The 72,089-nt window shown below is 46.9% G+C and overlaps 1 pseudogene; it reads left to right on the top strand.

The window, feature by feature from the left end:
• Window positions 1-32,269: 32,269 nt before the first annotated feature.
• LOC138493032 (deubiquitinating protein VCPIP1 pseudogene) lies at window positions 32,270-62,768 on the top strand (annotated as a pseudogene).
• Window positions 62,769-72,089: the final 9,321 nt, after the last annotated feature.

The following is a 72,089-nucleotide window of genomic DNA, read 5'->3' as shown; positions in this document are numbered from 1 at the left end:
CTGCACCCCCACCCCCCAGCACTGTGGGGCACCTGCCAGCAGGCCCCCTCTCATGTCCAACTCATGTTCCTCTGCACCCCCACCCCCCGGCACTATGGGGCACCTGCCAGCAGGCCCCCACTCATGTCCAACTCATGTTCCCCTGCACCCCCACCCTCCAGCACTGTGGGGCACCTGCCAGCAGGCCCCCACTCCTGTCCCCTATCACCCCCACCCCCCAGCCACCAGGGGCAGCCTCCACCAGGCCCCCACCCATGTCCCCTATCACCCCCACCCCCCAGCCACCAGGGGCAGACTCCACCAGGCCCCCACCCATGTCCAACTCATGTTCCCCTGCACCCCCACCCCCCAGCAGTGCAGGGGCAGCATCCACCAGGCCCCCACTCATGTCCCCTATCATCCCACCCCCCAGCCACCAGGGGCAGCCTCCACCAGGCCCCCACCCATGTCCCCTATCACCGCCGCTCCCCAGCCACCAGGGGCAGCCTCCACCAGGCCCACACCCATGTCCAACTCATGTTCCCCTGCACCCCCACCCCCCAGCACTGTGGGGCACCTGCCAGCAGGCCCCCACTCATGTCCAACTCATGTTCCCCTGCACCCCCACCCCCCAGCACTGTGGGGCACCTGCCAGCAGGCCCCCGCCCATGTCCAACTCATGTTCCCCTGCACCCCCACCCCCCGGCACTATGGGGCACCTGCCAGCAGGCCCCCACTCATGTCCAACTCATGTTCCCCTGCACCCCCACCCTCCAGCACTGTGGGGCACCTGCCAGCAGGCCCCCACTCCTGTCCCCTATCACCCCCACCCCCCAGCCACCAGGGGCAGCCTCCACCAGGCCCCCACCCATGTCCCCTATCACCCCCACCCCCCAGCCACCAGGGGCAGACTCCACCAGGCCCCCACCCATGTCCAACTCATGTTCCCCTGCACCCCCACCCCCCAGCAGTGCAGGGGCAGCATCCACCAGGCCCCCACTCATGTCCCCTATCATCCCACCCCCCAGCCACCAGGGGCAGCCTCCACCAGGCCCCCACCCATGTCCCCTATCACCGCCGCTCCCCAGCCACCAGGGGCAGCCTCCACCAGGCCCCCACCCAGGTCCAACTCATGTTCCCCTGCACCCCCACCCCCCAGCAGTGCAGGGGCAGCCTCCACCAGGCCCCCCTTCATGTCCCCTATCGCCCCCACCCCCCAGCAGTGCAGGGGCAGCCTCCACCAGGCCCCCACTCATGTCCCCTATCACCCCCACCCCCAGCAGTGCAGGGGCAGCCTCCACCAGGCCCCCACTCATGTCTCCTATCACCCCCACCCCCCAGCCACCAGGGGCAGCCTCCACCAGGCCCCCACCCATGTCTCCCACCACCCCCACCCCCCAGCCACTAGGGGCAGCCTCCACCAGGCCCCCACCCATATCCAACTCATGTTCCCCTGCACCCCCACCCCCAGCACTGTGGGGCACCTGCCAGCAGGCCCCCACTCATGTCCAACTCATGTTCCCCTGCACCCCCACCCCCCAGCACTGTGGGGCACCTGCCAGCAGGCCCCCACTCCTGTCCCCTATCACCCCCATCCCCCAGCCACCATGGGCAGCCTCCAGCAGGCCCCCACTCATGTCCCCTATCACCCCCAGCCACCAGGGGCAGCCTCCACCAGGCCCCCGCCCATGTCTCCCACCACCCCCACCCCCCAGCCACCAGGGGCAGCCTCCACTAGGCCCAAACCCATGTCCAACTCATTATCCCATGCACCCCCACCCCCCAGCAGTGCAGGGGCAGCCTCCACCAGGCCCCCACTCATGTCCCCTATCACCCCCACCCCCCAGCCACCAGGGGCAGCCTCCACCAGGCCCCCACCCATGTCTCCCACCACCCCCAACCCCAGCCACCAGGGGCAGCCTCCACCAGGCCCCCACCCATGTCCAACTCATGTTCCCCTGCACCCCCACCCCCCAGCACTGTGGGGCACCTGCCAGCAGGCCCCCACTCATGTCCAAATCATGTTCCCCTGCACCCCCACCCCCCAGCACTGTGGGGCACCTGCCAGCAGGACCCCGCCCATGTCCAACTCATGTTCCCCTGCACCCCCACCCCCCAGCACTGTGTGGCACCTGTCAGCAGGCCCCCACTCCTGTCCCCTATCACCCCCACCCCCCAGGGGCAGCCTCCACCAGGCCCCCACTCATGTCCCCTATCACCCCCACCCCCCAGCCATCAGGGGCAGCCTCCACCAGGCCCCCACCCATGTCTCCCACCACCCCCACCCCCCAGCCACCAGGGGCAGCCTCCACCATGCCCCCACCCATGTCCAACTCATGTTCCCCTGCACCCCCACCCCCCAGCACTGTGGGGCACCTGCCAGCAGGCCCCCACCCATGTCCAAATCATGTTCCCCTGCACCCCCACCCCCCAGCACTGTGGGGCACCTGCCAGCAGGCCCCAACTCATGTTCCCCAGCCAACATGTCATCACAATCTAGATCCCTGGTCCCTATGGTCAGCCTCCAAATGCAAAACACCCACCCAAGTATTGCATCCACCCACTCAGAAATGGCAATAATATGACAGAACACCAATTGCAAGTTTGGAAACAAACACATGTCCCTCACATACACCCAATGGGTGTCAGTGAATCTCAAAACCCATATCATGATATGCATGAAACCAATGAGATGATACTACACATTGAAGTTCGATAAAAAAATATGTATTAAAGGAAACATAAATAGATTCAAAAATAAAGAAACAGAAATGGGAATGTACAAAAATTAAAAGAAGCATGTCCGTGAAAAAAAGCAAAACCAAAAATCATAATCCAAAGTAATGGTGTCCAAAGTCACTGTCCACAAAAGCAAATCCAATTGGAAATAATAATTGAAAGCCATTGCTCCATGGGTAAATTGTGAAAGAAAAATAAAATCCAACAGTGAACTATGTACAGACGAACAAGCCAGGGTCCATTATCCCAACAAAAGAAATGAAACCTATCTAACAACACTAACTAATAAAAAAAAAACTATATACAAAAATGTGGCCCATTGTCCAAAAGGTCCAAAATAAATTCAAAAACAAAGGAAACCTAACACTAACTACATAACTATGTAAAAGGGCAGCGGGCTAGTCTGACGGCTCACTTTTGGATGTCCCGGGCCAGGGCATCATCAAACTCCTGCTCAATGTCCCGGAGGCGGTCCTCCTCCATGCCCCTGAGGGTCCGCAGGGCCGTCGACGTGTCCACCTCCAACCCCCTGCGGATTGCCTCGAGGCACTCGGCCCGCCTCAGGGCCCTCCGCATGGAGTTCTCCGCCTTCATGGCTCCCACCACGTTGCTGCTGCTGCTGTGCCTCTGCCCGTGCACTGCCTCCTGCTGCCTGCACATCCTCCTCCGGCTGGGGTGCAGTTGTTGATGTGGCCACCCCTGCTGGACGTCCGACTCCCGACTGTGGCAGGGATGCCTCCTCCACCAGCCTGGCCGGACCGTCAGAGGCAGCTCCACAGGGCACCCAGGTAACTGATGGGTGGGAAGATGGCACGGAGGACGACGGGCGCATAGGGGGTTCAGTTGAGGAGGGGGTCATAGCAAGCCCCATCAAACGGAGGAATCCGGCCTGGGTGACCTGTCCCAGTAGGCCGACGCGGTCAACGAGCCATTCGAGATGACGTGCAGTCTCCTCATGAAAAGACTACAGGTCACCTCGCATGGCCCGTTGACGCAACGCCACACCAGTCAGGACAGGCTCAACCCGGACCCGGATAGCCACGTCTGCAGGCAGAGGAAGGCCAGTTGTCATTAGCTCATCTCCTGCCTGAAAACGGGTCTGGACGTAGGCATCCCTGCTGGTGCAAGATGATGCAGGGACAGGATCAGAGACAGGATTTCACACAGGCCCCTCCGCGGCAGCCTGTGCTGCCTCCTGTCCCTGGTCCTGCACTGCACCACTAGCACCAGTGGGATCCCCACCTCCAGACCCCGTCTCTGTTGCTTGCACGGCCTCCTCCTCCACCAAACCCCCCACCAACCTGGATGACTCCGTGCCATCTTCCCCCGTTTGGCCCTGTGGGGTCCCAGCTGCCCCTTCTGCTGCCGAGGAGTCCAACTCCAACCTCCGCCTCTTGGACCTCCCCCCGGCAGCTGCGGCCTGGGACGCGGCACCGGACTCCTCACTCCCCGACGAGATCACAACATGGGAGGGGAGCCGGGCCTTGCGTCTCCGGCTGGCGGTGGGATCCCCGCCGCTGTGCTCCACAGCACCTTCTCCGCCCTCTTCATCAGTTGACGCTGCAGACAGGGAGAAATAAAACACAGGCATCAGGGCACTGTACAATGGACACATACACACATGACAGTTGTACATGAGTGGCATTGTCAAACCTCAGACATGCCATCACAATCCCCAACACACATGTCATTTCATCTCGCACACATGAGCCATACCACAGCCATATCGCAACTGCCAGCACCATCCATACACATACAACGGCATGAGCCGGCAAAGCTGAGCCAGACATCACATGCAACACAGGAAGTGCACTACACATGTACACACACCACCACACTTGCATGCATGTGTACACCTCTGCCAAGTGTCGCAGTGTTCAGATGGGCATCCATGTCACATCTGCCAATCAGGCTTCCACATCCCGCTGTCACATGCATCCATGTTGCATCACTGTTGCACCCTTGTCAAATACACACAAATGCACATATACACAGTGCTGATACATGCAGCTGAAAACAACATACATGTGTGACATCACGAACATGTCTACTTACATACACATTCATCCAAACATGTGTGCCCACACAACTGCATTTGGCATGCAAGCCTACACACACAAACACCATCCATGTCTCACACATTACAGCCCTCACATGTATTAGCCTCACAGCCCTGTACACCCTGACCCATACTCGACCCCATACAAACAGATGTGCAACCTGCACACTACTGAAACATCACCACACGCACAGCTCACAATCATGATGCATGTACACTTACCGCTCGACTCCAGACGGGTCTGCCTCTCAAGGACCTGGACGTGGAGCGCTGGGGATATGCGTTCCAGGACCCTCATCTGATCTTCTGACAAGTGGCCCCGGCGCCCCTTAGCATCCGCTGCCTTCAAGAGGCGCCGGGCCTTGTTCAGGGTCCTGGACCTGAAGTCCTCCCAGCGCTTCTTGACATGTTGTAAGTCGCGGACTGCCACCCCCTCTGCGTTGATGGCAGTCACGATGTCAGTCCAGATCCGAGTCTGTCCTTCCTTGTCGGCGCGGGAACTTCCGAAGAGGGCATCATACTGCCCCAGGACTTGCTCCACCAGGACATCAACTTCCCTGTCACTGAAGCTGGTGCCCCTCTGCCTCTCTGGCCGGGGGTTGTCAGTGGTGCCAGATGTTGCAGTGCCTGACATGACAAACCCAGAGGCAGGAGTGGGTGGGCAACTGGGTCCTGGGGCTGGGCTGTGGAGCGATGGAATCCCAGTCGGGAGTCTTCGGTTCCAGCAGGGGTAGTCACAGCAACAGCACCCCTGGCTGATGTGCAGGCAGCAAATGGCAGGGCACGTGGGCAGCAGGCAGTCAGGCAGCAGCAGATGGCAGGTGGGAGCGTGCTCAGGGCTCTGGGGGGCAGTAATTCGGCCTTCTGGGCAGGAGCGTGGTCTTCCGTGTGCTTACGTGTGGCCAGCTTGATACGGAGTGATTTGGCACGTGGAAATTCTGCACGTCAGCGTGTAATTCGAGGAAAGGCCCTTAGCGCGTAAGCGCGTCTGCACGCATACGCAATTTCATTGGACAGAACGCCCCTCAAGCACAAGCGCCCCTGTGTTGTGATGCCACAGGCGTGCATGGGCATTTCAGCGCGTGTGAAAAACTGCACGTCCGCGTGTAATACGAGGACAGGGCCCATGCACGTAAGTGACGTGACACGCGCGTGCATTTCCCTCAGCACGGGTTAAAGGTGAGCGGGCCCAGCAGTTCGCTGTACGTGCCTTTCGTGGAGACCGACGTGTGTTGCTGCTTCCTGTTGTTTCGCGCACCATCACAACTTCACAGCTATCAAGGACGTATCTCTTCTTTTGGTGGGGGTATTGGCTACGTGTGTTTTTCTACATCGTGCTAGTCAAACGGTGAGTCGCACACGCTCTTTTTCTCACTGCGGGTGCCCCTGTGTATCGCACCCATTTTCTATGTCATAGTAGCCTGCGTGTCCCACGCGTACCCGTTATTCGTGTTACTGGGTGCCACCGCGTACTGCGGGAGGTTGAATCCACGCACGTAGGCTGCAGGGTTGCGTGCACGGTTTTACTGCAGTTTTGGGGTGCCTGAGCGTTGCGTGACCCGTCACTACATAACTGGGGTCACATACAGCCTTGCAGGTGCAGGGGGGCTGTTAACATCTTGCTTCACACCCCCTTCACCCCAATTGCCCAGGTCAATTGTGGTGTACACCTCCCATTGGCACCACTCCATCTGTGCCGGCACTACTACATCTTTGCCATGGTTGGGAGGCCACCAAAGGTGAGGGTTGCCTCAGCTGGGCGTCCTCCTCAAGGCGGGCGTTGTCGGGGACGTGGCCGTGGTGACCAGGGAGTAGAGGGATTCCAGGGTGTCCAGGGCGGCCACAGAGGGGGAAGAGGCAGGGGTGCGCCACTTGAGCACAATGTTGTGCCATGTGTCGGTGCAGTCATTCCATCACCCCCTGTGGTTCCGGGGGATGCAGTTTCTGCATCTGGCACTGGCGCCCGTGTGACCCGGCAGTCCGTTCCATCGACTGCCACGGGCCCAAGAGTAGTGGTAGCTGCAGGTGCAGCTGTGGACACCGCCATCCAGGGTCGGGGTCTGCCAGCGCAGGCTGCGTTGGCACTTGAGGAGCCCTTGGTAGATCTCCAACAGGCCAGGAGGGAAACCATAGGGGCAGGCCGGGCTGCTCAGACCAAGACACGTGTCCCTGGGGCAGTCATGTCATCTGCTGCCCCGAACAGCCGGGTGTTGGCAAGTGCAGGGGCAGATGCACCCAACAGCACCCCGGTTGTGAGTCTGCCAACCAGGACCGTTGCGGTCAATGACCTTGCCACAGCTGATGTTGCTGCGCAGGGTCCATTAGTGGGCACCCAGCTGCCACTGACACAAGTCAGGCCTTTGGTCATCCCTCCACCTGCCACTCCCTTGGCTCAATCCACCGAACCCACTGGCCATACTGGTCAGGGCAGCATTAGCCAGCCAGGCTCTGCGCCACAGTCCAAGAGGAGGAAGGTTGCACCTGCAGCACAGGCTGGGGCCCCACACACAGCCACGACCTCCTGCACGTCGAGGAAGAAGCCTTTCTGTAAGCAGGAACTGGACTTCCTCATGGACTACGTGCGGGGCCACAGCCGTGACATGCTAGTGGGTGCCAATAGTCAGACTACGGCTGCCCAACGTGACACCCACTGGAAGCATGTTGCGGAACATGTCAGTTCATTCGGCCATGAGGTGCGCACGGCGCAAGAGTGCAAAAAGCATTGGAATGACATCAAACTTAGCACTAAGGCTAAGCGTGCCTCTAATTACAACTTGACTCTCGTGACTGGCGGTGGGCCTGCACCAGAGGAGGAAGAGCTCACTCCGCATGAGGCACTCATTGTGGAGTTCATACCACCTGAATTGGTCGAAGGAGTGGGAGAGATGCTGGACTTTGATGCACAGTCCAGTGAGGTTTGATGTGTGTTTGTTGAGGACGTGTGTGTTTCACTTGTGGGATGTGTTGTGCATGATTGCCGCCACATGTGACGTGTACATGGTTCTGATGTGTAAGTAATGCAATGCTTCCGTCATGCATGTCTCCTCTGCCTGCATGCGGGGATTCCATGTAGGCATGCTCCCTTGCCCCTCCTCCGCCACTCTGCACCCCAGTTCCACCTTTGCACTGGTGTTCTTCAATCTTGCCAATGTGTACTTTCTTGTTCATGCGTCCTGTGTAGATGCTAACTTCCAGCGTAGAATCTGCCAAACATATGCCGTGTGGTACAGCCTTAGTACTTGATGCAGGGTATCTCACTTGTACTCTGCATAGGTCAGATGTCCCGTAGGGACATGATTGCCCATTCATGCTCCATGTGCATTGCACGCATGCCCCTATGTGTCCTTGACTGGATGATCACTGTAATACAAGTCCTTGGTTACATACATTGCCTGCCATCTCATCAGCCTTCCCATGTCAACTGTGGCTCAGTCCTGCGTTGCACACATGTTTAGGGTCTGACAATCTGTGTGGCTCACAGGCCTCAGCCTGTTCAATGGCCAATGACTCTGTCCAACTGTTGTTGTGTCTTCTTCACACATGGGCGGAATCCAGAGTTTTCATCATGTGTCCTGCTTACTGTCCCAGCATCATTTGCAGTGTTGTCACTTGAATCACATTAAGCTGTTGATGCCAGTCAACACTGCCTGTCAATAGACAGGTGTATGGTCAGCCTTTTGATACCATGCTAGGCATCCCTGCTTTGGTACTGGGGTGGAGGGGTGCTTGGCTTCTAGATATGGTACACATTGAATGCACAATGCACGTGATGTCTGAATTTGACATTGCACTGCCTTCACATTTCCTTGCACACACCATGGAGTCCTTGTACATGTAGGTAGTGAGTGGCGTACACATTTTCTGCACTGCATAGACCCACTTCCATGGAAACTGCCACCTTTCAACAGGTCTGATCACAGTAGCAATTCAAAGTTGACCCAGCATGCATGCCAGGTTATATGTTGTGTGTCACATGTCTGCCTGATGCGTTTGCTGTCAGTGTGTGTGTGTGTTGTGTGCTTCTGACATGTGTAGTGGCCTTTTTTCTCTCTATTTTTCAGGTGATGATGCATTGGAGGCGGAGGATGGTGTTGTCATGCCAGACACAGGGTTTTTATCACTACATCAACCCGGCACTAGTGGGGGTCGTGGGGTGGTAGGCCACGAAAACCCCCAAGTCCATCTTGTCTCTGGCTGCCTATGAGTCCAGCCTTGATGACGACTCTGAGGTCCATGTTGAGTTGGATGAGCATCAAGTCCATGTGTCAGGGGTGAGTGATTCTGATGTGGACACTCCTTTGTCTGCAACACCTGCACTGAGGGATCAGACAGTCTTTGTTCCTCCGCCCGTGGTGGATCGGGACGCAGGGTCACCCTCCACACCAGTCACTGATGTGCCTGGGACATTACGTCGACAGGGGCATGTAGTCGTGCAGCCGCGGGCGGTGCCAACACAACGAGGACCCCCGGTCCTTGGGTCCCGCAGGGGTCAAGCCCGGCAACGCGGTCGCCGCGCGCAACCGCAGTATACTGAGTGGGAGCAAGACATGACTGCCAATTCAGAACGGCAGGGGGCAGCAATGGAGAACATCGCTGAGAGCATGGAGCGTCTGGCCCGATCTGTGCTCCCCCCTGCTAGACAGGTGCTTCTCCAGCAGCAGGCGGCACGGTCCACGGCCCGCTCTCTCAGGCTGGGCGTGGCGGCCTCAGACAGGGCACGCCAGGCTGAAATGTCGTCTCTGCGTCAAGCAATTGCTGCTCACGCAGAGGCGCACATCGATGCCCTGAGGGAGGAGTATGCTTCCCTCAGATCCACTCTGGGTGTCCTTATGATGTCCCAGAGGCAGCAGGCAGAGGAGAGGTTTGCACAGCTTGAGCGTACCATCTCGGCTGAGCTACAGGCTTGCCGGGAGGTGCAGCGGTTGTCCAGCCAGGCCTTGCAGGAGGAACTCCGTGTTACACGTGCTACCTTGCAAGAGGAAGCACGTGTATCACGTGAGGTTCTGCATGCAGACCTACGTCACATCGCCACACAGAACCAGGCTCACCCGTCTGGTAGACTTGCTGCCGACGAGGGGCAAGCTGCGGCTAGGCTCGGCCAGGCTACTGTGCCACGTCCTCCTTTACAGGATGAGCCAGACTCGGACGACCATCTATCTCCCACAAAGGTCGGGCTGTGCAGGCGTTGAGCCCATGGAGGCTTTTTTTTTGGCTCAGCATCATCGCATGTGGATGTTGAGCAGCACCCTGTACCTCCCCCCTCCTGGGTGCCTCCCCTCCCCCCGGGTCATATGTGGCCATTTTTGATTTTTCCTTTAGTTTAGTTAGTTAAGTTTCTGTTTGATAGTTAGTTTAATCAGGTAATGTAGGTTTTCCATAGTTAGTGTAATTAATTAATATAGTTTAAAATTGCTTATCTATTGTGCTTTCATGTGACGGTGCGGTGCTTTGTGGTTTTTGAAGGCATCCACTGTCTGTTCCAGCTGGGCCCTTCAGGCTTGTCTTGTGTATGTGTTTGCTGCTTGGGGTCCTTGACTCACATATGCCACTCCTGCCTCCCTTATCCATGGGCTTGCAAGGATGGTTCGGTGTCACAAACTTTTACACAAGGGCTTTGGACTGTGATATCTGTGGCATGTCTGGTGCTGTGTGACTTGCGTTTGCACCCCTAGTGGGGATGATTTTGGTGTTATTGTCCACTGTTCAACTTTTGCTAGATGGGGTGTTTCATGATTCATGTGTACATTAATTGCTATGCATTGTGTAGTATGTTTCTCATCTTTACTGTACACGTGCTTGTTGCAATTCATGCTGTCAATAGTGTTCCACACTTTGGATGTGAAAGACGGACTGATGGTGTGATTTATGATGTGACTCTCTGACATGGTCAAGTAATGAGATGCCTGAAGAGACACACACAGATGACGTTGAAGCATTAATCATGTGTTTCATGCCCTTTCTGCAGGGGGATGGGCCTCCAGAGCACCTTTGCCAGCAGACATGGTCCATTGGACGACGGAATTCTGGACACGTTTGTTGGTGCCCACATGCACATGTGTTCACAAGCAGAGGCACAGGGATTGCAGACCTATATCCTAGAACTGCTGACGTGTTCCAAGGAACTCCAGGCAAGGTGAGCAGCACAGGGGGGCCACAACACAGCAAAGCTTGCACCAGGCGAGTTGCACATGCAGGCTTAGTCACAGCACTGAGGGTGAGCTTGGACGAGTATTGGTGTTGAAGCACACAATGCAGCTCAGATGTGTTGGTGGACTGATGGCTGTTGATTGTAAGGTTGTCTGGGACACCTGCAGGGGCAGTGGCACATACCCTCCGGTACACCAAGGTCCATCAAGGCACTTGTATCAACCATGTAGCCTTCCGAGACTTGGAAAGGGGCAGCTCACAGGAACATACAGCAAGGGACATACTCGGGTGCAGTGCATTTCGTTTCCATGTACTTTATGATGAATGCACTGCCAACTTTGTTTCGGTCATGGTGGTACGCAACTTGCTCTGAAGTCATGGCTTGCTATATGGTTCTGTCTGCTTACCCAGGGAACATTGCATGTTGTGTGAATTTTGACGCATTGGTGTTCCATTTGCCACACACCCACCGGCGGCTGACTTACTGCATTGACTGTGTATGACCCGTCACAGGGGTAATGTTATATATGGGTACGAAGCATCTACACCAGATTGTCTGTTTGTAGAGTAGTTTGTTGCTATGGGGCATGTTTGGTGGTGTGTTTTTGTGTAATTGGCACGTACAGGTTGTTGACTGTGGCTCTCTTTGCAGCATTGCAGTGCTCCTGTAACCGGACCTGAGAGTGCACAGACAGGAGGCCAGCACTCAAAACCAGAGCTAAGCGTCTTGTTTTTCTTTCAAACTGCTCCACATAGGCTTGCTGGGGGGTGCACTAATGCATGGATGTATGTGTGATTCAATTTGGTATGTTTTTTTCCCCCTAATCACCCGGAACCATATGCAATTTTGAACCCTGTACCCTCTACCCGGTGTTCCTGCTTCCCGTACCTATCCAAGCAACGTTCCCTAACCCTCTTTCCCCGCTGGGGTTACGGATGCCTGTGTAAGCCCCGAACTTGCAGGCGCCAAAACCCTAGAGGGGGTGGTTGGTTCGTACCACTCCTAAGCCTGGACTACAGAAGGCCATGACAATGATGTCCAAGTTTGTTTGGATTGTGTATGTGTTCATGCAGGTAGTACATTTTCGTGCATTCCCTACTTTCATGCATCATTCCTCCTCCCCTCTCCTGCCACTCATTCCAGTTATCCAGTGTGCCAAAACCTGTCCCGACTGCATATCCCTGAACCTCCTTCCCCACCAGGGTCTCCGGGGCCTGTGTGAGTTTGACCTTGCAGGCACCCGGGACACAGTGGGGGTGGTTGTTTCGTGACACTCCCGCGCCTGTACACGGGACCTGTGACAGTACACATCCGTTCATGGTGCATCATCCTATGTTATGTACCACAAATGGTTCACATCCTGTTGTGACATTGTTTTACTGTGCTACCTTGGTTGTTGCATCATTGTGGTAGTACTTGGCCTTTGTGAGGTACTTCTACATCAAGTCATCCACTGGAGGGTGTTCTGGTTCGTTTTTATGCCTTGGATTTTGTGATTTTGGAAATGAGTGTGGATTCTGAGGGTGCAGGCACCTTTTTACACACAAGGTGGGAGATGGTGACGAAGGGGAAAGGTGATCCTGTGGCCAGGTGGAATTGAGGGTTGAAGGCTCCATGACCCAGGTGCAGTTGTTCAGTGGGTCATGGTCATTTGTGAGGGAGGGGGGGTTGTTGTTGATAGTTGCCTTGCCCTGCAGTGTGATGGGAACCCTGACATTGTAATGGTGGTATCCTATGTACATGTTGTGTTCTGCTGATCAATGCCTGTTCATGTGTTGTGTTTACCTTTCAGGTGCGAGGGGATAGTTATGGTTTGACATGCTGGGGTGTACACATGGTGAATGTTCACATGTGATGTGTAGAGAACACTGATGGTCACTTTATTGCAAATGCATATGTTGAGTGCATGTCCTTGCTGACCCACACACTTGCACTCTGATGCAATACATGTACTCCCACCCTTGCATATCCACGTGTACACTGTTTGCCTTCTGGTGCCTACTGTGTCCCTGCAGCACATGTTCTGTGACCAATTATGGATCCTGTACATGCCTAATTTGCTTTTTGATGTGGTCTGTCGCTTAGATGTGATGCTCAGGATGTGCATCACACACAATGGCTGTTCACTGTGCTGTGCGCTGAGCAGTGTGTTGCAGGAGTAGGACACAGCACACAGAAGCTGCAGTGTTGATTTTGCAATGCACAATGTGCATGTAGACAGGCATTCATTGTTATGTTACGTCTACAACTCTCGTAATGCATTTGGAAATGACTTATTTTGGGTGGGAGGTTGTTGGTCTGTCATTTCATCTGATTCCAGGTCAGGCATCATTGTCTGATGCCACTGTACATTTTGGACATGGCAATGTGTACCTTATTGTTACTGTGTTGGTGTATGGGTATTCCTTGCCATGTCATGTTGTGGTTTGGGAGGGTTTGAGTGACATAACAGTGATGGCCATGGCCTGTTTTGCAGGTGTGTGTGATGCACACCTTGCATGTCAAGGTCATCCGCTTCTCAGAGCAACTAGCTGGGGGTAGATCTCTCTCTGCGGCAGGGCCCTCCCTCTGGAACAGCCTTCCTGCCTCACTGGAACTTGAGGGGAACCATCTACGGTTCGGGAAGCACCTCAAGACCTTCCTCTTTGCTTCTGCTTTCTCTCTGCCTCTCCCTTGCAAAATTCTTCACTGGAACTGCACTGGATCTGCAACTGGGCCACTCTCACCGACCTCGGTCCCTGGCCCAGCCACTCTCCACTTGCACTGCCTCCCTGGCAACCCCTGCACTGCGGTACTGTCTCTCTATCCCTACAGCCCCCCCTTCCCAGCACTTGTCTGCACTTACCTTTGCAGTTGCCACCAGCTGGCCTATGTATTTGTTTTTTGGTCTACTTCCCCTGTACTGCACTCCCCCTCCCCTTCCCCTTGCACTTTTCCCTTCCCCCTACCCCTGCACTTGCACAATCTAAATGACACCTGGCATAGTAGTACCATTGTCTGTCTTCCCTTGTTCCCCCCTCCCTGCCTCATCGCACCTTGAAATACTTGTGTATAGGCCGTTGTCTGTCTTCCCTTGTTCCCCTCTCCCTGCCTCATCGCACCTTGAAATACTTGTGTATAGGCCATATCATGTCATGTCATATGTGTGCCTTTTGGTCACACAGGAGAGCTTGTGTTTAAGTAGCTAGGGATGCAGACAATGTGGCACTTCCATGGCAACTATCTCAGGGTGGTAGGGTTGTGACAGTTGACTGTCTCTTCGTCATCATCGATTGTCACCTGGTATGTGCCAGGCCTGTGTGCACTCCGCAGGGGTGGGAGTTTAGGTGAAAAATGTGGCCACAAGCTGGGTCCGGGCTTCCTCGCCACGTGCCTTGTCCCCTCCCATGGGCAGCACCTGTGCCTGTGGTTGGGGATGTGGCGGCACCACCATGTCCACTGGGACGCCCTGCCGTGTTGCAACATTGTGCAGGACACATGCTGCCACAATGATCCTGCACACTACTGGTGGTGCATAGAGTAGCTGCCCGCCAGAGCGGTCAAGGGAGCGGAAACGTGACTTGAGCACTCCGAATGTGCGCTCCACTATGGCCCTGGTTGCAATATGGGCGCCGTTGTATGTTACCTGGGGTGGTGTGGTGGGGTTCCGGATTGGCGTCATCATGTGGTTGCTCAGAGGGTAGGCACTGTCCCCTGGGGAGGTGTAAATGTTTGTGATTATTGTGGTTTGTTTATTTGTGTGTGTGTGTGTGACATGCATGCATGTGCAAGGGCATTTGTACTCACCTAGGAGCCATGTGTCGCCATGCTGCCCAGCTTCCAGGGCACGGCTCAGGGAGGACATTCTGTATATGAAACTGTCATGGGTGGAGCCAGGGTAGTTTGCATAGACAGAGGTGATGATTCCCTTTGCATCGCATACCACCTGTACATTGATGGAATGCCAGTGCTTGCGGTTTCGGTAGATGTGCTCAGTGGCCCTAGGTGGACGTAGGGCCACATGGGTGCAATCTATGGCACCGAGCACTTTGGGGAAGTGTGCCACCCTGAAAAAATCCAGGACAACAGCCTGCCTTTCTGTGGGTGTTCTGGGCATGTATATGTGCCTGCGGACTGAGGGGTGCGCTGTCATGATTGCCAGTACCTGGTGTAGGCAGCGTGACTGCGTGGCCTGTGAGACCCCCCCACTATGGCAGTAGTCCGCTGAAATGACCCAGTGGCCAAAAAATGCAGGACATTGAGCAACTTCTCCAAGGGGCTCAATGCTTGGGAGCAAAGGGTGGGGGATGTAAGGTCATCTTCCCACTCCCTGACCAGGTCTAGGATGATGTGGGGTGGAAACCTATACCTGCCATAGACCTGGTCGTCAGGCATCCCAAAAAGGCTTGTCTGTGGTGCGAAAATGCATGCCCTGGCTATTCTCCTCCTCCTGCGGTGTCCCACGATCAGTGCTGCGACAAATGGGGCATTCATCGTAGCTGTATATACGTGTTTGTTGTTTGCGCGCACTTTTATACTGTGCGCGAGGACGCTTCCGCCTGCCTTCGTGTGGTGGACGCGTTGACGCCTGTGTGCGTCTTTTGCCGTGCAAGGGTTTCCCGTATTCGGATCCATGAATACGGGTTGTTCGCGTGCGTGTGGGCGTTCCGTGTAGTTCCCTGCAATACTTCCCCAGTTACGCCTTCTTTTTCACGCGTTATTCCCCATTCCGCGTGTTACGCCTACTGTCTTCCTTGAATCGCACACGTGCGCGTGCGCTGCGTTTCTCGCGCTTGCGCTACCTTGCGCCTGCTTGCGCATGGATTTTCAGCGCACGTTTGTTCCATGAATCGGCCCCATGGTGTTTTCTACTTCTATCATAGCTAATTCTGCCTCATTTGTTATTAGTGGTTCTCCCAGTGGTTCTTGGCTTCCTGTGACAGAAGGTTGACTACTGTCAGGAGTGTCCTTATCTAGTTGGGCCTGGAGTTCCTCTTCGTGTTGCTGTTCATTGTGCAACATTGTTTTGTACTGTGCAAAGTTTACATCAGTTATACTGCTTTCATTGGCTTTGAAAGCGTCTTCATATGAGTCATAGGTATCTAGTATTTCTTCTTCTTTTCTCCATGGTTTGAAGAGTTGTAGCAGGGACATGTAATATATTTCTTTATGTTGAGGACTCTTTAATGACAATTTGATATGATCAATTAAATTTGGTTTGGTGAGTTTTACTAAGCTGCCATCACAGTTTGTCACTTTGTATTTACGGTTTTGCTCATCAGGTTTTATATTATTTTTGTATGTGTAGTTTTGGGCTATGTGGTATAGACACATGGTACTCCTGTTTGGGTAGTATGTGTCCAATAAATTGTTTTTTAAAATGTCTTGGCTGTTGGGATCATGTTTGGCTATTGTTTCTATATCTTCGCATGATTTTAGAACTCTTTTTCTAGATTTAGCTGGACCAAGAATTAGCCATACTAAATTTGCAGATTTACCATACAATGCAGTACCAGTTAATCGACCAGCTGCTTCATAGGATCCACATTCTCTATGGGACAGCATTTTTACGCCCAAGCTGTATAATTTCTGAGACACTGTTTTATCTGATGACAGGTCATTCCAGAGGTCTTGGAGCTCTGTCTTTTCTGATTTGGTTAAGTATGCTGTGACATATCATGCAACTGCAGTAGAATTGTCTGCAATGTACTGCACATCTACGTTTGCATTCCACAAGTGGGCAATGATTGCATTGTAATCATTGCTATATTTTTCTTCTTCTTTTCTTTTTATGCAATATGTATTTTTAGGTGACTTACCGTTAACACTATGTCTAACTGAAGACATGAGGTTGTTCACTTGACCTGTATTTGTAACTGGTCTAGGGAAACCAAATCGGCATTTGGTGTAATATTTCCTTTTGTTTTTGTATTTGCGACGACAATATTTGCCACATTTGTGCCTTTGGAATTGTAAGATTTTTGCATGAAGATCACTATTTGTGGATTCTGACGGAATTTCACAAGTGACATATTTTTCAATAAACTGTAAAACAGTGGCATCACTGTCTTGACCAAATTTAGGAGCATCTTTAATCCATAAAAGCATGTGGACATGTGGTGCTCCTCTGGCTTGGTATTCTTTTCTCCAAAAGAAGTGTTGCACTTCTCCAAGGGGATGAACAGTTTTATTACAAATAAAATGTAGCATAGCAATGAAGTGATGGTGAAAATATCTAGAAACATTAACAGGATCCTGAGAACAAAGGTCTCCAGGTGTTAGTATATCTATGTTTGTTTTGTTTTCGTTTGATATGTGTAGGAAAGCATGTAAATCTTGCCATGCATATTCTGCGCAAGTTAATGTAACAAACGAAGTGGGTGGGCCAAGGTTTCTGATCATGCAACGTACATCTCCATGGCGTCGAAACCAGTACTCTTTAGTACCTCGCATGTTTGCTAACAGATTTGTAAGATTTGCCTGTAAAACCTCATCTTTTTGTTGAATTTTTTGTAATAATTGTGTAGCTGTCATATTTTGAAAGTGTGATCCTGATATTAATATGTGTGCAACTCCGTAACATAAAGTTGTTAGTTCACTTTCAAAGAGTAGGTGGAATATGTATTCCACATTTTGTCGAAATCTGGGATCTTCAGAATACATTCGTAATGAGCGATATTCTGATGCTGATATTTGAACACGTCTATCATCGTATCTTCCTCCTTTGCCAGTAGGAAAGAGTAGAGGAAAAGCATGTGCTTCTATACTTTTTTCCCATATGCTGATTGGTGATCCTTTTGTTTGACGCATTTGGTACGTTTCCAGTGCATCTTCTATGGTGTCATTAGAGTGCAATGGGTGAATTGTATAATGGACTAAAGTGTTTGCTATTGTAGCAGGATCTAGGAGCTCAAATTGATCAGTTTCTTGTGTCTCTTGAATTATTTCAGTTGTATCTTTCAAGTTTTCTTCGATATTAATTTCTTTGTAATAATCATTATTCTCTTTGAGATATTGCAGGGCTTCTCTAACGTTATGTAAATCTACAAGTTGTTGCCAAATTTTTTTGTCTTTTGTAGGTACTCCATTTACCAAGATAATTAAAGATTGTTGCATTGGCCGTTGCACTCCTAGAGTGTGCACATTTTCTTTTAGATCTAATGGTAAATACACTACTTTTCCACAAATACCTTTCACTAATTCAGAGGGAGGTAATTTTGCAGTTTTTGGTTGAAGGCGTATTATTGCTTGAAATAGATGAACTGTTTGAATTATGATGCTCTCATATAAATTAAGTTGTTGAAGGAGTTTTGGTAGTGGATGTAATTCCAAGTTATTTGAGATAGCACGTGAAGGAGTTTGGTTGTTGTCAAGTTTGGTAGTGCAGTAACTCCAAAGTATTATGGGGTCAGTTATTTCGTATTTGTTTTATGCTATAAGGTAGAGAGCTAATTCAAACCATTTAGAATCTTCATTGTCTTCTATTTTGTATGAAAGGTCTATAGTTTTTGTGTTACTTTTATAATACGTTCTGCGGCAACATACACACACGTGGTTTGGTACTTCAGCTGAAGTGCTTTGAAATTTTAGTATTTCTTTTTTGTATGTGTGTAGTGAAAGGTTGCCATGTGCAGATTTGTTACGAAGTTGGTTGACAGCTATTTCATCTTGTAAGTGGGTTTCATTTCCAAAATATTTTTTCTGTATATACTCGATTTCTTCTAGTAGGTTTTTTGGTGTACCATGTAGAAGAATGTTATTTAAATTGGCTAGTGCTAAAGCAGGACTTTTTGCATAATACAGTTTATAAACTAGATCTCTTATACTTGCATGATGTGTTGATATCCTTTTGATATCATGGAAGGTTGTTTTGCAAATAGCTCCTGATATGCAGGCCAACAAATGTCCTTGCAGTCCTGTGTGCTTGCGTACTGGACAAGCATCCATACTTTGCAGTATTTTAATTTTGATTTTGTCTTTGCTTTTCACATATTGATTGAGGATTAGGCGTAAAGATTTGAACATTTTTTTGGGAATGTTACACATTGACGTGCATGGCCATGTGTAAATTTGATGTTCTGATTCAGTCGAATGGCGGGGTAAATCTAAGTTTTCAGGGCATATTTTTGTAAGGAGTACTTCTTGTTCCATTATGGTATTATTAACTTTTTCATAACCTCGACCACTGCTATGTATGGCAATTGTATTTGTTTGCTTTTGTTTGTACGCTTCTTCATTAAAGTATGGTTCTGTGCTTGTAGTGTGACTCCATTCACCTCCACAGATATTTAAGAAGTTATTTCTGTTCACATTTCGTTTATTGAGAAGTCTTTTTTGAAGTTTAGTTATTAGTTTTGTTAGTAGTTTAATTCTGTTTAACACAACACTAAATAAGTTTCTTTTGAGAAGAATTGCACTGTCTATCAACGCTTCTAAGATTACTTTCCTACGATAGGTTTGAAGTGTGGAACATGGTTTCTCTCCTGTTGTTATCAGATTTTGAAGGACTTTGTGACGGAACATTTTGGCTAATATACTTTTCTTGGTATGCTTACCTTGTACTATATCAAGATTTATAGAAGACGTTTTATTTGTAGTGATAGATGATTTTCTGTTAATAGTTTTTTGGCTCGTTTTACTTTGTGATAGAGGAGGCAAAGTTTTTGCACTAGAAACTTCTTCTGTTTCACAACATGACTGTATTAGCTGTTGTGTTTCAACGTTTTTTACAAATTCTGCTATAGATGGGTGTTTATGTTGGAGACTTTTCTTTTAATTTGCTCTACTTCTGCGTCCCTTTCTACGGAGTTGCTTTTTGGTGGGCATTCTGTAGCGTCTGTTGAAAAAAATACAGAAGGTATGGGTTGGAGTTTTCTGCAATGCATGTGTGTTGTGTGCATGATTGTTTGAGTAAGATGATAAAGATGTATGTAATGGTGTGTGATTGTGAATTGGGAAGTTGAACTACCAGGGATGTGTATTCTTCAATTAATGTGTTACTAAACTGGGGTTCAGATGACAGAAAAAAGTAAGCCGGTGGTGTGGAGAAGAATAAATAATATAGGTAAAGCTATACAATTAAAACAGTTGTTTGTTCTACAACATCTACATTCTAGCGGCTGAGTTGGGTAATTTGTGTGCCGAAAAATAGGAATGTGAGGGCCATTCTGACAGGAGATCACTGTTTAAGATGGGGATTTTTGGTCAGAATGGTGCAGAATCTCTATTTTTAGGCATAGAAATACCATGAATGCACCATACAGTGCGTGTGAGTTATAAATCAAATATTATGGTAACAATCTACTTACTTTTTTTTCAAAAATGAGTAGTTTGCTTCTCAGTTGTTCTTTGTAAATCAAAATCGGCTGCTTCTATTCAGGATAATGGGCTTCACTGCAATTGTAAAAGAAAGAAATTAGTAAATTGGTTGCTAAATAGCACTGTTTTCATTTTAGACATAGATTTTTTTAAATTGAAATGCTCAGCGCCTTCCTGAAAACCATTAAAACTATATTATGACTAAGAGTGGGAAAGAAAATATCTTTACTATGGTTTGTGGAATTCATAATCTACCAACGTATACCACTATTCTTGTAACTAAGCTTTTCCACGTAATAGTGAGTCATTGTTATCATAGCTCTCAACCATGTGTGTCACAAAGGTGGGTGAAATCACCTGATTTTGTTTTTGGCGGGTGAGTCGCCCATTGAAAGGAATGGGTGTGCAGGAGGCTTGGCGGGTGAGTCAGTCCTTTACAAGGGGGGTGACACCCGCCAAAAACGTGTGAGTTGAGAGCTATGTAGCCTGCTTTTGCACGTAACAGTGAGTGAATGTCATAGTCTGCTTGTCCTATATAAATGTATGTAAGTACTTATATAAACGAAAAAAATTAAAACCAATTATGTGTTGTACAAATATTATTGTTTGAAATTTGATCATAGATTTGATCATAGAGTGTGTATGTTATTTTGTGTGATTATATGTTGTGTATAAATTTTATTTCAAAAATGTTAGTTTAATAGTATTTGCATATGTGTGTGTGTGTATGAAGAAATTAAACGATATAAAGGTTTGTAAGTGACAGGTCATTTTAGGACAATGAAACAATGATCGTCCATTCATTTTTCAGATTATAGAAGGTAAAAGTCGGTTAGAAAATGTGTTCATGTACTGAGTAGAAAATATGCATACCTGTACTTTCTGTTCATGTATATGGATATGGACCAAGCTGCAAGTAGAAATATTGGAGATTTGTATAGTATTTCTCGTAGATCATGGTTGTCAATGGTATGAGACTTGTACTCCGAGAGATACACCGTACATTTGTAGTGCTGCTCTATGATGATGCAGTTACATGTAGAGTTATTGGATTTGATTGGTGGATGGTCATGTGATTGCTTAGCTACATCCAATGAGGGAATGGCACAGAGAGTGAAATTGAAATGGTAGAAGGGCTGTACATGTTACGATACGTTCGCGGACATGGCGGTAGTTCTAGGACACCGCGTATTACATCCGGGGAATTTGGGGAGGGGAGGTATGGAAATGAGATTGGATGAAGCAAGGGATTGGTCAGTAAAGTTTAGTGAGTGTGTTGTGCTAGGAGAGGTTTTCTCAGATATTGTTTTTGCAGAGAGAAGAACAGATAGCTATGGCTGAGTGTTTCAAAACACAGATTGTATGGATTTTGGGAGACTCGTGGATTAATTGGTTGAAGGTGCATGCAGAAAGCTGTGGAGTATCTATAGATCTTGGATTCCCACATGTGGAAGTGCACTGGCATGGAGTGCGTGGAATGAAGTGGTTGGACTTGCTACCTCTCTGTGCAACTTTGAAGATAGCGGAACATCCAGACATAATTGTAATTCATTGTGGAGGGAACAGTTTAGGACATGTGTCTGGAATTTCTTTGCAATTTGCAATGAAAGAAGGACTTCAGAAGATAATGGACATGTTTCCAAACTCTAAAGTAATTTTTTCACGGATTGCGCAGAGACAAATGTGGCTTCATTCTTTCTCATGTGGTCCACAAAAGGAGAAAGCAAGGTGTAATGTTAATAAGGCTGTTTGTGCCATCCTAAGAGATTTTGGCATGTCCTCTTTTAACAATAAAAATATTTTGTTTCGTAGTACATACATTTTTCGCAAAGATGGAGTCCATCTTACTTATGCTGGCAATCAGATTTTTCTGAGAAATGTACAAAATGCATTGCGACCTTTTTTAGAAATACAGCATTCGTTTTGAAGTACGTTTTACGTAGTTAACATGTTTTACATTCAAATACCTCCCAAAGGCTCTTTTCAGAGCCACCACTTCCTGTTAGAGAAAAATGCATTGGTTTCAATAGGGTAGCAATGCAATTGTTTTTCTGTTGGTGGACCGTCCGCGGACTTTCACGAAATGGAAATGGCTATGCTTTATGTATCTTCACTTCTATTTTTTAACTGTGAAAGGCGGCTCTGATAAGAGCCTTATTTATTTATTTTTTTTGATTTTTGTTATTTTGTATTTTTTTTGTTCTTTTTTATACATGACACACTAGGAGAGGAGGGAAAGGAGGGTAAAGGGAGGGGGACACCAACCACAGGGATAAGAAAGGGCTAGCTGAGGGAGGAAGATATAGAGTGGGTTTTATTTGGGTAGTGAGCAGGTCTTCTGGTGCTCTGAGACAATCGTCTCAAAAGCACTCCAAAGTCGTTCCCCCCTGCAGAGTACTGTGTCACAGTACACACATACAACTGTGACCCTCGAAAGGTAAGGGTCATCAGAATTCTGTATGGCCTGTGAGGCAGCTTGAGGAAGACGCTGTCCCACAGAGGTGTTCCTTGTGGTGACAGGATCAGGAACGGAGGATGAAGTAGAGGCAATCAACCTACTACGCTTCTCGCAAGGTACAACCTTGCGAATGGCCCCAGTGTGGAATGAGCGCAGGTGTCGCTTCATGGTAGTGGTCCCAAAGCTATACGAACCATGCTTCCCGCGACTGAGTACCATTTTGCACTCATTACAGGTGACATGGTTCGCATGAGACTTAGGACCGTTTCCATGAACGTTAAACAACAGCCACACCCAAGATTCACGCCGAGGGCGGGTAGTAGCGATTTCCTCTACCTCATTCTCCTCATCCTCTTCTTCCTTCTCTGTATCCTCACTCCTGTTCCCCTCTTCAGGCCCTTGGGGAAATGGTGGTGGTGGAGGGTGTGGGGGTGGTGCTGAGGCAGATGTAGCACCATGTGGTAATAGTCGAGCCATGGATGTCATAGGCTTGGAGATAGAAATCTCAAAATCTGCAAAGTATGCAGCAAAATGCAATGTGCTCTGTGGAATAGTCAGAAACACAATGAAAATGCGCTCTAGGGCGTGGTCTTATATCGGGGTGCTTGTGCACGGGTCGCGGACATGCGCGCCGTCCGCAAGACAGATCGAACATCAAAAAAGGTTCAAAAAGTCACAAAAACTATGTGGAAAGTTAGGATTAGTATGTGGGATGATGATTTTTTAATGAGAAATATTGGTACTTGGAAATGTACTTTTAAACTGGTTGGGGACACGAACAGCGTCCGCATTTAGAGCACGAGAGGAGCCTGGGTGCGGTCACATGATTGTTTTGTGAGCATGTTCGCTAAGGTAGCGGTCGTCCGCAGGACACCCAATGTACGGACATTGTTTTGCACATGCATGTTGATGTTCTGCGGACAGTGTTCGGGTCCTGAACTAATTAAAAGTGTGTCACATGTAAAACGAACTGTTACGGACAGCCGTTTGTTCTTAGCACAGTTTAATTTATTTGCTAACAATACGGACAGACATAGTGTTTCAAGCACACCTCCATTTTCGTTTATTTACGAACAATTCAGGACACCACGAGTGTTCTTAGAACAGTTTCTGTTTGCTATCAAACACTACGAATAGGCATAGTGTTCTTAAGGACACCTCCATTTTGGTTTATTTATGAACATTTCAGGACACTACGAGTGTTCTTAGAACATTTTCAACTTGCATGAGAACATTACAGACAGATGTAGTGTCCTCAGGACAGTCACATTTTCGTTTCTTTACGAACATTTCCGAACAACCGCGGTGTCCGTGGACACCTAAATTGGTTTTATCACAAGGAACTGAAAGTAATTACAACACAATATAAGAAAAGTAACTTTATTTCATATATATATATATATATACAATTATGACTGGGAAGGTGGGGCAGAAACCTGGACACTGTCCTTATAATACTCTTTAGTATTATCGGAGATAGAATTATAGACATCTATATTCTGTTGTTCCCACAACCCCAGAGATACTAAAGAAACGCTGGCTGAGACTCCAATGGGTTTGTCAGCTAGCAGAAGAAAGTTTCCACTTGCCCCTTCCTCCTCTGGAGCGAAGGCTAAGGAGTCAAGCTGGACCCCTGAAGGTTTACCCTTACATCTGGGATCTCCTTTCACGTGGTCAGTCGAGCCACAAACAAAGCATTTACCGAACGCTTTTTGGACTGGTGGCTTGTTCTGACCTCCTTCTGGTTTGGCACCAGAAGACACACTATTCTGCTGTGGTTTTTCCGGTAGCTTACCCTTCTGGTTTTGTTTGGAGCCCTCTTTGGAATTTGAGTTATTCGAATTCTCTTTTGAGTCCTTTTTAGGGTGTTTTCCTTCATCCTTTTTCTGAGTTGCCCCAGAATCCTTATGAGTAACCCTGTTGGCAACCCACAAGTCAGCGGCCTTAGCTAGCGTCCGGGAATCCAATTCCTTCGAATCAGCCAAGTGCTGTCTGAGTTCAGGAGAACAGGCATCATAAATCGACTCCAACATAAAAAGAATCTTCATACCCTCATAAGTGTTCACTTTGTAATCCTTAATCCATCCCTCTAAGTTTTTCAATCCTTCACTCACCCAGGTAGCCCAAGGGGTACCATCATGCTTTTTGAGGGTTCTAAACCTCCTAAGATACTGGGAAGGGGTCTTCCCGAATCTAGCTATTAAAGCTAGTTTCACACTTTCGTAATCCGTCTTTTCCGCCTCCCCCAACTCCATTACCACATCAGTTGCAACAGGAGGGAGCCTAGAGAACAACCAGGGAAGTAAATCATTCACGGTGATGTCCTGGAGCCCATGATTGTACTCAAACAGTTTTAACCAATCCAACACATCCAATCTCGGTTCATACATACCCACTAATTCCTTCGGCATCCGGGGTCTTTTGGGACTGGAGCTCCTAGAGGAACCAGAGGAGAGAGAAGCATTTTCGAAAGACAACTTTTTCATCTCTAACTCGTGATTTAGTTCTATTTCCCTGAGTCTTAGCTCAGCTTGCTTCTGCTTAGCCTGGGCATTCATCCGTCTGAACTCGAGCTCTTGGTTTCATTCAGATTGAGCCAAGAACCGCTTGTATTCTAATTCGAGCTTCATTTTTTCAAGTTCAAAATAAGCAGGGTTACTTGTGGGACCTGGTATGGGCCCCGTAGGCACAGCTGATAAGGCAGGTAGAGGAGCAGGGGAGACAGTTTCGTTAGCCTCTCCGTCCTCGTCAGCCTCTTCATCGCTATCATCAGAATTACGATTCAGATCAACACCATCACTGTTATCTTCAGTTGCTGGAGAAATTGGTTCCTCTGAACCAGTACCCAGACTTTGGTTCGCCAGCAATCTCTCTATTAATTCTAACTTCTTGCCTCTTACAGAAGGATTCTCTTGCCTACAGAGACCTCGCAAACTCTCAGTATTTTCACCTGACAAGGATTCTTGACTGTAAGTTTCCATCGTAGACATGGTTTTGAAAGTTGCTTTTTAGTGCTAAGTTTTGTGGTTAGTTATCCTAAAGTGTCGAAAAGCACTCTAAACTGTATACTTGATACAAATCCCACCGCTGCCACCAGTGTCAGGCGGAAACCTGTGCAGTTCCCTCTGGGACCACTGCAAAATATTAAGGACTACAGGTGTTTGGCAGTAAACCCACTTGGTAGCAGTCTGTACCACACAGATTCACTTGGTAGCTGTGGCTGAGCAGTCAGACTTCCCTCAAGAAGAGTTAAGCAGTATGTGGAGTATACAATATAGGGCAATTCTTCACAGTGAGACAAGCAAACACGCAACGAGACTCAGTGTAAAGATATTAAGGTATTTATTTATAACGGAACATCTATGAAAAACACTATGGCACTATCACGGCAAACACTGCAATCACAATTACTCTACGAAGAGGAAACGATCAATCCCCCTAACAATATTTCGACAAGTCTAGGTTCTACCAGCATCACTTATTTGCAGACAGAGGTGTATGCCTCAACCTAGATGGCACTCTAATATTAGTTAGGACGGGAGAGAAAAATAGGCAGGTTACGAAATCAACACAGTTCAATACTCCACGGGTAAAATGCAAGGCAAGAAGGCAAGAACCACAATAGATCATAAAGTTCAGAGGCCAGGCCCACTCGGAGAGAGGCAAGGCGATATGTCCCAAAAAAGTCTTTAGTGGAAATGCGTTCGAGTCTTTGTAGCAAATTGTTATCGGCAGATTGAACCAGTTCAGAACAATACGTGAGAAAGCTTGGAGGCGACCCAACGGAAAGGAGAGGATTAAGACACTTCACTCGAACCGATCGAAAGGGAAGCCAGGCGGACACAGTACCATTTTTGTGGAGAGACAGCTCCGGCGGGAGCAGTTGTTCCTGGTGGTGGATGCACATCGGGTCTTTGCCAAGAGTAGAGATGATCTCGTCGTCGAAGAAAAGTGAAGTCCGGTGCACCACCAGGGAAGAGACCAACCGCGGAGTGCTCCATCACAAGGCACCACCTTTTGGTCGCGGTACAGGGGTAGTGGCTATCCGGTTGCCGAGGTGCTCTGCACGGGCAATTCGACCACTGCGTCCTGAGGCGAAGAAAAGAAAAGGGGACTGGTTGTTCCCACCAGTCAGGGGAAGAGACTCTCCGGCAGGGAGATCTCCTCTGTCGTCGGGAATTGGTGAGTCGGTTCCGCAGGGCTCCACCGGAGGTGTCGCCGTGCAGGTCGGCTCAGCGCTACCCTCATCGGATTCTTAGAGCCTGTGGCGATGTCTGAAGATCCAGTCCCAAAAGCCCTGCTTTTATGCAGAGAACCCCCATTCATTCAGCCTAGCTGTCAATCAACACATGCTAAGTGGTGAGCGGGGAGGCTCACCACTTGGGCCAATTACACCAGAGTGCGACCGGAGTTGGCAAGGCAACTCGGTCCAGGGTGCCTAAACCCCCTCCCACACCCCTCTGGTAACCCAGACAGAATGGCACCACTTTGGAGGGTCTCTGTACAGAGGCCCGCCAAAAGTGGAAGAAAGGGCTCAACCTTTGGTTTAGGAGTCACAGAGACGAACACAGTCGCCATTTTAAAAACCGAGTTCTGGCAGAAAATACCATCCGATAAACTTATTTAAGATAAGTAGACCGGTGATACATTAGAGATTAACGAGGAAAAGTATCAATCTCCAACAATGGGACGAATCCCATAGGGTTATGTCCGGGGTCGAACATAACAAGTAGTTTCCACTGCCACCAGCCACAACTCGACGAGGGGGGACGGGACAGTGCCCTCTCGAATAACAGATCCAGGAGTAATCAAATTACCCCTACTAGTACATCCATAATAAGATGGTTTGTAATAGTTCTGTTAGTAAATTTAGGTCTAGTAAAGCCAATGGTGACTTTACATGCCCGGGGAGACAGTAGTCAGTCTCCGGGTATGGAGTCAAAGGCGGAGGTCCGCTAGGACGCCCCGGTGTTACGGCACGTAGAGTGCGGTGTAACACACATAGAAAAACATATGAGACCCGATGGAGTAAAAGACCCCATAGCCCATAGAACACATTGACATTCAAAGGAATTACACACATTCATGTCCAAGAGTGGGAGGAAAAGAGTCTCACTCTTGGCAGGATGGAAAAAAAACAACTCCAGAAATCCAGCAAAGCTGCTGGGGGACTCACTAGGTTAGGAAATTCAGCCTAAACAGAGAATTCTCCCTAACAGGGGTTTCACATAATTTTCCACAAAGTTTTTCAAATCCATACATTTTTGTATACGGTCGTCCATTTTTTGATTAATCTGCTGTAGAGTGATATCCTCTGATTGTTGTTGTGAGATGCTTGGAATTTTTGTATGGTCTGTAATAAAAAAAATGTATATGTTAAATGTATACAGAATAATATTTATTAATTGGTTTATATAGTAAAGTGTGTACCATTAGGTGGACTATTTTGTAACATTTCCTCTCGTGGGAAATGCTGCTCTAGCCAGTCGAGAGTACTACACATTTCTGTGAGAAAACAAAAAAGTAATATGTTTTTTTTCTAATATATAAAGTTTATAAATATATGAGTAAAAAGAAGTGCACTTACTATGTATGGTGAGATATGTAATCAGTAGTGTATACGTCTGGTCTTGCTGTTGGTTGTGGAGTGTCTGTGAGGTAATTATGGTGGAAGCCACTTTATCTTCTTTTGGTATATTCCATTTTAAAACATATTGTATTTACATGAATGGTTAGTGTGTTACATATATGGGTAACATTTTTTAAGTATTACTACATATACTTTGTATGTGTGCTGCTTTGTGAATTTGTTAAATGTTCCTATGTTATGATATAACTATTACACATACCTCTCCAGAGTTTTTAGGTGGTGGTACTGTTGTCCAAACATGTCTGCGGACCGTCAAATTCAGTAGAAAGGGTTCAGTATGTTCCATATTATATGTACATAAAGTCAAAGTTATTATTGTTAAGTTGTGCTACTAAAAAACTATAAAATTCAGTAAAAAAACTTTGTTAAAGGGACGTTATGGTTAAGTTGCGCTACTAAAAACCTATGAAATTCAGTAATAAAACTTTGTTAAAGGGACATTATGGTTAAGTTGCACTACTAAAAACCTATGAAATTCAGTGAAAAAACGTTGTTAAAGGGATGTTATGGTTCAAAGTAAAACCGAAAAACCCCTGAAATTCAGCAGTTATGGTAAGATAAGCAATCATAACTCACGCCACCACCGTGCACTGCTAAGACTAACACCCAGGACATCAAAGATGACATCACAAATGTCATTGATGACATCACTGATGACATCACATGCCTGGCTCCCTCTTTTTTCCTTTACTGATATATCTAGGCCAGTTACAATCAGGAACTAAAAATTCACTATACTATAATACAAAGTACTATGTTTGTAGACTTATACTACAAATATGTTCTTACAGTAATTCACTTAGGGTCCACTCAAAGCATATGAACCATATACAAGGGAGAAAACACAGACTTGGAAGACAACAATGCTTTCTATGTATGAAGATGATTAGTACGGTTATCAACACTGTGTTATAGTTCTGTTGTTTTTTTATTACTGTACTTTCCCTGAATATGCTCTTTTTTGTACACATTGCACGTACACTACTTTCATTAGGGTCTAGTCACCATATGTGATAGTTATACATAGGGAAGTAGTAGCTTTGAAGCAGAGCAATCATTTCTGTACATGAAGATAATCAGTTACGTTATGAAAATTGTCGGGTAATACTGCTGTTTTTTTGTTTACTTCACTTTCCATGTATATACTCTATTTGTATGTCTTATTGTCTGTTTGTGTTTGGTGTGCAGTAATGCAATAATGTAGTAATTGGGTTTTATTAACTATCTATTACATGTTTCACATTATGCATAAGCAGTTATTATTTCAGTATTCAACATGGCAAGATTATGAATATTGCACCTTCATCATTTATGCTGCACACACTGCTTATGTTTCTGCATGAATAGCTTAGTATACTGGATAGAACTTCATAATAGAATGCTATGTATATCAACACATTCCATAATGCACTAATTAGCTCATGATATTTATTCCAATGATCCTTGACACTTTTTTGTCAATATTACAATAAGAATCCCTTCTACAGAGTTTTCATGAAAAGTAAATGCACATGTGATGTCATCAGTGATGTCATCAATGACATTTGTGATGTCATCTTTGATGTCCTGGGTGTTAGTCTTAGCAGTGCACGGTGGCGGCGCAAGTTATGGTTGCTTATCTTACCAGTAACTGCCGAATTTCAGGGGGTTTTCGGTTTTACTTTGAACCATAACATCCCTTTAACAACATTTTTTCACTGACTATATATATATATATATATATATATATATATATATATATATATATATATATATATATATATATATATATATATATATATATTACACAGCCACAGTAGTTGCTGTGTAGTTATGGTTAAGTTGCTGTTTCCATAGGAAGAGCACTTTTTGGGCGGCTTATAAATTTGATGCCCGTGAACTTTTCCCCCCCTGGACCAAACATCACCAAACTTTGCAAAGATAATATATGGGCCACTCTGAAATTTTTTGCAAACTCTGGTGATGTTTGGTCCAGGGGGGGAAAAGTTATAGGGGGGTCCCAAAATGTCTTTTTTTTATAGATATATGTAAATGAAAAAGGCGACTTACAATGGTAACATTAGGCTAGTGGGGAAGTATTTCAAACTAAAGATGAGTACTGTGTAAATAAACACATTTACATTATTACACATCACTGGAGATAGTGGTGGGGTCAGGTACCGGAAATGAGGTTCATGAGATATAGGTGTTTCAACTGATCAACCTTCCAGGTTGCAGGATATCCTAGAGAGAGCAGATGTATGAAACTAAAGGTCCTGGAGAGTGAGCAGGAGAGAGGTATGGCTGACAGTGTGAAAAAATGTCATAAAGGTCCAAAAGAATGAGTATGGAATAGACGTTCGAGTGGTGATCATCAGAGGGATAATTGGACACATGCATGAGTGCAGTTTCAGTGCAGTGTTTACTATAGAACCCATATTGAAGTGGATCTCCTAGCCTAAGTTTCACTGTCATTGACACCCCTGATCTTCAAGTAAATACAAATACACCAATCCCATGTGGCATGTGACCATCCAAACCATGCACACCAACACCAACCATGTGCAGCTTGTCCTTTTGGTCCCCACACACCAATTCTATGGCTTGTTCCAGGCCCAAGCTCCAAACCCCTCCTATGTGTAGCGTGTCAAACACCCAGAAAACCTGATAGTGCTGTCAAATACAATGCAGTGCACCTACACATCCCTCAAATCACATCCATTCATACATAATGACATTCATCATGCATTCAAGAAATCAGAATCAGCGTAACCCTCCACACAATCAAACGTATCCGTCAAACCCTCTATCCATCTGTAAACAAACACTAACTTGTATTTAAAAAAGCTTGATGTATTGGCTTTGCCAATGCTTGTTCTCCAGAATACATCTGAGCCAGCAGGTGATAGTTGGAGTCTTCAACTGTCTGCTCTGTAACAAGATATTTAATGAACCCCTGGGTCTTTTGGGGTCAGACCTGAAGCCACTGTCATCTCCCCTGCGATGGAAGCACACCCTGCTCCTGCATCACATCAGTACGTTTGACAGCTGACCCAAATCCAGGTTCTTTCCCCTGCTAAGGACTGTGCTGTGAATGAGCCACTGGATATGTTGCATCAATAATTGTAAATACACAACTACAATTGACATACAAGAACATACCTTTATGTAACAAGGCATGATATATGGCATGTGACCTAATTGTATGATGTTTAGACTTGAGCCAAAGGGTTATTGCTGAAGAGAAAAAAAACAAAAAAAACATTTCAGCTTCAATAGTATTCGATCATATGAAGAAAACGAATGAGGTTATGAAGAAATGCAATGATAAACTGCTCCTTGATTTCAGCACCCGAACTATTGACACAGACAAACACATGGATGCGCGCGTGCGCGCGCAAACACACACAGACACACGCGCATTCACACTCTGCATATCATGTATACACACTCTGACCATACAAGCAAACACACACATTCATGTGTCATTTAAAACAAAGTCAAATGAACCCATGTGCTTCTGGATCTTGGTCCAGAAAAATACGTACATCATATGTAACAGAGGACGGAGGATCAGGGAAGATACAAACTAACACAGATAAATAATTCTCCCTCCCTTTTAATATTAACTTGATCCACTTACAAACTGATACAGAATGTTGCATAAATTACTTTGAGAAAAATGATCTTAAGAGTTGTTTTAATGTAGCAATCCCCCCATCATTGGGGAATGGGTACATCGCTGAAAACAGCTTGCCAGCAGCTACCTGCAAGCGTTCAGGGCTTTTACCACCATGTATGCCCCCCACAAAAGGGGGGAAAGATATTCACACCCCTGGGTTCCATATGGACTGCAAAAAGTATTATTGGTTTACTGGAGACAGGCTCTGTGCATATTGTAAAAGCCCAATTTCCAGTGAAAAAAAACAAGATGTCCCTTTTCTATTTTTGTGTCAATCGATGAGACAGGTGCACAGTGACGGAACCAGAGAAGAAAGTTTGAGTCCAGAAGGTAAATAGATCGGGAGGAAGGCGGTGAGGGAATGGGTTTGGTCTGTCTTTGGGGATGCAGGATTGGGAGAGTGTTGGGAGGAAACAGGGATGGACTCATTTTTGCCTCTTCACAATCAAGATGGTGGCGCCCATGACAGGGCCTCGGGTTGCTGGGAAAATGCAGGTGTACACTAGCTGTATGTTCCCATGTTTACAGCCGTCTGATTGATTGGGCACCCTTTGACGGCTGTGAATCTGCCAAATATGCTTGAACCACAAATGAATGTAAATACAATCAGCACAGCCCCCATCTACAGAGGCGGTTTTTCTTCTATAAGTCTTATCCCTTATTTTTCATTATGGGCCTCAATCCAAGATAATAGGCCTGAGGGCCAGGGAACTTTACTACCTCTTAATGACCTGAGGAAGGATCATATTTGCTATTATGTCACTGCGGAGTGATGTGGCCCTTTGCATTGGCCAATTTCTAGGCCATACAAGTCAGTATTGCATGTAAATTTCGGATGGCCCACAAATTAGCCAATGAGAGTGGGAGCCGCATGACTCCCTCTGTCCAGCCACCGGCAGGTCTGTCAATGCCGTGCTCCCTCTCATCAAATGAGCACTGCGCTGAGAGCTCCACCGTCTGCAGCACCATTGCTTCTCACCGGCCCACACTTAGCAGATAATTATTTCTCTGCCCCTCCTCCCCTTCTTAGCTTAGTGTGCCCCTGGTGCCAACATCCTCACCGGTTTGCAACTGGCAGACATGACCAGACTGATTTGTAAGTCCTGCCACTCCCTTCACATCATGTTGCTTTGTAGTTGCTGGGCACTACCCAGTTCCCAAAAACCACTCCAGGCAGATTGCCTTTTTTTACCACCACTGCACCATTCGCCACACGGTACATAATAGCTTTATAGACCCCGCCTTCCATCGAGTTAAAGGCCCCTACACCTTGTTAAAGCCTCTCTCTACGCTAGGTCTTTTAACTCTGTTTTAGGACTGATACATCCCAACATAACCCTCTGGCATGCTCCATAATGCTTAATTAGAACATTTAAAACAAAGGAATGAGGTATGAGGTATGATATGGCATTTGTAATGTGCCTATACACAAGTGTTTCAAGGCGCGATGAGGCAGGGAGGGGGGAACAAGGGGAAGACAGACAACGATCCTACTAGGCCAGGTGTCATTCAGATCGCGCAAGTGTAGGGGTGAAAAGAAAGGTCAAAAAGAAAACATTTGAATGTTGAAACAAAAGACTTACTCGAGCCAATATTGCCATTTGTCACTTCTTTGTATGCAATGAAACTTCCAAGATTTGAAACTTCTTATTAGGATTCCTGGATGCGGTCTAGGGGCCTCAACAGGTATCATGGGCCACAAAAACCGGAGCTATTAATATCCCCCTAATGGGTGTCAATGTGAAAAGGGAAACAGGATGCCATGAGGGGGAAACTTTCTGCAACATGTTTTATAGCCCTCATCCCTGAACTGCGAACATATGGGAACACATGAAGTTTATGATACTGTGTGATGAGACTGCTAGAGGGTTGCTGTGGCAAACGATTGAAGTGTGAGAGCGACTGCAATGGAGGCTGGAGGGCACTGATGTTGGTGATTGGGGTGAGGAGCATGGGTCCAAGAAGCAATGTTGCTGCACGATGAATGAGGACAAAGCTGAGGAACAGAGCAGGGCACTATGATATGATATGATATGATATTTTATTTGTATCGCGCTCGCACACAAGTGTTCCAGAGCGCGACTGGGCAAGGGATGGGAACAGGGGAGAACACAACACAACAACAACGATCTTACTAGGCCCAGTGACATTGAGAACATGCAAGTGCATGGGAAAGGGAAAAAGGGAAAAAGTGCATGGAAGGGGGAGAGTGGAAAGTACGGAGCAGAGGAGAGCAGATAAATAATAATAAATAAAAATAAATAGAAATGGAGGCAATACACAGTGGTAGTGCAACCAGCAAGTGGCAAGTGCTGTGTTTAAGGCAGCAGACTGGGAAAGTCTGATGAGTGCAGAAAAAGAAAAATGGGGTGGGGGCTGTATGGGTACATATACAGACCGCAGTGCAAGGTGTGGCCAGGAGGCAGTGCAAGAGTGTGGCAGGGTGAGCAGGTACCTGGGCCCAGGGGACAGAGGGTGGCCAGGTGCACAGTGCCAAGAGAGAGCAGATCAGCAGGGGAGAGGGGGAGCGAAGGCAGAAGCAAAGAGGGATGTCTTGAGGTTCTTCCGGAACCGGAGATGGTTCTCCTCACGTTTTAGATTGGCAGGGAGGCTGTTCCAGAGGGAGGCCCCAGCCGAAGATAGAGATCTACCCCCAGCTCATTTCTTTGAAAAACGATTGACTTGGAGGGAGCTAGAGGTAGAGGAGCGAAGAGCTCGAGAGGGGAGGTATTTGCGGAGGGATAGCTGAAGGTATTTTGGACCCAGGCCCCAGAAAGCCTTGCGGACAATGCAGAGGGTTTTGAATTTAATCCTTGCATCCACTGGGAGCCAATGGAGAGATTTCAGATCTGGAGAGATATGATCCCAGGGCTTGAGGCCAAGGACAAGTCTTGCAGTCCTGTTCTGGATATGTTGCAGAGGGCGGAGAGTAGAGGCAGGTAGATTTAGAAAGAGGCTGTTGCAATAATCCAACCTAGCGAGAACCAGAGCTTGGAGACAGGGAGCTTCTGAGGGAAGGAGAGGAAAGGCAGAGTACCTCTGAGGAGGTGGAGTAGGAAGTTTGACTTTTTAGAGACCTCAGAGATATGGGTGGTGAAGGAAAGTGTGAAGTCAAAGATGACCCCGAGGTTCTTAGCCTCACCAGTAGGGGTAGGAGGAGGGCCAAGGGAGGCCGGCCAGAGGGTGAGGGAGAAGGATGGAGATGGTATGCCGATGAGGAGGTCTTGCTGGCATTCAGACAAAGATCATTGGCGGCACACCAATCTTGAATGGCAGTTAGGCAGTCAGAGATGAGAGGGGCAGAGGAGGTGGCCGAGGGCAGCCGGAAAATGGGTTGAGTGTAATCAGCATAGCACTGGAAATTTGAGCAGAAAGTGGCAATGCAATGGGCGAGAGTGGTCAGGTATTGTTTGAAGAGTCAGGGTGAGAGGTTAGACCCCTGGGGAACCCCACAGGTAGAGAGTAAGATAGATGATAGGAAGGACTACAGTTGGACCTGGTAGGGTCAATCACAGAGGAAAGAGGTCAGCCAGGCCAAAGCCATATCAGTGATGCCCAGGTTATCACGGAGACAGTTGAGCAGCATGGTGTGGTTGCCCGTGTTGAAGGCAGAAGAGAGATCAAGAAGGATGAGGACAGAGGGAATGTTAGAGTCCATGTTGGAGAGCAGATCTTCAAGGATATTCAGGAGAGCAGTTTCCTTGCTTCTGGCCACTCTGAAGCCAGACTGGTGGTCATGGAGCCAGTCAACAGAATCAGAATGAAGGTTAAACTGAGAGATGGCCAGCTTTTCCAGGAGTTTGCCCAGAAAGGGGGTGATGGAAATTGGGCGATAGTTAGCCGGACAGGAAGGATCAGCTGTGGGTTTCTTGAGAAGAGGATGCACAAGGGAGTGCTTCAGAGAGGAGGGGAAAGATCCTGAAGCAAAGGAGTGGTTGCAAAAATCGGCAAGGGATGGAGCGGGGGTGTCAATGTGGTCCTTGATGGTTTTAGAGGAACAGGGATGAACCTGTTTTGACAAGGCTTTCATAGATCGGACTTGTCTGGCGACCTTGTGAGGGAAGAAAATAGACAAGGAAGAGAAGGAAGGTGGGGGAGTAATTAAGGGGGGTCTGCAGCACAGACTGGGAGGGAATTGGAGGGGCAGGGGAGGAGAGGGTGGACAGAATGTCCTGGGTTTTTGAGATAAAGTGCGAGGCAAGGGAATTGCAGAGAGCCTGGGAGACAAGAGGAGGGGAGGAGACTGCAGCAGGGTTGGCAAGCTCCTTGCAGTTTTTTAAAGAGTTCAGCCGAGTTGTTAGAGGCTGCAGAGACACGAGCTTGAATGTGAGCTCTCTTCTTAGTGCAGACAGAGAGTCGGTATTGCCGTTGGAGTCAGCGACAGGCCAGTTTGTCAGAGGATGAACAAAAAGCCCTCCATTTCCTCTCAGCCGCCCTACCCTACGTTTAAGTGTGGCTAGGTCGGAGTCATACTAGGTATTGCACTTGGCTTTGGACGTCAAGCGGATCCTCATGACAGGGGCAAGAATGTCTCCGTAAGACCAAGGACATCAAGGTCCAGTTCTTCAAGAAGGTGGCAGATGTCAGAGGAGTGTTTGACAGCGGAGCGAGAGTTGAGAGTGGCAAGATGAAGAAGGTTGCCGGCCTTAAAGACCTTCCGCAGAGGGGTAAAAATCAGAGGTACACCCTGCAGAGTTGTGGAGGTAGCCTGAAGAGTGGCAGAGGAGGAGGAAAAAGTGAGCAAGGTAGCCAAGGAGTGAGAGAAGGGGGCAGCTGGAGATGAGAGAAAGTTGATGAGGCGAGGGAAGCGCCTATGGAAGAGGAGGAGATTGGCCTGAGGACCTTGGAGCATTCTGGAGGAGTTGAAAGACGCCATGAGGACATCCCAGCGAGTGCCACCATTAATGGGAGAGGAGGAGACAGGGCAAAGCACAGTGATCATATGGAGGGTCCATAGATCCGGCGAAGGGACAACAAAGAGGATGTCAGTGAGGGTCAGTTTGGAAGAGGCGCTGGTATAGGTATCAGCGATAGGGAGACCAGGGTTGGAGGCCAAGATATCCTTTTTAAATTTCTTTTTTCAGACTTAGTGAGAAGGGAAGGATAGTTGATAGAGAAGCAGTTAGAATAGATGGGAGAGACAGAAAGCGCCATGAGTGGGAAAGAGTGGAGGCAGGGGGTGGAGTAAGCCAGTAAAGCAGTATTGAAAAGTCACTGGGCTAGCAGGTTACAATCGATGGCCAAAGTTAGATGCAAAAATACACTCAGGTTTGACTTTCAACTAAATGCACAAAAACACTCAGGTTTGACTTTCAACTAAATGCAAAAATACACTCAGATTTGACTTTCAACTAAATGCAAAAATACACTCAGGTTTGACTTTCAACTTAATGCAAAAACACACTCAGGTTTGACTTTCACCTAAATGCAAAAACACACTGTAAGAGGATTCAATTCAACACTACAGCTAAGTCAACGCCTAGTCTATAATACTGAATGAAAACCCTTATTGATATATCTTTATGTCCAGTTCATGCGTTCTGGATGACTACCCCTATATAACACCCCTCTCTTGGAATCCCCCTGACCCCACTGAGCCAAGAAGTAGTTCTGTTTTGCAAGTTAAAAGGTTTATTTGATAATTTAAACAATAGATATATATATGTCACACCTTATAATAAATTAATAATTGAATATCACACTTAATCTGATATGATAAAGATTAACAACGGAGAATCTGGCACTAACACGCTTCTCTATAATCAATAAGGAGTTGACATGAAATGGATAATGTAGCACAGTGGTAAATAGGTACAGAAGTATAATGTGGTAGAGAATGCTTTATAGGGTTCAAGGAAATGCAAGGTTGAATGAATGAAATGCAGTATAGAAAATACTCAATATGATTTCAACAAAACAATGTAATCACTTTTCTCTGGCAATCCCCTCCCCCCCTTGATACAATGCAAGGAAGTGGAAGGAAGCACACAGTTCTCAGAAATGCAATCAACTGTAATTCAGTTCACCCCAGCAAGCTTAGACTACAGAAGTTTGAAAACACAGGCCCAAATTGCTTCTATATGTGCTGGCAATTCAGTGAAAAGTATGCTAAAATGCTTTTGATTCCCTCTAGAGGTTCAGGGTGAGTGGTATCTAGTTAATATTAGCTCAGGCTCACTCTTGCAATGATTCAGGAATGATTAGCAGGTTAAACGAATTTCTGGCAAAGGGAAGGCAAGCAGCTTCTGTTTTCACACGTGGAGAAATTTGCAAATCGCGGTAAAATTCGCGGATGCGCCGAGTGCTATTACAGAGGAACCGCAAGGACTATCATGATCCTCTTGGGGTCCTAGGAAAGCCTAGGATCTCAGCTTCCAAATGAAAGTTACTGCAAGTCTCTAAGACAAACGGTCGCGGAGATATGAGCGATTTTGTGAAGGTCGTTTTTCAGATTTGAAATTTTAAAAGCTCAAAATGACAAGTGACAGATTTTTCAGCTAGAATGACAGGTGACAGATTTGGAGCTATCAGGCAGTTCTACTTAGGTTAAATAGATTGAATTAGATGAATTTAAACTGAGAGCTTTGGTTTGGTACAGTTTGACGGTACTCACAAGAGATGTTAAACAGGAAGGCGGCTTTGTCACGATCTGGTCAACAGGTCTGGACTTCGGACGGTCTCTGGGCACAGCGTCTGGTCTCTGGAACTGCTCACAGCATCGGGGTCAGCACTCTGGATACAATGGCCTGGTCTCTGCTAGGCACCGGTTCTCTGGGTCGGGTCCTGCCTTCTCTTTGGATATTTCTGTCACCGGGTTCTTGCAAAAGTTCTTGGCAAAATTCAGACGGCTCGCCCGGCTGTCTGAAGAGTTCAGTTGCAAAAATATTTTGAGGCCTGCTGACAAATACTCTTGCTGGCAGTGGCCTTTCTGGTTAAGGTTCTGAAGTCTCTGTTTATCTTGGAGTCTAAGTGTTGGCTCTTTGAAGTTTGATGGAGGTAAGTATGGATTTTTCCGGCAGAGCTTCCAGTGGCAGATGGAATTGAAGGTCTCTACCTAAGTTTCAGTGGTCCATTTATATGTTCTGCAAGTGGGTGTGTGTGTTGGTCATAACTAAACTTGCCCCTCTCACTTGTCATTGGTCCAGCTTTCATTCCTCACTTGATTGGGGAAGGAACTGTGAGTCAGAGTGATGTCATTTTATGGCTTGCAGATAGGACACTCCCCTGTCAGATTGCACATATTCTATATTTGATAACAAAAGACATATTTCACAGTTACACAGTTGCTTGAAATTACATATACATGGTGTGGCTGAATTTAGCCATGTCTCTGTCCAAATCTGCTGTTTCTAAGAGCTTGCATTCAGAAATGGCACATAATTGACTTTTCAACTGATTTTTCAATTTCTGACATTGACCCAACTTTACATACATGTGCGCAGGGAGTATGGACATTAACTGATGAAGTTTCAGATTTTTAACATGCATACATTTAGAGTAATATCCACTTTTCCGCTAACACCCCCCTGAACATACCACCGGTTCTAAAAACCTCTTAAACTGTGGGCAGAAAAATCACAAGAATTATGGTATCATTTATAAAATTTTCACAGGTCCGCACCATGAGTTATTCATCTTTTTCTAAACAATATTCTGGCTACAAAGGGGTGTGGTTTCCCAGGTCACATGGTGGAAATACTGGTTTATCCAGTTCTGCCAAGCCAGCTTGCTCTCACAGGCAGTGCCCCTCCGAGCTTCTGCCAAGAGGAAGCTACATTTTACGACCGCTGTAATAAAACATTTGCCTGAGTCAAGACAGGCTTTGTTCAGAGCTCCTGTAGAGCACAGGTAATTCAATTATCAGATAGATGGCATATCCTTAGTGTGGCCAGCAAAAGGCAGATTGGCCTGGGAACACAGTTGTGACTCAAGTTTCACTCCTGATGGGGGTAGCTGTCAAGCAAAATCAAGTTCCTTAAGCCAGACTTTCAGCTAACTGTCATGTTTTTTTTTTTGCTTTTTAAATTAACTTGCAATTTTACACATGCAGCTAGAATGCTGATTCTAAGTGCAAAACTATGACATTTCAACAGTTACAAAGGCATGTGACACCAAACATAGGTCACTCATTTATCTAAACATTTTCGATTTTAGTGTCTTTAAATCCAGTGCAACTTAAACTGCTGACTCCATAGCAGTTTTGTTATAAGCATTGTTTTGGGCTCTTCATTTCCCAGATTTTGTAAGCACACAAAACTCCATTCTGCCAAATGTCTGCTGGTGTTCAGTGAATATTTTGCACATGTTGCAATGTTTGAAAATAGGCATTTTGAGCCTGCCTTCAGAGAAACACAGGGTGGTTTTAAAACGCCGGCTTTTGGATAGTGGTGAGTACTGGTACTGCACCCATTTTTGGGATTTAAGAAATGAATTCCCCACAATTCTAGGTTGCATTTGGCAATCAGCATTGCCATTCCCAATGGTTTCAGACTACTGTGCGGGTAGTCCAATGGTGGTTTTAGGCGCTTTGAAGCTAACCGGCGCTACTGTTTGTCCTTTGGCAACCCATTTCCCTCATGGCAACCCGGCCTTTCATTCTCGCACTGGTGGGTGGCAAGTGAGGCAACCATTTTGGTGTGCGCACAAACTGCGCAGCTTTCCTGGATTTCGGCGCAAATGTGGGTTTTCCGCCATCTTGAATTTTCTAAGCCCCCAGCACCAAATGTTGTAGCATGATAGCTTAAACGTGGGTCAGGACACCCAACAAGCCCCCCCACGCGACTGCACTTTGAATTTGGGTCGATGGGGAGTCACGTGCCCAAGGGTTTTGACCCACGCACCGGTCTGTCCGCATAATCTTCTTCCTACTCTGTAGATGGCACAGTTCAGCATCTTCTTCTCCATCCGGTACTGATCGATCGGTCCTCCTCGCCGGTCCTGATGGGAATATTGGGCGGTCCACTGGGCCCATTGGATCTTCGTTCCCGGTCTCCGGATCGTCCTCCTTGGCCCGTCTTCAGGTTTTCTTTCTCCTAGGACGACAAAGGAAGAGCGGCAATACCTACTCATAGACGTTTTTCCACCACTGTTGAGATAGTGGGGCAGCATATGCATTTCATCATAACGAAACATTACATTCTTTTTTGAAAAAAGAAAAACAGTATAACTAAGAGACAGTTTCATGCAAATCACAATATTTTAGAGACTAGATGTGGTATGTTTTAAGATTGGTACAGAATTAGTCTGAGACAGTACCCGCTAGGATTCCAGAGGATTCCTCCAGTTGTTGCAGATAGTGCCTGGGATGGCAACATTTCAACTTGTTTATGTGGACCCACTTATCTTCCCCCGCTGCCAAAGGACCTTTGGGGATGTGGATTTTGTAGGCCACAGGGGAGATCTTGTCGATGATCTCAAAGGGTCCCTTCAATGTAGGCAAAAATTTGCGCTGCTTGGCCTGGTTCCTTAGGAAGTTGTATAGATAGATCCGGTCTCCCACCTGATATTCCTTACTGGAAGTTTTCAGGTCATAATGGGTCTTCATGCTATCAGCTGATCTTTCTAGATTCCGCTGAGCATAAGCAAAAGCATGTTGGAGGTGTTTCCTTAAATTCTCTACATACTCATGGGTAGTGGAGGCATTTATCAGTGTCTGCTCTTGGGTCCTGTAGAGCAAATGCTGAGGAAGCACCATCTTGCGCCCAGTCATCAACTCAAATGGTGACATTTTGGTTGCAGATGAAGGGGTAGATCTGATGGCCATTAGGACCAGAGGTAATCGGATATCCCAACTTGGCCCAGAATCTGCCACAAACTTCTTTAATATGCTCACAATTGTCCGGTTATATCTCTCTACTGCCCCAGAAGAAGCTGGTCTATAAGCAATATGCAGCTTTCTCTTGACCCCCAGTATCTCCCACATCTTTGTCATTACTTCACTGGTGAAGTGGCTACCCCTGTCTGACTCAATCCTTTGAGGTAGACCAAAACGGGAAAAGATGTGGTTAATCATCAAGGCAGCTGCAGTTTCTGCCTTGCAATTTGGGGCTGGGAGACATTCCACCCACTTGGTAAACAAGCATGTCACAGTCAACATGTACTTATTCCCCCTAGCCGAGCGAATCACAGGGCCTACAAAGTCGATTTGTAAATCTGACCATGGCAGTGTCATTCCCCTCTTTTGTAAAGGCGCCCGGTGTGTGAGGGATGATGGCTGAAATTGTGCACACACAAGACACCCCTTCAAGTACTGGTCGAGGTCCTGCCCCATGTGTGGCCAGTATGCAACCTCTCTTAAGATTTCCAGTGTTGTGTGAAACCCCCTATTACCGGCAGTGGCCGCATCATGGGCGTGACTTAACATCAGGCTTCGGAAGGAGGTAGGAACCACCCACTGATCGTGGCCAGCTTTGGATTTCCTTACCAACAAACCGTCTTGGATCCGGAACATTTTTGGACATTTCATCAACACTCTTAGGTCCTCTTTCCCAATGTAATCGGTATCCGTCAGGGGAAAGTTCTCAGGGTCCTCAAGGTGCTGGTAAAATTTACCAATAATTGGATCCCCCTTCTGAGCGGTAATCAAATCAGCATCAGGGGTCTCCTTACTCCATTGTACAATTGAAAGGTCGTTGTGAGCATTTGTCTGGGACCTAGTGATGGCAGTGACCTGGATTTCCCCCAACAGGGACTCAATCTCAATTAGATCCCCTTGGATGGCCCCGGTTTTGGCCAGCTGATCAGCTAAGTCATTTCCAGTTTTGTCTGGTCCCTCTACTTTGGAATGACCCTTGATCTTTTTCCAATAGATGGTCATCTCATTCGAGGTGACCAAATCATCAATGTTTTGGATCAACTTCCCATGTTTCAAGGGTTTGTTGTTAGCACATAACATGCCTCTGGTTTTCCAATTAACCAGGTGCTCCACGAACCCGTTCCGTACATAATCCGAATCTGTGATTATGACCAGTTCGTGGAGTTGATGCTGGACAGCAGTGAGGATGGCCTGATGCACAGCCATCAATTCTGCCACCTGACTACTTCGGGGACCAATTTTGTATCCAGCGGAGGGTTCTGGGGACTCATTCACCCATGCATTCCCTACACCAGCCACTAGTTCTTTCTCCCCGTTGTTGTCAACATCGTAAGAGCATCCATCCACATAGACAGTGGGCATTCCCTCACACTTGTCTTCTTCAAAGACTTTGTGGGGGGAATTAAGGTATGCCTCCATGTTGTCCTTTATTTTTAGACTTTCGTCCTCGAGACAGTTTTCTCTGGCACAATCATGCAAGTCAGCCAGACCTTGCGCGAGGGGACTCTTCTTGTTTTGGCCATATCTGACCTCCACGGGAAAGCCTTGCATTGACAGAATCCAGGAAGTAATTCGGGAATTACTCACATTTCCGGCCCGGATTCTGTCACTTTGGAGATATTGCAGAGGCTGGTGTGGAGTCTCCACTATGATGTGTTCCCCCTGGATAAACGGGCGGTAATTCTTCAATGCCCACACCGTTGCCAGGAGTGCCTTCTCACAATCGTTGAATTTTTCCTCCACAGAGGATAAAGTTTTGCTCGCATAGGAGATTACTTTATTGACCTTGTCATGCTTTTGGTATAATACTGCCGTCAAGCACGTATTAGAGAACCCCGTCTCCAGGAAGAACTCCTTGTTTCTGACAGGGTAAGCTAGGCAAGGCGCTTGTGAGAGGCTTCTCTTGAGTTGTTTTACCGCCTCGGCTTGTTCTGGACCCCATTCCCACTTGACCCCCCCCTTCAGGAGATGAATCAAGGGTCTGGTGATCTCTGCGTAGCCCTCAATGAACTTTCTGCTGTAATTAGTCAGTCCAAGGAGGCTCCTTAGTTCCCGCAGAGTTGTGGGGTCTTTCAGTTTCTGAAGTGCTTCCACTTTCTTTTCCTGGGGACAGAGACCCTGAGGAGTAATCTCATGCCCCAAGAAATTAACACGGGTTCTACACCACTGTGCTTTCTGAAAGGAAAGTTTTGCTCCGGCGGCCCTCAACTGTGTCAGAACATAACGGATCTCCGCTATGTGTTCCTCCACAGATGAACTTTTGATGAGGACATCATCTACATAAGCCAGGTTACCCCTTGCACCCAGGTCGGGCATGGCCTTATGTAGGAAAATGTTGAATTCATTGCCGGAGTTGAGGTATCCGAAGGGAGTCCGGGTCCATGTATACTGCTGGCCGCCACAGGTAAAAGCCAGTTTGTATTGGTCCTCCCTACTGACAGGCACGGTCCAGTATCCATTGGTCAGGTCTATTGCAGTGAATACCTGTGACCCCTGGATCTGGGCCAGCCCTTGGTCAATGTAGGGAAGAGGCCATCGGGAAGTATGGACCCGTTTGTTGAGCTCCCTGAGGTCAGCGCAGAGTCTCCACTGGCCGTTTGGCTTCAATATTCCCAGCACCGGATTATTGAAGGTGCTGTGGACTGGACGGATGATTCCCCTGGACTCAAGGTTCTTAATTATTTCAGTAAGGGACTCCATTGATGCGAGAGGCAAGCGATATTGCTTCACAAACACAGGAGTCATGCCAGGGTCCGTGGGGATTGTTGTTGTGTGGATGTCGGTGCGACCACAGTCATATGAGTCTACCGCAAAGAGATCTTGGAAATCCAAGAAAACTTGTTTCAACTTTTGCTTTTGTTCCAGAGTCACACAGGCATCAGCTAGGTTGACTCTCTCTTCCACCATCTGCCTGAAGCCTGGAAAGACTTCTGGGTTGGCTATTTCAGCGGCCTCCTCCAGCTGGGTGGAGAAGTCCCTGGTCAGAGTGCTGATTTGGACTGGAGGCTTCAGGTGGGAAAGGCAGCCCTCATGGACCTGGAAAATCACCTCATCCCTCCTGAAGTCACAAGTCACATCTTCCTTGCCATAAGGGCAGGAAGTGTACACCAGGAAGTTCCCCCCATGCCGGGTAAAAATCCTGTCTGGTGTTGTATTGTCATCACTGTCACTGTCAACGCAGTCCTTGGGGATTGGCCCTAACAGTTCGTTACCTAAATCAATGGAAAAATGTCGGTCATCAACCGCCATTCCAATAATGGTGCCTGCGGCTAGAGTAATACTCTTTAAGTCGCTGTTATCCACCTCTATTGGAATGGTGTCATGTTCTATGTTGACTAATGGAGTTGGGTTTACCCCCAACCCTTGCTGTTGGAGAGAAGCATTTAGATGTATGTAAGCATCAGGGTTTTTCAATTCTTGTCCCCTTTTAACTCTCACTTCCAGGGAGAATTGTCGGGTCCTTTCTGGGATGGTGACTTCCTCTTTAACCTGAATTTCAACTGCACAAGGTAGCAATTGAGCTGACCTAAATGCTTTTTCTGGATCCTCAAAGCTCATGGGATTATCCGCTAATCGGGACCAAGCTTTGAAGTTTATTAGGTCCAAACTAATGGCAAAGCGATTGAGAATGTCACTGCCTAAGTAAAAGGCGGCAGGGACGTCTCGCACGACCCAACAATTGTGGACTATGCTCTTGTTGCCAATGGAGATTTTGAGCATACACCTGCTTGGCAGGAGATGTTTGGAATCAGGTGCTTCCAGGTCCATTTCCCATTTGTCTATCAGTTTGAAGGTGGGAATGGCTGGATCTTTTGGGAGTTGGCGAAACATGGCTTCGCTGATGAAGCTCTTACCGTTGTTCACACACACTTGAGCGAGAAAAGAGTCCTTCCCATCATTTAACTGAACAGGGATGAACAACTGCTCTCCAATTTGCTGAATATCAGCCAGGCTCTGAGCTGATTTCACATCTTTCTGGACTATAGGAGTGGGAGTTTCTGATTGTGGATTAGTATAGAATTTCAGAGTGTTTCCTTCCAGCGTGGAATACCACTTTAGACTGGAAGGAAGGTTGATTTTCAGAAATAGAGAGGACCCTGCATCACCAGTCTGTTGTCCTACTGCTATTACTGTCACGTCTGGAATTTGGCTATTCTGGAAGTGAAATTCTACTTGGTCAGATTTTTGTTCAACCATGTGGCAGGTGCCGTTTAAACTAACATGGTTAACACTCTGTTTTAATTTTATTGGTCGGCTAGTCTGGGTCCAGAGGACCTTGTTTACGCAATCTATTAGGGGTGACAACCTTCTCAGGAGGTCATTCCCTAGTAAACAAGGGGTGCCCTCTGGGGTCACAACTATGACCGGGTGTTTCAACTTATGTCGCCCAATTTTAATGTCCAAATCTGCCGTCCCCTCGACGGGAATTTCCTTCCCGTCAAAGTTCTGGAGTTGCCCAGGAAGAGAGGTGAGAGGAATTTGGTAATTCTCTCCCCTTCCTGCATTCAGTTCGTCAAAGGCCCTTCTGGACAGAAGGGTAGCTTGAGATCCAGTGTCCACCAGTGCCGAGATTGTACCCTGCCCCTGTACTTGTACCGGGGCATAATATCTTCCCTCCTTCTCCTCAAGGGGGCACAGATAATGTACATTTTTGGACAACTGGTGGGCTAATTTTCTGGTTTTGGACATCGCGAGAGAAGAATTTTGGGCAGAATTCTGTGGAGAGCCTTGGGAATCTGAAAGAAAAAGTTGGCAACTGGAGATCAGAGCCATTGTGGGTTCCCCTGGCTCCGGTTCTGGGCCGCCCCCCCTTTTTGGAGGCAGTCACCAGGATGGGTTTGAACCAGGGGATTTTCTTGCTGTTGGTTCTGGGATGAGATGGTGGGCGGCGGTAGCTCAGTCTCCACATCTCCCCAGTCTGGATTTGCATCCCTAGGGACCCATTTTTCTTTGGGAGGAGTTCCCCCCTCTCTGAAGGAGAAGATCCCTTTCCCAGGATCCTCTGAGGATCCCTCTCCCTCAAATTGGAAGATCTGTACCTCCTCCTCAAACTGAGTCTGTTTGGGTCTTTTGTTTCTCCTACCCCCCCTCTGCTCCTTAGGAGGCAGACCTTCAGGGGCAAGAGATTTTGTTTCCGGTTCCTGGGTTTCCAGGGGCTGTTTACAAGTGAGGAAGGAAACTTCCTCCAAGGCTTTACACCCCCCTTCCCTTTGTGCCTCCTCCCTGGGAACCGGTGAGTTATCGGGGTGCTGCCCCCGTCATTGTTCTGGAGCACCAGGTCCAGAGTTGGGTGCGTTCTGCGCCGGCATGCCGATCTGAGGGTTCTGCTGAGCCCTCAGTATGTGACCCAGATCCCGCGCCATGTTTTGAACCTGGCGCTCTAACTGGGAAACCCGCTCTGGCTGATACGGGGCCCTGTTTTCTCCCCTGGGCTGATCCCGGGAAGGGTAGCTGTCCCTCCTCTGGTAATACCCCGGGTTGGGAAGATTTGGGTACCCCTCCACCCTTGCCCTCCCCTCTCCCGGATTAGGTTGTCTGGGCTCAGGGAATTGGGGAAAGAAGGATGGATGATTTTGGGGTTGAAAGTCGGGAGGATATCTGGGGAAAAAGTTCTGCCCAGGGTTTGGAGAGTTTCTGCCCTCCGGTGGGAAGTTAGAAGGGAAGTTCCCTGGGTTAGGTGCTTGGCTGGATCCCCCCCCTTGGGCTGGAGGAGTCCACACATAACCCAGGATGGGTCTGTTTCCCTTGTAACGGGGACTTACATAATCAGGAGAGCGGGGGACCCCATTTGTGGGGCTGCCTCCCTGGCTCCCTGTCTGTGACTGGCCCGAGGACCTTCTGGGCCTAGCATTATTAGGTGCAGGTAGGTTTTTAGGCCCCCCCATCTCCAAATCTAAAACGGGGGTGACCTTTACCTCTGCCACCTTGGCAGCAGCAGGGGTGGTGTTGGCTTTGGGGTTTTTCTGGGCATTACTTTTGCTATCTACCGGTTTCTGCACCTCATAGATCCGGGTAGCCTGTTCAATGACCCAGTCTAAAGATCTTTTCTCGTGAAAATCCCTCACGAGCTGGGTCATTATGTATTTGGGCAAGGCATGAAAAAACGTATTAATGAACTCTCTACTATCTGTGCGCACCCTTCTGGTGGTTTGCGCAAAAGCACGTTTCAGTTCTTGCACAAATTCTTGTGGGGCCTGATCCTCCCCACATTGCAAATTGTAGGCTGCCTTGCAAGCCTCTTGAGGATTTCTGTGAACAGAAAAATGTTTCAAGATGGCCGCCTTATAGGTGGACCATCTTAAATGATTTTGGTCCTCCAGCCCCGCAAAGAAACTGGAGTATTCCGGGGAGAAGGTCCACTTTACATATTGAATACAGCTTTGGCTGTCCTTCAAATGGAAAGTCTCCATCATTTGTTCAAACAACTCTAAGTGCTCCCAAACAGAATACTTAGCGTTCTTATGGTAAGGCGTGATGACGCTCCTGATCGCCTTAATCTGCTTTAAGGGGTCCTTAAGCAAGGCCCTTTTTGCCTTATTGGCCTTTTTGGTTCGGGTAACCCTTGTCCATTCATCCTCGGACTCAGAGGCACTGCTCCCAGAGGTTCCCGTCTGTTCTTCCAGGTTTTCCCGGATTCTGCGAGCCTGGGAATGGCTGGCAGAATGTGGGGACCTGGTCTCCTGTGTCCTGCGCAGTTCAGAGGAGTCTTCAGATTCCTCCTTGCTGCCAGGATTTGATGGGTTCCCCCCCACTGACCTAACTGGGCAGAGGTTTTCAGGATGCCCTTAAGGGGCCTACTCTCCTGGGGTTCCCCACTGAACTGTACTGTACTTGGGTGCCCATACCCGGATGCCCACCCCTCCATTCCTGGGTGGTACTGGCCTATGAGCCCCATACTCTTAGCTGGATAGTAATCTGCCATCCCTGTGGCCCTGTGCTCACGTGCGCCAGGGGACATGGGGGTGGCAGAGTCCAGGGACTGAGAGGTATGAGGGCCTCTGGTACTAGGGCTCCTGAGGTTATGCTCCGGAGTTTCCATTTCCCAGCGAACCTCATCTCTATCCGCCCCTGCTCCCTGTTGCAATGCAAGAGCCTGCATTTGTGCCTTCAGTTCCTCAGTTAAGGCCTTACTAGACTCTATCAGTCTCTCCTGCATCGCTACCTGTTGTTGGAGCCTATCATTGTGTTGACAGAGGGCCTCATTTTCCCTCTGTGCTTACTGGTTGGTCCTGGAGAACTGGGCCAGTCTTTGCTGCAGGAGGTTTACCTCCTGAGCTGTGTCCCTATTGGCCTGCTCCTTTCTTGCTAGAGCATCCTCCACCCTCCTGGTGTGCTCTAACAAGTTCTGGTTTTCTTTTTGGAGGTCACCCAGCCCCTGGAGGGCCAGGTGATTTTCTTCCATTTTCCTTTTTAAATGGCAGACTTCCTGGCCTATGGCGTCTCTTTCCTGACTAAGGGCCTGCATTTGTGCCGCCAGGTCGTCCCTCTGCCTTTGGAAGGCACCAGCTTTCTGGCGCTCCTGATCAAACTCTGCCTGGGTATCCAGGTCTTTCAGAATCAGTTTATTGCTCTCCTCTTTCTCTCTATCTAGCTGGCTTTGCAGGGTGATTACCTGCTCCGCGCATGCCCTGTTGAAATTGATCTGTTGCTCCAACTTTTTCTGGTTCTGCAGTAAGGAGTCCAAACTGTCTTGGTGCTCCTTCTGCAGGGCCAGAAATCTGGTATCCTGGTCTGTCTTTTCCTGTTGTAGGATGCCCATATCCTCTTTTATTTTAATGATGTACTGCCTGATGTCATTTTCTGACTCCTGGCTCCCCTGCAGCCTCTGCTCAGAAGAGACCAGGTCAGATTGGACCTTCTCTAACACCACCTGTTGCCTATTTGCCAGATTTTGGCTTTCAGCACATCTATCCTGCATGTCTCCCATATATAGGTACAGGTATGCTGCTATCCTGGCAATCTTATTGTGTTCCTCTTTGGCTTTAGGAGCCATATATAGTTCACTCAGGGCCACATGTAATGGACCCTGATCTCTCCATAAGTCTGACCCTGTTTCAGTGACCTGTCGCGTGATGGCCTGCAACCAGGCATCCTGGCCCTGCTCAGCCCATTCACCTCTCACAAATAGTTTATGTAAGAAGTGCTCTCTGGCTATTTTCATATCTACCAAGGTCGTCATTCTAGAGATTGGTCTCTGTCCTGACTTACAGAAGTTAGTATTTTATTTTTGCAGAACAGAACTTTTCTTGGAGTGTCCCTTTTGAGGAATGCTTCACAGCGTAATGCAGCGTGGTGATCCGACCGGATGTATGTATCCCGTCAGTTAGCACACTGTATTAAGCTGCACAAGTGGTATTCTAACCCAAACGTCCGGCCGAGCCCCCAGTTTGTAAGAGGATTCAATTCAACACTACAGCTAAGTCAACGCCTAGTCTATAATACTGAATGAAAACCCTTATTGATATATCTTTATGTCCAGTTCATGCGTTCTGGATGACTACCCCTATATAACACCCCTCTCTTGGAATCCCCCTGACCCCACTGAGCCAAGAAGTAGTTCTGTTTTGTAAGTTAAAAGGTTTATTTGATAATTTAAACAATAGATATATATATGTCACACCTTATAATAAATTAATAATTGAATATCACACTTAATCTGATATGATAAAGATTAACAACGGAGAATCTGGCACTAACACGCTTCTCTATAATCAATAAGGAGTTGACATGAAATGGATAATGTAGCACAGTGGTAAATAGGTACAGAAGTATAATGTGGTAGAGAATGCTTTATAGGGTTCAAGGAAATGCAAGGTTGAATGAATGAAATGCAGTATAGAAAATACTCAATATGATTTCAACAAAACAATGTAATCACTTTTCTCTGGCAATCCCCTCCCCCCCTTGATACAATGCAAGGAAGTGGAAGGAAGCACACAGTTCTCAGAAATGCAATCAACTGTAATTCAGTTCACCCCAGCAAGCTTAGACTACAGAAGTTTGAAAACACAGGCCCAAATTGCTTCTATATGTGCTGGCAATTCAGTGAAAAGTATGCTGAAATGCTTTTGATTCCCTCTAGAGGTTCAGGGTGAGTGGTATCTAGTTAATATTAGCTCAGGCTCACTCTTGCAATGATTCAGGAATGATTAGCAGGTTAAACGAATTTCTGGCAAAGGGAAGGCAAGCAGCTTCTGTTTTCACACGTGGAGAAATTTGCAAATCGTGGTAAAATTCACGGATGCGCCGAGCGCTATTACAGAGGAACCGCAAGGAGTATCATGATCCTTTTGGGGTCCTAGGAAAGCCTAGGATCTCAGCTTCCAAATGAAAGTTACTGCAAGTCTCTAAGACAAACGGTCGCGGAGATATGAGCGATTTTGTGAAGGTCGTTTTTCAGATTTGAAATTTTAAAAGCTCAAAATGACAAGTGACAGATTTTTCAGCTAGAATGACAGGTGACAGATTTGGAGCTATCAGGCAGTTCTACTTAGGTTAAATAGATTGAATTAGATGAATTTAAACTAAGAGCTTTGGTTTGGTACAGTTTGACGGTACTCACAAGAGATGTTAAACAGGAAGGCGGCTTTGTCACGATCTGGTCAACAGGTCTGGACTTCGGACGGTCTCTGGGCACAGCGTCTGGTCTCTGGAACTGCTCACAGCATCGGGGTCAGCACTCTGGATACAATGGCCTGGTCTCTGCTAGGCACCGGTTCTCTGGGTCGGGTCCTGCCTTCTCTTTGGATATTTCTGTCACCGGGTTCTTGCAAAAGTTCTTGGCAAAATTCAGACGGCTCGCCCGGCTGTCTGAAGAGTTCAGTTGCAAAAATATTTTGAGGCCTGCTGACAAATACTCTTGCTGGCAGTGGCCTTTCTGGTTAAGGTTCTGAAGTCTCTGTTTATCTTGGAGTCTAAGTGTTGGCTCTTTGAAGTTTGATGGAGGTAAGTATGGATTTTTCCGGCAGAGCTTCCAGCGGCAGATGGAATTGAAGGTCTCTACCTAAGTTTCAGTGGTCCATTTATATGTTCTGCAAGTGGGTGTGTGTGTTGGTCATAACTAAACTTGCCCCTCTCACTTGTCATTGGTCCAGCTTTCATTCCTCACTTGATTGGGGAAGGAACTGTGAGTCAGAGTGATGTCATTTTATGGCTTGCAGATAGGACACTCCCCTGTCAGATTGCACATATTCTATATTTGATAACAAAAGACATATTTCACAGTTACACAGTTGCTTGAAATTACATATACATGGTGTGGCTGAATTTAGCCATGTCTCTGTCCAAATCTGCTGTTTCTAAGAGCTTGCATTCAGAAATGGCACATAATTGACTTTTCAACTGATTTTTCAATTTCTGACATTGACCCAACTTTACATACATGTGCGCAGGGAGTATGGACATTAACTGATGAAGTTTCAGATTTTTAACATGCATACATTTAGAGTAATATCCACTTTTCCGCTAACACCCCCCTGAACATACCACCGGTTCTAAAAACCTCTTAAACTGTGGGCAGAAAAATCACAAGAATTATGGTATCATTTATAAAATTTTCACAGGTCCGCACCATGAGTTATTCATCTTTTTCTAAACAATATTCTGGCTACAAAGGGGTGTGGTTTCCCAGGTCACATGGTGGAAATACTGGTTTATCCAGTTCTGCCAAGCCAGCTTGCTCTCACAGGCAGTGCCCCTCCCAGCTTCTGCCAAGAGGAAGCTACATTTTACGACCGCTGTAATAAAACCTTTGCCTGAGTCAAGACAGGCTTTGTTCAGAGCTCCTGTAGAGCACAGGTAATTCAATTATCAGATAGATGGCATATCCTTAGTGTGGCCAGCAAAAGGTAGATTGGCCTGGGAACACAGTTGTGACTCAAGTTTCACTCCTGATGGGGGTAGCTGTCAAGCAAAATCAAGTTCCTTAAGCCAGACTTTCAGCTAACTGTCATGTTTTTTTTTTGCTTTTTAAATTAACTTGCAATTTTACACATGCAGCTAGAATGCTGATTCTAAGTGCAAAACTATGACATTTCAACAGTTACAAAGGCATGTGACACCAAACATAGGTCACTCATTTATCTAAACATTTTCGATTTTAGTGTCTTTAAATCCAGTGCAACTTAAACTGCTGACTCCATAGCAGTTTTGTTATAAGCATTGTTTTGGGCTCTTCATTTCCCAGATTTTGTAAGCACACAAAACTCCATTCTGCCAAATGTCTGCTGGTGTTCAGTGAATATTTTGCACATGTTGCAATGTTTGAAAATAGGCATTTTGAGCCTGCCTTCAGAGAAACACAGGGTGGTTTTAAAACGCCGGCTTTTGGATAGTGGTGAGTACTGGTACTGCACCCATTTTTGGGATTTAAGAAATGAATTCCCCACAATTCTAGGTTGCATTTGGCAATCAGCATTGCCATTCCAAATGGTTTCAGACTACTGTGCGGGTAGTCCAATGGTGGTTTTAGGCGCTTTGAAGCTAACCGGCGCTACTGTTTGTCCTTTGGCAACCCATTTCCCTCATGGCAACCCGGCCTTTCATTCTCGCACTGGTGGGTGGCAAGTGAGGCAACCATTTTGGTGTGCGCACAAACTGCGCAGCTTTCCTGGATTTCGGCGCACATGTGGGTTTTCCGCCATCTTGAATTTTCTAAGCCCCCAGCACCAAATGTTGTAGCATGATAGCTTAAACGTGGGTCAGGACACCCAACAACACTCAGGTTTGACTTTCAACTAAATGCAAAAATACACTCAGGTTTTACTTTTAAATTAAATGGTAGACCAGTAGTTAAGGAATTAAGAATGGTAATCAGATGGTAGAGGTGAGTATGGATAAAGCTTCAAATGAGTACATAACAGGGAGAGTTGAGAGTACTCTATGAGAAGGAAGTACAGGTAAGTCAAGAGGGAGGGAACTAACCCAAACAGAAAATGGTAAGAGAGTCATGGGATTCCAATAGTCCAGGGTAGCAGCCTCAGTGAGGGTTTGGCTGTTTCAGTAAACTCATGTTACAGCCTGTAAAGCAGACAGGAAGCTGACAGGGGCCTTAGAAGTGAGCCTTTGAACAACAGGCTGGCTCCACGCCTTCCGGTCCCACCAATCCGAATTAAAGATACAGGCATCAAATCATCAGGGCTAAAGGCAGCCAGCCAAGAATGCAATAGAAATCATGCAGCCGTGTTGGAATGGGTTAATGGAATGCTTTCCGGATTAAGCAAAATGGAGGTCAAAGGCTCTCAACAGAGCAAATCCGAAGCACAATGCAGTAATATGCTATGTGAAAAACACATGGTTCTGCACACTGCTTCTCAGAAACATCAATTAGATGCACAACAGAAAAGCACTTTCACTTCTTCAAAACGTTTGTTTCTTTACTTGCTTTACTTGCTTTCCTCCACTGCAGGGAGCAACATACCTGCAGTCAAAGACATGGCTCAGATGGGAGTAAGACCTCAGAGTTACGTGGCGGCTTTGACGTGCATGGAAGATGAGGCATTGAACAATCTGCGCTACACTGACTTGAATGCTTTGCAGATTGTCTAATCAACACGCCAAATTGGCGTTGGGATGTTTATACTATTTAATCTGCCAGATCCAACTGGTGATAATACATTGAAAGACTGGGGCTCTACTATGACTTCACCCAACCCAGGATCCAACCCCAGTGATTAATTCCCTGCAGTGTCCTTCCCACAGGTTGTTGCCAGCCACTAATTCCCATTTACTTCAGGGCTATGGTAGGCAGTCTGTTCTGCAAGGCCATTTCACTTCTCCTACTTGATGTTGAAGAATTCTCTTTTGCACACCCTTCATGACTGCAGGGAACCATCTTCCTTACCTAGGGTTTAAATAACAATGGGCCTCATCACGAGTTGGGTGGTAAGCCCTAAGCATGAATTCCACCGACTGTAAAACAGCCTGTGCTATTACAGCCGGTGATATCTGCGCCAATAATAGGAAGTGTCATTTGACAAGTCTGTGGACGGTGGTATTAGTACCGTAAACTGGTGCTAATACTACCAAAAACATGCACAATCAGCCCCAGCCTCCAGGTGGAGATAATTTAACACAAGTGGAATAAATGAAGCCACAGGTGATCCCAATCCACTCAAGAGGACAACATAAGGCATGCTCCTTCCCCTAACACAGTTCCCACCACCATGCAGCCACTATCCTTTGAGAGCTGGAACATGCAGCTGCTCATGCTGTGCTTTGAAGTAGAGAGGCAGGACAACCAGCCCAGGGGGCAGTGAGTACCGGAGGTGTGGGGGATGAGGTGGTAGAGAGCACAATCAAGGCGTGCACCAATCTCCAGGGTCAGGCTCTCACCGTGGACCCTCACTGACAGCCAGTTTGTCGCCCTGTACCGCCTCAACAGGGAGACCATAACTGAGCTGCTCACCACAATACAGGACAACATAGGGAGCAGGTTTAACATCCATACAGCTGGGCCCCCACTGCTAAAGCTAGTGTTTGTCCTACAATTCTTAGGAACTGGCACCTCCCAGCAGTCCATGGCCATGATGCATGGCATGGCACAGCCAACAATCTGTGCAGTCCTGACCAAGGTGATGGATGATCTCCTGTGGTATGTGTCACGCCACATCTCACTGCCAACCACCCCAGCACAGGTGCATGCCATGATGGCACATTTCTATGCCTTTGACCAAATGCCAAATATAATCGTAGCTTGGAATGTACCCATGTGCCGCTGGTGGCTCCCCAGACCCATGAAGCAGTGTACCGCATCAACACTACCACTCCTTGAGTGTGTAGGTGACCAGCGATCCTAACATGTATATCACCCACTGCTTTACCCACTACCCTGGTTCCACCCACAATGCCATGGTCCTACGGAACGGTACACTGCTTGGACACATGGAGAGGAACAGAGGACAATGAACATGGAAAGTGGGTGAGTGAAACTGTCAGCCTGCAGGCGCTGCGATGTACCTGACCAAATGAGGGGATGGGGGAATGAGAGAAACACCACAAAGCATGGCATGACAAGTGAATGGAAAATGTGGACCTGCCCACCTCCCACACCAAAGTCACAGTAAATAGCAGGGGACATGCACATGTCGGAAATACATGGATGGTGAATCCGATGAACACATACATTAGCATCTACAAACACACACATGACTACAGGTACCACAATGCAACTTGCATAATGCATCCCAATGACAAACAAAGAGCCACATCGCATCACTCAACATCAACCTTGCAGTGCCACAGCCAAGTACCCATGTAAACTCAGCCTGCAATGCTGGCCCACTGACCTCTGAAGCCTAGGGAGTACTGATAGGAAACCCTTCAGCCACATGCATGCAAGAAAAACACTGCCACAATACAGCGACCATGTCAGCTTCACAACGGAACCAACAGACACATTACGTTACATCCGCTGCAAGGGAACAGGTTGCATGTTAAGTGAATACATTGCTTGATACAAGTAACACAACATGGACAAAGATTGCAAAGAGACATGCCATGCAATGAAGCCCCAAATGCATGCACATGATGTATAATGCCCTGATGCCCTGATGCTGTGAAATGCCCCCCGCCCCCAATGCACTGTGGCGCAAGGATGTGCCTCTCTCCATGCAGGTGACTCTGGATACCCTCAGCTGCCCTCGCTCATGACACCTGTGCAGGATCCACAAACACCACAGGCCATTGCCTACTACCACACTCACAGCAGGACCTGTGTGTGCATAGAGTATACCTTTGGATTCCTGAAAGCCTGTTTCCATGGCTTGGACCGCACAGGGGGAGTCATGATGTCCTCACCTGAAAAAGAGGGACAAATAGTGCTTGTGTGTGTGATGCTGCACAATATCTGCCTCCAGTGGAATGTCCCTCTACTCCCTGATGTGGACATGCCACCCCCAGAGGATGAGGATGTGGTGCCTGTGGCACACATCACCAGAGAGCATGTCAGGGAAGGGAGACTGGCTTGCCAGGGAGTGATAGACAATTCATTCTGAGACATACACATGACACATGACATGCTCCACCATTTGACCCCCACTTTAATCATTAAACACAACCAAGGCACAATGAGGAATGTCCCACCACCAACAGCCCAGCACACTACCCCCCCACCACCAAGACCCCAGCACGCTATCCCCCTCCCCCTCCCCCTCCCACCACCAACACCCCAAAACATACACTGTAGGCAAAAGGTGTGTAAAAGTTACTTCTGTGGACTCTTCCCCCTCAGGACTTCCCCCAGTGATATGGGTCCCAAATGGTACTCTGACTGGTGCCTGGGTGTGCTGGGCTGGGGGTATTAACCCTGGCCCCCGGATGTGCTGCAGAGCAACTTAATTACTTAGATCAATAGGCTCCGAAAGGGCCAAGATCCCTCCAGTCATCTCCCTGACTCACTGCCCATACACTATCAGGGTGTCATTACTGTTATGTATATAGAACAAATATACATACAATATCACCCAACCTGCATTGGTTCTCATTTATCAGGCTGAGTTGGCCTTTCTGGGATTCGAACCTGCAACCTGAAGATCAGACACACAAACATTGCAGCAGTGAGCGCTCAACCCACTGAGCTATCTTACTGGATATAGCTATTTTACAGGTAATAGCAAAATGTGCAGTTACATGTCTGAATGTTCTCAAAGTAAGAAAGCAAATTAAACTCTGTAGTGGATACCATCAAACTGGTAACTGAGATTTAACAGCAGGCCAGTTCATTTGCAGGTCTGGTGCAAAGTTGGCCACATGTCAAGCATGTTTGGATCTACAATGAATATGTTGAGGTTTTCCACACCGACTTCTGAGCCTCTTGGTATTCAAGAAACACTCAATGCCAATAATAGGTGAAAGATTGTTCATATCATAAAGAGTGTGCCCTTTCTGAGACACGTGTTTCAGCATCACTTGTGCCTTTTTCAAATCAGGGCTTCGTTCCTTCACGTCATGGGTTAATTCCCCCTGAAAATTCACATGTTCCTTTCCATTCATCTTGCGTCAGCTTACTGTAGGCCGACGCAAGACGAATGGAAATGAACACGTGAATTTTCAGGGCGTGAATACCAAGTGGTGCAGAAGGCGGTGTGGAAACCCCAACCTATTCATTGTGTATGGAGTAGAGGAACTCCTTCTTTTTTCGGACGCATGCGAAACCAGCAGAAAACCTAAAGGTCAAATAAGGGCGCAGAAGTATAAAAAAAGTAGATATTCCCCAAGTCCTCAAACTTCTTTTTGGATGTTTGGATCTACTTTTCAGTACCATTAGGAGGGTTCATATCTCTGTTTTAAAGAATTTAGAGTAGCACAGGGAAAGCAGCGCACTGACATGGCATCCCATACTCCGGGCACTTGTTACCTCATACATGCAACCATCCTGAACATCATACCATGTAGTTTGGAAAGATAGACACACTACAGCAAAGGATTAGTTGTGGCACAATGATATCAAGGGCCACTTTATGTGCTATGGTCAAACATTTCTACACTGTACACAAGATTTTAGGCACAAGGATTTTGTCAAGTGAGCGAGGACATTGAGATGGAATCTATTGTGATTATAGTACCAAAAGCAACTGTACAAAAAACATGCTATAACTGCACGGTTGCGAAAAGCAAAATAAATAGTGTGCATTGTGTATTTGAGGTGTTAAGAACAGACTTAATCAGTGACTCACCCCACGAAGTCTGCCTGAAGCAAACATTTAATGAGTCTAGCAGTTATGGTATAGTTTTCCAGAAAGACAAATTATTTGTTGTTCCTATACTTTCTTATTTAGGATCATCACTGCTCAAAGTGTTACACTTGTGGAACACCCTCTTCTTTTAAGAGGCCTGGACCTGCTGCTGAAGAGATTTTCGATGGTAGCTCAGATCTCAGAGGACACTTTGAAATGGGTCTTCTCTTTTTTGGAACATAGGACCCAAGTAGTCAAACTTGGAGCTTTTTATTTCAATGATTTGCCTGGCCTTTGTGGAGTTCCTCAGGGCTCATCACTGTCCCCCTATATTATTTAAAATCTATCTTCGACCTCTGATGGAAATCTTTTCAAGATTTAATCTGGAGTACCATTCCTATGTGGACAACACGCACATTTATCTGTCCCGGAAGCAACAGACTGTGTTTTAGCTTGTGCCAATGCCATAACAAATGGGATGACGGAAAGCACACACCAGCTTAATTCTAACAAAACAGAGGTAATAGTGGTTGGCCCCAAAAAATGTTTGTAAGGAGTATCATGCCACGTATTCCTGTCCTGCCATCTTTGATGCAAACATTTCTCTTTACAGCAAAGTAAAAAACCTTAGTTGCCTTTGGCAGGCATCCTTGGAATATATATGCACAGGTCTCAGAGACAGTAAAATCTGTCTTCTATCAATTTAGGCTATTAAAACCTATACTACTCTTCATCCCAGAAATGGATCGGGCAGTGGTTAATTCTAGGCTGAACTGCTGTGGCACCCTTCTTTTGGGTGCCCCAGAAAGCCAATTATACCGTCTGCAGGTAATCCAGAATGCTGCTGTTAGATTGATTTCTAACCTTTTAAAACTTGCTGCTGTCTCCATACATCGGAGAAAACTGCACTGGCTGCCTTAAAGAAAAAGAATTGACTTTAGAACACTGTGTCTGATTTACAAATGTATACACAAATGGCACCCAAATACCTAATATGTAAAATTCAGCTTAATCAGCCCTCCTGAGTGCCGTGTTCATTCGGCTAAAATGTGTTGGTTGCCCCGCCCCCTCCTTACTACGCCTCCCAGGGGATTGCTGTTTCCCTATTAAAGGCTCTCATCTCTGGAACTGTCTCCCAGCTGAGAAACCTTTCTGTTTGTTTGGTTGAGGGACTCAGTGACTATACTTAAACTGAGCAATTACCATACACATCTGAGCCTAGATGCAGGATTCCTGCTTGGTTCCATAAGGATTTGCAGGTAATAAATGTCAGATCAAATCAAATCAGAAAGCCAGCCACTCCAGAAACAAGAGCCACATGGCGCTGGTCACAGGGGTCGCAAGGGAGACCTCAGGGGTAGCAAGAGAAACTTCACGGGTTGCAGGTGCGACCCCTGGTGACCCACAAATGATGTCCTTGGTGCTGAAATAATACTTGATAGGTCTCGCTGAGTATCATTCCTTTTGTGTTCAGGTTCTTTGGCGTCTTGGCTGTGGGAAGTATTTATACATGGCATAGTAGAGAAATGACATGCGCAATCGTGTTTTTGAAAATACGTGGCAGTCTCAATCGTTTGACCTGGTCAGGGTTCATCAATGCGTCTGCAATAATTCGGAATATGAAAGAGTGAAAATACCAAGTTAATCATTTTAAGTAGCTTCTTTGTGACACACTTGATGCAAAATGTCCATTTTGCTTACGGCACATGGCATTGGAAGGGTCGCTCACGTAGGCAGATTTCATGAATTCGTGTTTACTGTACTTTTACAGGTGCTTTTATGACAGATGCAATGTATATATGAATGGCAAATGTTTTTTTATGGATACCCAGAGGCTAGTAAGTTGCATCTACAGGCAGGCATACATCATGCTCATTTAACCTTAACTTTGTGAATCGCCCCTATATGGAAAATAAAATAACTGGACAAATTATCTCTGCAAACTGACATTATGAGACGCTCCGAGACAATGTTGAACTGCCTGTGGGATGTTGACAATAGCCAGTGAGTAGTGCTTGTATAGCTCTGAAAAAACACACACACACACACACACACACACACACGCATGCACGCACGCACGCACGCACACACACACACTCACACAATATGTTCAAAGATTGACAACCTAAGGAGTGTAATGCATGCATGCATCCTTCGGAGTGTGGGCAGGCCGAGGAAGCCAGTGCACGTGGCTGCTGCACTGGGAGGCCCTCTGGCAGCGCTGCAGCTGCTCGAGCCAGCATGCACATTAAACAAGCACACAGGCCATTACATTTACACCATAAAGCTCGACCTAGGCCCAGGGCAACGATCATTCCCTTCCATTGGTCTCCATGCAAAGATAATGCAGGCACTGGAGCATATCAACAGATAATAATAGCTACTTTGTAATACATTTAAGCGTCTCCTCGACTTGACCACTGAACAATTAATGGAGAACGAGAGTTGGACACATCTGCTCTCTGTACATGCACTACATGCAAGTAGGCCAGATAAACTACAACAATCGCCTGATATTCAAATGACTTAGACATAGATGAGAGTCTAAGTGCAAAATGTATATTAAATAGATACCATTTTTTCAATGAAATCCATTTCCAATAATCATCGTGTTTCTTGCGTTTGTTGTCTTTTACATGAGATTCAGTTTTTAGGTTGTAAAGAGCCATTCTGGCAGGTTTAATGCACAGCGACCTGATCATGTGAAATAACTATTAGATACATTGGTACAACATATGTTGCTGGTAATGACAGAGCTGGAGACAAACAGCTTTAATTATGTTGCTGAGTTAATTGGCAAACTTTGAGCACAGTATGCAAGTGGTGCAAACGCCGCGTCTAAGGTGCCGTTAATGCATGTGTGAGGGAAGAGCCCGGAAGAGCCCGGAGTGGCCAATTTCAAATTTAGAATCATGTGGGCGCCACAAGCGCCAGAAGTACTTGCTTTTCGGCTGATGGGATTGGTCAACAGCACCGTCGCCTGGGGGAAAATTCAACAATCTCGCCAAGAGCCCCCACGGCCATCTGCAGTCCAACAAGAACTATAGCGTTCCTCTTAACAACGTTGTATGTTCCTACGGTGTGCTAGTGCAAGATTTCATCCAGAGCCTCTTGAATGCCTGCTGTTGGTGCCACGCTGTGTTCTTGGTGAATCTTCCATCGTCTACCTGAACGTGACCGACCTAACACAAGGTCCACTGGGGAAAAGTATGGCTGTGTGTTCAAGAATTTTTGGGAACTGAAAGAGTACGACAACGTGCCGGGAGACTTCCCCATAGCACTGGAGTGGAATGGAAGGGTTGTTCGTGAGACAGTCTACTGGTTTCAGTACGAAACGGACGTAGCATTGAAAAACAATGTCTACGATGATTGTAATGAAGTTAGTGACCAGGCACTTTCTTGGTGAAATTGGGAGTGAAATTGTGGTCCAAAAAGTTGTCACTAGCATATTGCATCAAACTGCCAAGAAGAACCGAATTATTATATACTTGTCAAAATCGATGGCGCTCATGCTCCACGACTCTAGAGGATCTAGGACATGGACTGGAGGTGCAGAACCCCCTCCTAACAAAAATCCTGCTCACTAGACAGAAAGGCAAAACTCTGCACAAAGAGGAGCTGACTATTAGCAAAACTGAAAGAACAATACAGTAGAGTATCACAGAACAGGCATTGTTGATGCAGAAACGTAAGACCGATACTTTGAAACAAGAGCCCCGGTCTGGTTCACCTGCTATGATCCGTGATAGCCCTTCTCCCGCTCCCACTATGCCTACGAAGGCTGTATATTCCCCAACTGCTGTGAAAGAAAAGAAAATCTGAATGACAATGATGGTCTACAGGCCACACCATCCTAAAGCCGTCCACAGCATTTCTGGAATTACAGGAAGGAATTGTAAATAATTTGATATTTCCCTTATTTGCAAAGTATAAGTTGAGGATTCCCACCCAAAGAGCTGCTGCCCCCTAAGCATGGTATGGAAAATGAGGCTTCTCATTTGCAGCATGGCGATCGGATAACTATTGAAATAATAAAAGGTAAGGCGCACAACCTATCCAGTCTTCTTCATCCCATGCCATGAAACATGATGATGTTGCAGTGACAAACACTAGCTCTAACAAACTTCAAGTACAGATTGACAAGCTAATGTATTCACTGTGCCTGCTTGCCACACTAATGTGGACGATGTTTGGTCATATGCATAAGGTCTTCCTCATTTGTTCCAGCGAGGTAGAGTTTTCTACAACATAATGAAGAAAAACCCTTGGAACATTTTATTAAATCTCTAACTCAAATTAATTCCACTATCGAAAATCGCCCTATCCATTTAAATTTAATTGTGTTGGGAATTGCCTGCCTTAATTCTTTCCATTAAATTGTGGGGAAGTGGAAGCTGTGTAGATCTTTAGCGCATTGAAATGAAGTTAAATCAATGATTTCCCATATAAAAAATCACAGGATGAGTGTTGTTAGAGTTTGAAAGGAACAAAGTTCATGTCCCTTGTGTACAAGCTGGTATAGACAATAAAGTACTTGGGTGATACTACCTTTCTGAAACCTCTGTCTTCTGTACAGAAAGTGCTTATCCATAATGCCAAAATAAGCAACCCTAAAACGCTGCCATTCACTTGAATGTAGACATTGCAAATTAAATTTCCCATTTATTTACTTGCATCACAAAACGGTTTTGCCAAGGGCCTGCATTTCATGCAAATAAAAAAAGCCAAAACAATTTCTTTGTCATTGTTTCTATTTATCAAACCCTACCTTTTAATAAAAAGCCAAAATCAATGTTGCTGCTGTATTCCCACTGCCTGTACTTTGCCTTCATATTAAGGGGCCATATATAACTGGTGCATGGGGGTGGGGGTTGCTGGGAGAGAAGAGCCTTGTGGGAAACCAAGCAATCACTGGGGGTATTCAGATTTCATAATTGTTAATGTGCAAGAAATCCTCTGTGTGTGTTTGATGTACAGTCTTTACATTTTACCTGTGTGTTGTAATATCTGTAAGTTCATTAGAAATACAAGTCCGTCAATTGGTGCAAGTAATTTGAAATTGTGATATTGTTTAGTGCCACAGCGTTTGGTGGTTGATGTTTTGGTTGCTATTCTTCTTTGTCAAATCTTAAATATATATTCGTACTATACACAGGCCTGCTATTTAGCTCATTGTGGTACAGAGGGTAATTGCTGGGGTGGTTCAGAATTGGTAGGAGGCCTCACTAAAGTTCAATCTGTATAAGCGCTTTGGGTCAGTGCCACCTTGCGTTGGGGGGGTAGGAACTCCCTGAGTTGAAAGTGACGGCCTAATAAATTGTGACAATACCAATAGCTTATTTAGGTGTTAGTAACATCATTGGCCACCCCTTATCAAGTAGGCACACCTGGAACAACCTCTAACTATGTATTTTTGGCAGCTGTGTATGCCTCGGGCAGCACACACGGCACATACACACACGCACGCATACATACAGAGATTCACTTGGAGACACGTCTGGTGTGGTTGAGGTCCCGGCAGTAACTGCCGTTCAGGATCAATTTATTGTTAACGCGCATGTGTGAGCCCAAACGAGGCCCGCGCATGCGTACATGCTTATCCAACCGTAACATCCCTCCTTTTCTTTAAAACAGAAACAATCAACATAATGTAACATAACCTTGACTCAATGTGAGTCGCTCAACTCCCCTAAGTCCAAGATGTAGTCCTTGAATCTCACCGGTGGTGGCCGCTCTTGTCTAGTCGGGTACCGACTGCTACTCCCGTAGGTCGGCAGCAGTGTGACCTCATTAGGCATGGGTTCCTCTTGCCTGTTCGCCTCAGGGATACCTTCACTTGCTTCCGGCCCCAAAGTCTCTCCATGTGACCTTTCGCTGGGATTCAAGTCCACTTTCTTGAAAAAGGATTTGTTTCTTGTCACTGTTCCTCTTTCATTGGCCATGGTTATCATCAACCCTTTCACGTGGGTAACTGTCCAGGGTTGTGGCTCATATGTGAGTGACAATTTCCCCTTTGGGTGGCGGTTCTTGACCAGCACAGTATCGCCCACTGTTACCTCTTTTTCCTGTAGGCCTCTTCTCTCACTCTCCTTCTCGTTCCTGGTCACTCTTTCCTGTCAGACCCAGGCATCATCGATTACACCTGGCGCTCGGTCTTCCAGCTCCGGCAGGAATCCTCTTGGGCAGCGTCCGAATAGGGCTTCAGCTGGGGAAACTCCCGTGGAATGATGCTGGGTTATTCTATACTCTCTCAAGAACTCGAATAAGTTTCTCTTTAGTTCGCCCCCTCCATTTGCAGAGATCTGAAATATTTTGTTCAATGTTCTCATAAATCTCTCTGCTTCGCCATTCGCCCTGGGCCATAGAGGAGTCACCTTCCTGTGTTGTATCCTCTTCTCCTCCATGTACTTTGTGAACTGGCTCCCCATGAACGGAGGCCCATTGTCCGAGCACAAGATGGTCGGGAATCCGTGGGTCGCAATCATTTTCTCGAGGGCTAAGATTGTGTGATCACACGCAGTGGAGTCTACCAGCTCTATCTCGGGGTACCTTGACCACTGGTCCACGACAGCCAAGAAATACATCCCTCTGCCCGTTGAGCCAAAATCGGCATGCACCATTCCCCATGGGAGTTCACTTCTGTCCATAGACTTGATGGGGGGTGCCCTTTCTGCTGGACTTGCGGCCTGGCACGGCAAACATCTCCACACATTCTCCTCAACCCTGCTTCCAGGTTGGGAAACCACACCTTTGGCATCAACCTCGCCTTGGTTTTGGCAGAAACCTGGTGGCCTGTATGCGCCAGTTCGAGCACGCTAGGCACAAGTGCACATGGAATCACTATCTGTCGGCCCTGTAGGAGCAGGCCTTCCTCTGAGATTGAAAGTTCGTCCCTCACCTTCCACATCGCCTGCAGATCCCGTTGCACTCTCGCTTCCCGCCGTGCGCTGTTGTTCAGGACCTCCTTCCACTTTCCACTCCTGATAGCCAGCTGGATTACTTTGAAGATTTCATCTTCGTTGGACGCTCTGGCGACGACTTCTCTTGATAGTGCTATGGGCATGGCCACCTCCGCGATGTTGTGTATAATCTCCTGGCATGCCACGATCTCTCCTTGGCCTTTCTCCCTAATACTGTTCGGGTGATGAGACAGGTAATCAGCGGGGTTGTTTGTCCCAGGCCTATACTGAAGTTTCACCCCTTATTCTATGAGGGACAGCATCCACCATTCAATGCGTGGTGGAGGTTTTGAGGATGCCCCAGCCATGATGGGGATCAAAGGTTTGTTGTCAGTGACCATGACTACTGGCTTCCCAAGGATGTAGAGGCGGAAGTGCCGGCAGCCCCATAAAATCGCAAGTGCCTCTCTCTCGATTTGGGAGTACCTTCTTTCAGTCTCAGAAAGCGCCTTGCTTATATATGCAATTGCACACATACCTCCTTGTGCGCCCGCCTGCATCAGTACAGCTCCTAACCCCAGGGGGCTGGCGTCCACCACAATCTTGGACTCGACTGCTGGATCAAAGTAGGCCATGGTGTCCTGATCAGACAGAGCCAGCTTGATTTTCTGGAACACTTCTTGTTCCTTCTTGTCCCACGTCCATGGCACGTCATTCTTCGTCAGAGCTCGGAGAGGTTCTGAGAGTGATGCAAGTCCCTTGATGAAACGGCCGCAATAGTTTACCATTCCAAGGAAACTGCGCACTTCTGCCGGCGACTCAGGTGCTGCGGCCTCGCGAATGTCGCAAACCTTATCTGGGTCTGGCGAGATTCCCCCTGCATGAAAGTCGAACCCGAAAAACTCTATGCGATCCTTGAAGAACTCGCACTTGCTGCGGCGTAGCGTCAGACCGAGTTTGCTCAGTCTCTGCAGGGTCAGTTCTAGCTGCTTCATATGTTCCATTTTCGACGACGTAAACACCAGAATGACGTCGCTCATGTTGAGGACTCCACGTAAACCAGCCAACACTCCCCTGATCGTGTTCTGAAACACTTTGGCAGCAGAGGACACGCCAAAGCTTAATCGCTTGAATTGATATAGCCCCTCGTGGGTAGTGAAGGTCGTTATGTACCTAGATTCTGGGTGAAATTCAAGCTGATGGTACCCGGAACATAGGTCCAACTTCGAAAAAACCTTGGCCCCCTGCAGCTCACTGACTACATTGTCCAGCGTTGGGGTAATGTGGAGCTCCCTTTTGATTGCTGCATTGGGTAATCGCATGTCCACACAGATGCGTACAGCACCTGGTTGCTTGGGTTTGGGCGCTACTACGATTGGCGATTCCCAGGGCATGGGACCTTCAACTTTCCTGATGATGTCCATCTCGATTAGGTTCTACAGTTCCTTCTCCGCTTGCGTTCTCAGGTGGAAGGGTATCCGCCTATGCTTCAAAGCAGTGGGTTTTATGGTCTTGTCAATGTGCAAGCGAATCAGTGCCGCTTTTAGCTTGCGCCCCCCTTGGAAGATGTCGTCAAACCTGCTCAGGAGATGTTCAATGTCTGCCTGGTACACTGCTAGCGTGAAATGAACGATGTTGAGGGCCTCCGACGCTGCGCAGCACAGGAGAGAGTGTGGACTGCCATCAGTCACGTAGAACCGAGCCTTGATCCCATTGGGGCCATGGGTAACTGGTGCAACGAAGGATCGGCAGGGGCGTGTCGCCTCCGAAAGTGTAGATTCTGGATTTCGACTGGTCCAGCTGCGGTGGGCCAGGGAGGGCCTCGTAATGTTCCGTGGCCAGAACACACACCGATGCAACTGTGTCAATGAGAACTGGTGTGGGGGTGCCCTTGATGTCCACTACACATGTGGGTTGCCTCTTTTTCTTGTCTCCCATAGCAATGTTGGATATGAAGAATATTTCTTCATCATCCTCTTCCTCTTCAGCAATGTTTAACCTCTGTGTGTCCTGTTCCAGCGCGGCTATGCTCCGTGGCCTCCTGAAGTTGCCACTGCTCGCCCTCGCAGGACCCCTGTGGGTCATCACTAGTGCCGCAGCTTGGCACATTCTTGCGTAGTGGCCTGGTGTGTTGCACCTCCCACATACCCTTGACTTCGCTGGGCAGTGCTCAGCGTGAGGTAAATCGTACCCACAGTACTGGCATACTGCTGGGGATCCCTGAGTGGGGAATGCGTCTGGGCGCTTCTGGCTACACCGGGACTTTGACGAGGTGGACTTTCCTAGGGCGAAAGCCTCCTCCTCTTTGCTTGGGCGCACCGCCGTGTCCATTTTAGCTCACCTACTTTCTGCAAGTTTGTATACTCTGCCATTGTCTAGTATGTGAACTAATGTCAATCCCGGTTCTCGCAGGATTAGCCTTCGTAACTTACTTGAACTACACCCTTGTATCAGCTGTTTTCTGATCATCACCTCCTCATTGTCCATTCTGCACGTGCTTGATAGTTGGCGCAGTCGTGCACAGAACTGGTCTAGGGACTCGTCATTGTGTTGCTTTTCACTACACATCACAACCCTATCAAAGCCTATATTCGAGAGCGGAATGAAGTGATTCTGAAGAGCAGTCTTGACGGTGGCATACGTCACCACTTGAATGTTCAGTGATTTGTAGATGCGTAGCACTTCAGTACCTGCTGAGTACAGGAGCGTAGCAACCTTTGCATCGTCATCATATTCCCCAGTCGCTCTGAAGAACATGTCCAGCTTTTTAATCCATACGAGCCACTTGTGCCCTAATTTGGAGGGTGGGCCTGAAGTGTCGAACTCTCAACTGCCCACTTGGCCAAAAACATACCATCTCTCATCAGTTAGGCCCAAGCCAAGGCCTCTTCTTTGTGGTTGATGTTGCTGACTGTCCTCTTCTGATGAGCTTTAAACGTAGAGAAGGTTCATCACTATCTCCGTCTGGAGCATTATTAATAGTCCTTGTTTCTGATATTGCACCACGTTTGAGGAGACCATGATTTGTCCATCGTATCCTCCCAATTAGTGCTATTTTATTCAATTATACTGGGTGCTATTACTCTCTTATGCCTCTGGAGACTTGATTGCTTTGTCTTGCATATGCTTTCTACATCTTTAATTGTCCATTACTTGGCACTTGCAAATGTTTACTCCTTTGCTTAATTTAAGAGAAATATGTCCTATGTACATGGTTTATCCTCTTCGACTCCTGTGGCATCCTTGATCTTTAGCCAAACAAATATTCTTTGTTCTTGCATGAATCTGTATTCCAGTGTGAGTCCGCTCTGTAGTGTTGCTTTCTCTGTCCTTGGGGATTGTATCTTACGATTATACGAAACCGTCGTCCATTTTGTCATCATGGCCTCTTTACCCATGTCATATTTACTACTGTAGCAAGCTTTTATATTTCTCATCTACCTTGCGTTTCTGCGTATATACATCTACTGCATCTATTCTCACTTATCTTCTCAGCGTATATGATATCTTCAAATCCACATGTTCATTTACTTTGTTACTTCAGTCACATCTTCATTCTTTAAGTATTCATATATCATTTCATTGTGCCATTGTGTCTTCTCTTCATGACATCACTTTACACCTGTCATACTTTACTTATAGTTATTCTATGACCCATGGTGTCTGCAAACTTCTTTCTACACTTCAGTTCGAGGATACATTCCGGACGATCGTCTGATCATTTAACATCTTTCATATCTTCGATGCGGTATTGGGATGATGGCAGGTGTCATGCACAGTGCTTTCTTGCTGATTTTCCAATATGACGGAGGTGAGGGGGTAGGCTCCATAAGTGACGTGTATATCTGCTTCTCTACACGTCGCTAATGTACCGGGCACTTTCTGTAACTAGCGCCTCGATGCCTCTGAGTTTTGTCCGCAGAATTACATTTACAAAATTAAATAAAATAAAGCATGGAGGAGAATAAAACTTCATCAGCAAATGGACAATCAGAGGAACAGCATCCGGTGTACACTGTGGTGTAGGCTTAGATTGTGGACAGACATTTGAAAGTGTGATTACCCTGACGATAAGTGCATTTGGCATTCCAATTGTATGGATATCCTGATATTGGGAGTAGGGGGCTCTCTGCATTGCTTTGCGGAAGCTCAGCATACAGGTCTGGTATCCGTCATTTAGATCGCCTCGGGCCCATTTCATAATCCTCATTGTCTGATTTACACCTGGCGTGACCAGCACCTATGATTTGGAAAAAAACATGTTCTCCTTCTGGCTTCTGTGGACCATATCTTAATTGCACGCTAAGTGTGCCTGCTCTTAAAAGTGTTTGTGGTCACTTCTCGCTTCTATCCAAGGCCCACCCTTAATCTGTAAATGCCCACTTAGCAGCGCTTTGTAGGCATTTACAAATGTTAATGTCACTGAAGTAGACCCAACTACATTGTGTTCAGGCCCCACTTGCTAGAGAATCCTGGCAACGTCTCTGCTTCCATCTGTCGCATTTGGAGGTGCTGGCAGAGATCATGCTGATTGTGCTTGTCCATACTTGACCTTTGATTTGGATCACTCTATATTTGGTTCCAGCAGTATGTCTGCGCCATTCCCATATGCACACATTTTGACTCAAAACACCACCCTCTGCATGAGATGGTAAATCTAGTCTATCGAAAAGGTGACGATAGTGAATTGATTAAACTAGATGTGTCTCGATATCCTTTATCCTTAGCAAAAATCTATGTCTCTCTAGAGAACCATTTAATAATAAATCAAAACCTTGCTGCACCTATACATTTATTTGTGAATTAGTTTGTCCATTCAAGAATGGTCTGTATTAAGTCCTCAGGTGCGTCAAAACTGTGATCTACTCACCTCCATGCTTTCCAGGAATCTGACAAATATTATTCCTCTGTCCTGACAGCCTTCCAAGATGCTGGATAACATCAGTGGTCACCGTGGCACTGGAAACTAAAATCCCTTATAATTTCACTCCAAGCTTTTACAATTCTTAGGTCCGCTTTCTCAGTTTATCCAATTTCGGGGATAAACATTATCAGTTGACATAAAATCACAATGTCTTATCTTAATACTTCCTATAACAGTCAAATAATTATGATTTTCAGGATTTAGAGAAAAGATGGCCCGAGAATACGGTGCAGTGATAGAGCTGGGTGTCTGCAATGTTAATTGATTTCAGAGTCACAGAAGAATAAATGTATCTCTTGGACGTACGTTGGACTAGAAATGAAATACAAAATACATAGTTCAGTTGCTAACACCCCTTATTTGATGGTTTCCCTCGATTCAGACCACTTCCCTGCCAGCCAAACCGATTCTTGGCTTAGATGAGTGCTCTGTGCAGGCCATGAGGACCTGCTCCACTGGAGGTGTGGCAAATATTTGTGAGTCCTAAACTTCTCAATGTTCACTTCTGGCATCAAACCTTGCAATAGTCCTATCATTGGTGCAAGACAGTGATCTGCAACCTGTGGCTCTCCAGAGGTTTTGGCCCACAACACCCATCAGCCCCAACCAGCATAGCAATTATGCGGGTACATAGCAGTCGGAGGCTGGCAGGTTGCAGACTACTCTGGTTTGAGCACATTGTAATACTAATCTGAATTTTGTTAACTTCCCATTCATCCCCCACACTCTTTGGTCCAGTGTTATTTATGTGAGTTCCCCTGTTATGTTCTGTTGGCTTAGGCATGGTTTGATCCGCACGTGGTTTATTGCATTTTTCCGAAGCCTGAAGCTGCCCAGGAGCGATAACGCAATATGTTTCATGCTTTGCTGCTTCCGTCCATGCTGCTTCCAGAGCTCTTTCCCCTCTGACGCTAACTGGCAATGGATGCAGCAGCGATCGAGGGCCCTTTTCGCATGTAGCACTTTCTCTATGATCTCATCAATCCCTGCCACAGTCTTACATCTCCATTTGCAGGTCACCGCATGAGATACGCCATTTTAAAAATGATATCCCTATGGCTACACTGCGCCAGAGAGATATGAAGGCATTTTTCCATTTTTAAATTAAATTATATCTCGGGGGGTTATGCTGTGTTGTGAGATATGAACACTTTTGTCTATTACCTTGTCTCATTGCTTGTGACTGAAATATTGCATGGTCAGCTTAAAAAACAAAAGAAAATCACTAGCCAAACCAACACCAAACATAAAACCCATACACCCCCCACCGCCCAAATACAATATAGACTTGCACTGCAGCCCCAGCGTTCGGCCCTTTAACAATCCCTCCTTCAGGAGCATTTCCTTTTAAAATGTTTTCTTCTTTAATCGTTGACCCGCCGGGAGCATGTGTTTGCACTTTTAAGTATTGAAATGCAACATTAAAAAAGCCTGTCCTGCTGCTCCATGCTCCTGGGCCATGAAAAATGCAAACAAATGTAAAAGCCACATTTTTTATTTCTTGGTAACTTAAATCATAGTTACATTTCATATGCAAGAAATACCCCTTTTAATGAAGTGAGAGCACGTGGAGGTCTCTGTGAGCACAGGGCATCTGACCCCAAGGGACAGGGTGCAGTTAATATCAATATTAACAAGATATTGGGCCACATTACACGGATGGCGCTAAGGGATTACCGGCACCGGTAAGGGCACCGGTGCCGGTAATCCCTTAGCGCCATACTACGAGGTCCCTCAGCGGGTCCCGTCCTTAACGTGTGGCCAGACCACACGTTAAGGAAGGGACCC

The sequence above is a fragment of the Ambystoma mexicanum genome, chromosome 10 (genome assembly GCF_040938575.1).
Source record: "Ambystoma mexicanum isolate Mex_15411 chromosome 10, UKY_AmexF1_1, whole genome shotgun sequence".
NCBI lineage: Eukaryota > Metazoa > Chordata > Amphibia > Caudata > Ambystomatidae > Ambystoma > Ambystoma mexicanum.
This window is presented reverse-complemented; position numbering and strand designations above follow the sequence as displayed.